The sequence below is a fragment of the Centropristis striata genome, chromosome 15, assembly GCF_030273125.1.
Source record: "Centropristis striata isolate RG_2023a ecotype Rhode Island chromosome 15, C.striata_1.0, whole genome shotgun sequence".
Lineage (NCBI taxonomy): Eukaryota > Metazoa > Chordata > Actinopteri > Perciformes > Serranidae > Centropristis > Centropristis striata.
The window spans coordinates 11,344,719-11,416,807 of record NC_081531.1 but is presented as its reverse complement, the minus strand read 5'-3'; the positions used below and the strand labels follow the sequence as shown (position 1 = coordinate 11,416,807).

The following is a 72,089-nucleotide window of genomic DNA, read 5'->3' as shown; positions in this document are numbered from 1 at the left end:
TACGAATACATACTTCCTACGGGTACTGCACTAGTTGACTATAACAAAGGCTCATTTTGTAACTCAAAGATAACACATTATCAATTCTACAGCTCGGGAAAAATATATATTTTTGTGCAATCGTGTGTCATGTAACCTGCAACCAAACAGCTTGTTAGTATCTAACGTGTTAAAAGTGGTACAGACGGATCAAAAACTGACAATTCATTGATTGAACAAACCCTTCCACCTCATATTTTTATCTTAATGTTCCTTTGTAGCTTCTTTTGGACCATTAAGTTCATCTCTAAAAATTGTTTGACTAGAGCTCCACTTTCTGCTGAATACATCAAACCTGTGACCTTTACGTTACTGTAGAGTCTGTCTATGTTAAATTGCCTGGAAGTAATCATTTCCAAGGGATCTTTTGTTGGCTGAGCTTTTGTGGGATGACAGCTGTGCTTCCGAGGGCTATAGGAAGAGGAATGTTTTCTTTTGTTTGGGGTGAGTGTCAGGCCTAAAATGATATATGCTGATGTGAAATATGTCAACTCAACATTGGCCTGAAGGTTCTCCTTGGTGCAGGTATTTACTAAAGCACCGTCAGCATATTGGACCAGGCTATAAATTGGTTGATGCAGAATACGGCTGCACAAGTTATGTGTATTTCTATGAGAAGCAATCTCTGACAACCAGGCTATCCATGCTGGCAAGACAGAATAGAGGGGTTAGAAGCAGCATCATCAATGGACCGCACCTCTATATTCTTTTATTAGTCACGCATCTCTGTCCTAATCTGTATCATTTAATACTTGCTTCCTTCTCTGTTCAGCACACTGACCATGTCCACATGTCTCCCTCCTCATTACTTTTCACCAGCATCGTCCCTCTTTTCACATTTACAACCTCCACCCATCATCCACCCATCCATTTATTCACCCTCAGACGTTCATCTGTCCATCCAGCCAATCCCTTATCTTCCTCCTCCAGTGTCCATTACATACGCCCCTCATCCCTTATCCAGCGTTCACCTGTGCTGTTACACTGTATGTGTCTCACCCTCCTGCTTACTCCTTCACCCCCCTCAATCCCTCCCCACACATACACACACACTTATTCCTCCACCCCCCTCTGTGTGTGTGCTAATTTATCTTCTTCCAATTCACTCTTTCCTCGGCCCTCCGCCTCGCTATTCTTCACTCGTCGTGTCGTCTTCGCACCATTTTTCAGTCCCGTCCTGCTCCCTCTCTTTTCATTTCCCAGAAACATGATTTTTTATGAAAAGGAAAGAATTTCCTTTCTACATTTTGATTTTGGTCTCTTGCTGCTCTTACAATGACTTTCACATATTCTCTCCCATTTCTCCTCAACTCCTCCTTAACCTCACTCTGCACAACCTTACCTCTGCCCCTACCTTGATCCTTTTGTCCCACATTGCCTTGCTTTATTTCAGGTTTGATTTTTCCTTCTCCTTTCATTTTCACACATCTTTATCCTCCTACTCCTTTACTGATTTTTTCTCTCCTTTTTCCTCCTCCTTGTGGTCCCTTCCCCTCCACAAATCATTTCACCTTTGACATTTGTCCTTAACTCTGTCCTCCCCCTTTATCCACTAGCAGCCTCTTACTTACTTTATATAATGGGCACGTAGTGTACAGTTACTTTCCCCTCATCCCCATTCACCTCCCTCTCCCTGCTGTCCTTTTTCTTCAATCCAACATGCCCTCTAGTGTGCGTTCAACGGTCTCATTTGGCATAGTTGTATTTTTTTTTTTTTTTTTTACAGATGTAACTTACATGTAATAGAAGTAGGAGAGCACTTTTGTAAGCCTGCAGATAAATTAGCGAGGCGAGAACTGGTTTATGTGTTTTTTTCAGTTACCTAGAAGAGGAATGACTCATAAATTTACACATGAAATAACATAGTGTGAAATTGGTGTTGTTTATTTTAAATCACTATCACAAAATGTTTTTGCGTGTGTATCAAACCTCATTACGCCACAGCCTGTTATGCAGTTGGGAAAAGATTATTACACATGCAATGTATTGCCATGAAAAAAAAAAATAGCTTCTAAATTAATGTGGAAAAAAATATCAATCTTACTCATACTGTAAGCTCAACAGGGATTATTTAGGTTTTTCTCTGAGCTTGGTCATGCAAAACCACCCACCGGTAGGAAACACACAGCTTTTACATAAGATTGAGTGGATAGCCTGCAGCGAGTCAGGAATCAGTGGTGTTATTGATTGAGCTTAACTCATTGACTTACACTACAGGAACATTGTGTGTGCATATACTTTGTTCACATGAAGTCAAGTATATGATAAAAAAAAAGCTTATTTTTTACTTCCCTTCTACCACAGTGCTTATGGAATGCTATTGACATGTTTTTATGAAATATATACTAGCATGCTGTGTCTTACACTCAGGGCTATGTTAATGATTAATCTCCCTGATTAAAAATACAACATTGCTCTGTGCGTGAGCTTCACCACTGCATGAAATAAATCTTTAAACACGGGACACAAGCACATGTAGTTTCATTTTTCAAGAAAGCCCCACAAACTTCTTGGAACTGTACGAACAGGAATAAATAGTACATTTTGTTTGGGACTGGTTTCTTGTAATATGCTCACCAGATCACCAGACTAAACCTCATAAAACAAAGACTGGTGGCTCTGCACTCATGTGAGACACTTCAATTGCTGTGCTTTTAACTTATATGGAACGAGTATCCATTACCAAAAATGTTCTTATGAGTATCAGTATGATCAGAGTATAATGTGTCAATATTGGGACTTGTAATGAAGGAAAAGTCCTCATTGAATCCTCAATTTTAGGCTTAAAAGACCAGCTTCTGGTTTAAGCCCCACCCATTTGAAGTTTAAACCCCGCCCATTCAGAGTACTGACACAATTTAATGGTCTCAGAGGGCTCCCATTCACTTTACTAATACGTTTAGTGAACTGAGTGACGGATGCCGAGGCTGTATGTCAGTGAACGTATCTGACCAGGCAGAGAACCAATCACGGCTCCTGTTCACTTTACTATTACCTTCACTACCAACACTGACTGACCATGCCTACAGAAAAAGAAACAATAAGAAGACTGGAGTTAGGGGTAGGCTTCCACAACTCTGTGTTCTCGCTACTTGGCACTTACGGTCTAGAGAGAGACACTAGACGGGACGGAATGAAACTTTTCAGTAAGTGATTCAGTACGGTTCATTGTCCTAAGCGATTTGTTTTTTTCGAACGAAACATTCGCGAACAAGACATCACTATGACACATACAGATACAGACACAGGTACATATGATGGTGTTCTGGCTCATCTTTTACTTGAGCCAAAGTGTAAATACTCCTCAAACATTACTCCAAGTTAGGGCTGGGCGATATGGACCAAAAGTCATATCCCGATATATTTAGGCTGAATATCGATATACGATATATATCCCAATATTTTTATCGCAAAGTGAGAGTAAATGTTCAGTCAAAGCCAAATATGACATGTCACAAGTAGTTTTATTGAAACCGTTTGTTTAATTGAACATAAATACTGCATAACAACAGGAATATAAAAAAAAAAAAATCAAAGCTCCATAAAGTGCACATTTAAATAAAATAATAGCTTAAATAAAAGCTGCAGCTTGCCTGGAGCAAGGATCACAGTGCACAATTTGAACTATTGCTATATGCGACATGGTCTAATTCCATATCACATAAAAAAATATATCGATGTATCTTTTATATCAATATATCTCCCAGCCCTATAAGTAATATTTAAAAGTAAAAGTTGTACAGGAGTACTTGGTTTGGCAAAAGTTTGTTTTCTTTCTAATGTCAATGCATTATAGGCTAGTATTACCTCAAGTATTGTCTTTTTATTCACAAAGGCTATATTGCACCTACTTACAGTAACAAGTGCAGTTGTCATCAACTCTAGTAATCTTCAGGTTATCTTCACCCCACCTGGTTCACTTCATTGTCCCCACCATGGCCTCAACGTGCATGATGTTCTCTGGCTTTGATCCATGTCTGTGTGTGTGTGTGTGTGTGTGTGTGTGTGTGTGTTGTGTCAGCCCAACACAAAGAGCAGGATGTAGTGTGAAATAAATTACATCCCAGATTCCAAAAATCATTGCTATGTTGTTTAAAAACAAAATGCATCAACTTCGGAATAAGTACAAATGAGTATTACATATCTTGTCTTTGCCTTATTATTATGTTTTTCACAGCGTCCTAACTTTTTTGCAATCAGGTTTGTAAACCAAAACGTAAAAAAGTGCAGCTTGAAGAACCAGTAATGCCGGAGCTTTTTAGGGGCCTGTTTAAGGCTGGGGGTTCGTTATCCATCCCTAGACAATTTATAGCATTTAGCATTTCAGTAAAGAAAGGAAACCCTCATCAAAAGCTACAATTCACAGTAACAAGTATTTTAGAACCTTCATAGGAATGTATGGAGTCAAGAGAACAATATTTGTGTTTTAAATGTAGAGGAGTAAAAAGTCATAAGTTTCCAAGTTTCTGAAATGTACTTAATTGCAGTACCAAAATAAATGTACTGAACCTGATCTGTGGTAGACTTAATACATATGATAATCCTTTAATTATTTAAAGATAGACATTATGTTCAACAGGAAGCTTGTATGAATCAGGGGCCTAGCATCTGTTATTTTTGGACGCAAAGCTTATTTCAATTTCTTTTGAGATTTTTTCTTTTCTTTCACATCATCATCAAGGTTGGGTAATCAAGAGTAGGTCGTGTGTCTAGACAGAAAAACAAGCCATTCATCCAAAACAACCAGGCCTTGATCCATGTGACATAACTGTCTGGTCAAGGCTCATCATTCACAGGAAGGTTTCTTAAGAATTGCTCATGTATTTGTGGTTAAAAAGGTTTCTTTGGATGGTTCAAATTGGATGCTGTGTCATTCTTTCTTTGTATTGGATTAATATTTGTAGGGTACAGTTAAATGACCGTAGTGGCCGACACTTCTTAGATCTGTGAGCTAAAACCATCAAACCATACATCCAAGAAAGTATAAATCCATCCATCCACTCGTCTATCTCTCTCTCATCCCCTTATCCATCCACCTACCCAGCCAACCAGCTATAGCTAGCCATCTGTTATTTTCTCAACTTTTCCCTTGCTTCTCACTCTCCCTCTACTTCTACCTCTCTCATCTATTCTCTCTCTCTTCCTCACTCTCCCTCCCAAAGCCCATCCACGATATGAACGCCCTGCTCCAGTGAGCAGTGAGCTTTTTTTCCCAGACATCCTGACGGAAAGAGACAACCTTGGCAGAAGACTTTATGTAAGCAGTTCATTAGCTTCCCAGCTCTGAAACCCCCAACACACACACACACACACACACACACACACACACACACACATAATAATCAGAGTGGCCGCCATTGGTGAGAAATTACCCAGAAAAATATCCCTTTGACATACAGACTGAAAACACTCCAGCCGTAAATGTTACGCAACTGTGACCCTGGTGTGTGTGTGTGCTGCAGAAGTGACGGCATTGTAGGCGGGATCAAGCCAGTCTGTTGATTAAAAGGACAAATTAAAAGGGCTTTATTTCACTGCCCTTTTAAACTGGCACTTTTTTGCACAAGAGACGCCTCCTAAACTTTGGTTTGGGAAACCAGCGCTGTGTTATGATACGATTTAATTCCACAACAGAGGGCTGTTACTGCACCTCACCTGCCACTTGGAATGGTAAGCAATGGAGCAGTTGTGGTTGAGTAGAGAGCCTGCCGCTGAAATTGCCTGTGTTATGGGAATGGTTATCGTCTCTGGGTGTACTCAATGTGGCAGTCTGTGCAGGAAGTTGCCTCATGTAACATCTTTCACTACTTTTATGTTTAGAAGGCATTCAATTGCTAAATTAATAGGGGGTTGGCTTGGGAAAACTTGGGTATAACCTCATAAGATGAACTATAAGTTGAACTTCTCATGGCTGGTGTGTGGGAGGCTTTTTTTTCAGTGATTTATTGAAGAAAATTGCTTGCAGGTAGGTGCAGGTGCAGAAACAGGGGACTGGAAAAAGTTGTAGCATGAACAGGTATATAAAACTGTCCTGATTAGGGAAAGTGGAGAGCAGGTGGGTGGTGAAGGTCTGGTTACTAAGACTGTGGGGAAAGGGGGAGTGTAGGGAGTGTCTGTCAGTGATATGGCTGGGGCAGGTGGAAAAGTCAAAGGGTATTAGTTGGACAACTAAAAAATAGCAATAAACCAATTTTGGACTTGTAGGAATGTGGCTGAGGGGGTTGACAGAAAGGTAAATTGTAGCTAAACACATTTACTCAAGTACTTTACGTACTCACATTTGATGTAATTGCACTTTCTATAAGTAATTTAACTACTTTGTATGAAATGTTGTACTCAGAACACTTATACACAGAAGTAACTCACAGATAAAAAAAAATATAGGATTAAGATAAAGATTAAGATACTGTCCTTATGGGGAAAATATTAAAGATTGTTATAGATTTGACTTATCAGGGTATGAATTATTTAAAACGATCTCCATTTGAACCAACCATAACTACAGATTTGACAGATGTGTCCGTTAGTATAACACATAAGCAATATTCACATCGGCCCTTAACCACCCTGTTACAAAAAAGCAATACCCTATCCACAATATCTTAATAGCTTAGTATTTTTAAGGGAAAGCGTACATCCTAGAGCATACAATTGATAAATGTTCTCAGTAGAAGATTCATTTTCACAATATAAGCCATATACATAAAATTGAAATTGGCAATTGCCACATATATAGCAGACAAATTGTACTTACCCGTTTGCCAAATATATGTATCTAATTATGAAAAGGCTACACAGCACTTCAGCACTTTTGTCCATCAAGAGCATTCTAAATATAGCACACACGTCGTTATACATTCACATATGGTTTGCGGTTTTAGAATCGGCTGCAGTTTCTGTGAATTAAGGCTACAAAAACACTGACCAAGGTTTAGGGCAAACAAATTCCTGGTAAGGCGTTATAAAAGACATTTCATACAGTAAATAAATGTATGTAAATGCCAGAAATGAAGTAGTTGCAAGGCCACGTAAAATACGTAAAAAATGTGATTTACAAACCGTGTGCCACAAGTTACAAGTTAACATTCATTTACTTTTGGTTTCACACGGGACATAAACCCACTCCTGGGTGAAAGTCCGACTTTTGTTTGACCTATCCAACCCAAATGTGACATCCGCCATTTAAGTTCCACATTGTCATCACTTACGACTACTACATTAGCAAGATGTAACGGCGAAGGACAGTCTAAAATGTAAATGTGAGTCGTGTTTTGTTGCCTTTACAAACACCCTATATTGTCGTTTTTGAGGGAAGACCAGTCTTCTTTTACCCAACAGCAAGAGGGTCATGGGCTCTTCTGTGTGGAGTTTGTATGTTCTCTCCGGTCCTCCCACAGTCCAAAGACATGCAGCCTGTAGTTGTGAATGTGTCAGCCCTGGGTGTACCCCGCCTTTCGCCCAATCAATGTCAGCTGGGATTGGCTCCAGTCCCCCAGTGCACGAGTTCGGACAATCAAGGATAATGGATAATAGTTAAAGGATAATGACTGAATAATTATCAAGAGCTACTAAAACAAAACATTACCATTGCCAGTGAAGGAGTGTATTGGACACAGACTCCTGTCTGTACACTGTAATATTTTCACTTCATCTCTAGATTCAAAATAATGAAACTAAATTGTGTTTCATCATATTAGATTTAGTTTCCCTATAGATAGTACTGCAAATATTGAAAAATAACTTAATAACTCAAGTCTACTACTACTATGGGAAGACAACACACACACTCTAACATCCAACTTCAGATGAGATTCAATCAAGTAATGAGTTCTACATGTATTGTGTTATAATGGACATATTGGACCTTACACCTGAGCAAAATAAAACCCTGAAACACAAACATAGATTGTTGACCTGTATGACCTATTACACAAAACACCCTCCCCTCACCAAAATAAAAGCATTATTTATTTGTTGTAAATGATAAAAGGAATGTCTTCTTTTTGTATTTTCTGAATACATTCTTCATAATTTAATTCCAGTGGAGCTGCAAAGCACAGGACGTTGCTGCTTGAGTGAACAGATCCTGTATGACTATAACAACAGCAGCTGGTATGAGGTGTGGGAGAACCGACTCAAAGTTAGCCGGGGAACAGATGGACCAGCTGGTCTCTTCTGGTGGGTTACCATGGTAATGTGGATTTGACCTTATTTGTGTCTAATATTCCTACTGCCCCCCACACCACCACACCAAGCCATTTCTTTAATAATGTAGCCATATACTGTATGTCCATACCTAGTATGAGTATGTATGGACAGTCATTTAATGACACGGTTAACTTAGCCATCAACAAAAAACACACACGTTTATACCAGGTTTGCCCACGCACGTATGTACACGCCTATTTCAGGCAGGATCAGGCAGCACCCGCTGTGTTAGAGTCACTGTTGCCTCTTCTCCTTCAACATGCTTTCTAAACCCAGGGGAGGTCTCCTGTGTTCCTCATTAGCATAGGTTCTGTCCACAGCATGAGGCCTGTCATCAATCTTCCACTTAAGATATGCAAACTTGCAGCAAAAAAAGAGAAAAAGGACGTGAAAAAAATAGGCGACGGAGAATTTCACAGTGGAGTTAAATTCTGGTTGGTAAAATAAATCTGTAGATTTTTATCATTTAATCATTTAATTTTCATGTTTATGTTTAATGCCTACTTTATGTTTCATAGTCATTTGTGGCGACATTTACAGAAAGGGATGAGCTGTTTGCCATGAAAAATCGCTTACTGTGTCACCTCTTTCCAGCTGGTCACAGTATATGACTTACATGCATGCTAATGCCTCACAGGGTCATATATGAGTCATTACTCTCTGTTCTCTATGCACATAACGGATTCCTATGTCCACTAAAGCTTTCAATTGATAGATAGAAATAAAGTGTACTAATGTTACTGTTGGAACCTTCAGACATCTTAAATCTGAGCTACTTAACTTTTTCTTCAGACTGTTCTCATTAATGGTTTGCGAAAGAGGAGGTGGATGGCCTTAAGTCTGACCCCATTCGTCTTTCTAGCCATAGGGATTTGTTGTAAGGTAGGGGCTACCTGGTGGTGTAGTGGTTAGTACTTTCGCCTCAGCAAGATGGTCTCTGGTTCAAATCTGGTTTGTGGCTCTTCTGTGTGGTGTGTTCTCTCCGTGTCAGTGTGGGTTCCTCCCGGGTCCTCCAGGTTCCTCCAACAGTCCAAAACTGGTGACTCTAAATTGTCCGTAGGTGTGAATGAGAGCGTGAATGGTTGTCTGTCTCTATAGGTGCGTTTCCACTAAAGTGGAATATCCGGAATTAGGCGGGTCTCCCTCGCCAAAACTCCCCATTATTGGCCCTGTCAAAGAGCAGGGCCATTTTCCTCCCCTGAAAAAAGCCTGGTTGCTGATTGAATAGAACGCTAGGAGGGATGTGATAGTAGATAGATAATAGATAGTACTCGACGCCACAACAACAACACACCATTCTTAAAAGCCAGCGAAGTAGCGAGTAATCACAACAATAATCATCACCGCCACAATGGCAAGAAACACAGCAAGCTCTGCTCCTTCATCTCGACGTCTCCTTCCTATTTTTCTTCACTGTTAAATCCATCGCGTATGTGACGTCATGGTCGAAACTGTTGCTAAGCAATTACACGATGATAGAAAACCATATGTCACCTCCAGAGTCTTGTGAATCCCTCTCGTGCCTTTTTTTGTAAAGGAGACACACTGAGTGAGCAGCTATTTGAGAGGGTGTGGCCTGAAACTTTACCAGCAGCCACTTTTTACCCTAATGGAAACACGCCTTATGTGTAGGCTGCAGACCTGCGATAGGCTCCAGTTCCCCATGACCCGAGTTTGGATAAGCGGTTAAGAAGAATGATTGAACCTTACATTTTACTGCCTGAGCCTAAACATTTACCGGTTTAAATTATGTTATTTGCAAAAACCACTTGTACAAACAGATTTGTTCCTAATTGTCTTGCACAAATGAATGAGGAGAACTTGCCGAATTCAACAACTTTCTCATATTTATTTCATGTGAAGGGTTTCACTAAGGGATTATGCATTTCATTACTTTAAAGCAATTTTGAGGTTGAAAATCGAAAACGATTCCTCATAAAGTAAAGTAAACACGAAAATGTTCTTGCATGAAGCCCAATGTGTTTAAAACAGCAATTGTGACAGGATATCATGAGAATCACACTTTTTTTGCAGGAAAACATACAAAACCCTTCATGAAAATACATTGCATTCCTCCTTTACCGGCTAATGAACTCTCACTTCCCTGCATCAGTCGACTCCTCTCACTCTCAAACTACCTTTTTAATGGCCTCTACCAAATTGTTACAAAAAATAAAAAAATAAACTTAATGCATTGATTTCAATGAGGAGTCCTTACTGCTAAGAAGGCATGTTCCTCTGCCAATAAAACTCTTTCCCTCTCTTGAGTGCATGGAGCCAGGAAGCCCGGTTGATGTATAGAGGTGCTTTAATGCAAAAATCATGGTGCCTAATACACTGTTGGAGGCAATAAATTGCTTATATAGCTGTTTATATACTGTCTTGTATTAGTGCTGGCCAGGTTAGAGGATGTATCTATATCAGCATCTATCTTTTTACTTTTTTTTTTTACGCTGCTCATGTTAATACACTTGAAATACTTGTCAAACATGTTAATAGTTCACATTCTGATAAACAACACACAGAACATCAGCTTGTTTCTTGCCTCATGTTACGTGGATTAATGGCAGAGTGTATCTGGACTACTGTATATCTACAGTATAATCTAGATGTTGAGGTCACACCAAGCTGCTTAATAGCACTGGTTCCTCTGTAAGTACAGATCAGCTAAACCCTTCACCCTCCTCTCTCTTTATCTCTCTCACTCCCTCTCTCTGTCACTCTCTCTCCTCCCTGCTGTAATCCTCACAATGAATGTCTTTTGCATAAACTGCAGTGTCAGGAGTAACACTACGCTTCACACTCTGAATGAATGTGGGATTTAGGTGTACCACTTTGCGGACAGGGGCAGAGTTAAAATGTACGTCAGTGGACAGCTGAGCAACCAGCAGTACTGTTAGTAGCGGAGTGGGTTACTCACTAATGTTTCAATACAGTTCAGCTATTAAGACGTATCTAAAGAGTAAAAAAAAACCTGAAAAAAAGAATAATAAATGATTAAACCAACACTATTTTGATTGATTTCCCCTTGATTGCACTATAAAAATACTTAAATTAAATTTGAATTGAATAAAATTGAAATAATTGAGATTTCTTATCAGAGGAACCTTTTACTGATATTCCCTAAACTGCACCTACAAAAAAAAAAACCCATCAAAACGTTTTTTGCAAATCAACTCTTCATTTATTTCACAAATGAAGGCAGCAAATAAATTAAAACCATGATGCCAGGCTGTACAATATTCCTAATACACGGTAGCCCATAAAGTTGGAATAAAATATTTTTTTGCCTCTTTTCACGAAATGATTGTGACATTGTTATTTTTTCTCGACAGATAAAGTGTCTAAGAGGATAGAGGATAGATAGATTCAGACACAAAGAGGATTGTGTCTGAAAACAAAATTATTCCAACTTTATGGGGACCGTGTAACTACTTTTACATAAATGCGCTTAACCACAATCAAGTCAAACAGTTCTAAAGTGCTATTGAATATGCAATTACCATTTAGAATTGGTATCGTCAAAGGTTTCTGTTAAAAACAAAATGAAAAACCATTAAAAGTGATTATGGTTATACTGATTAAACGCTTATATGGATCAAAAAGCTTGGGACAGAATCATTCCAATACAAATGCCGTTTAAATATTTGCTTTAAGTCTACTAACAGTGTTCCTTTTGGGTCTTTTCACACATGACAACATATGGAAAAGCCATTTAACTATGGTAATGCTTTTTTTTTTTGGTAACATTTCTCACTTTGCCTCGCGGTAACCCATCTGCTTTCCAGCCAGCTACCTGAGGCTGGTGATGCAGAAAAAGAAAGTCATTTTCTCTCAATTAAAAATGTAGTCTCCTCGAAGCTTATGACAAACTGTGAAAACCGAGCCAACGAGATGCAGCAGCCAAACCATTGCCTAACAACTCCCTCCCTCCCTCTGAGCAGCCAGTGCCGGATGAGCGGGGAGCCCCGGGAGTTAGTGGTTGGGAGGAAGCATCAGTAAAGTTTCCCTGGGCTACCTTGTGGAGTCAAACAATGAGAGCACGGTCACGCCTGCTTGTGTTGGGACAGCACTTGTGGTTGAAGCCGCCCTCCTCTCAAGTGGATTGATAAAGCCCGGAGCTTTGGCAGGGTAGTGAGGGCCTCCAGGGCCTGCTCTGCCCCTGCTGCGGTGACACAGAGCTGGGGCCTTGGTGAGGAAAAAGGCAGAAGAATTGGCAGCAAGCCAGCTACATGAGAAATAAAAAAGTTACACATTTGGTCATACTATTATTAGGCCTGTCAGGGTAACATATTTTTTAGGACGATATATTTTCCCAGAAACTATCATGACAAACGATATCGTTGTATCGATGTTGTTTTAGAGTATAATAAGTTCATCCTTTTCCACAGCAATTAATTTTTAAATCTTCAGAATATTAAACATTGGAATCAAAATGCGGTAAAGAAATATTAAAATATCCTAGATAAATAAAACATAATAAATGAACTACAACCAAAAGAAATAAAATTGACTTTCAGGCTGGGTTAACAAAACATTGTAATGAGATAAGCATTATGTATTATATTATTTTATTATTTAAATAACATATAAACAGTCGGAATTTCATCTTGGGAAATGTATATATTTTTTGGGCAATTTATACTGTCTGTCAAACATTTGCAGCATGACTTTAAATACACACAAAAAAACACAAAAAGGCAATATATTGAGTCCAGAAAAAAAACCTATATATATACTATATGTATATATCAAACAATAAGTCGATAATAATAGTAATTATCGTGACAGGCCTAACTATTATTAATTTGTAGTGATCTGCAATTTGACCTGGAAATACGTGACCACTATAAGCAGTTTCCACTAAATAAGAATAAGACAGAATAAAGCAAAAGAGATGTAAACAACCATTTAATGCTAATACCACAAATACCACAGTGCCACATCCCTTCATGATCAATAAAAGTAATTAAGTTAAAATGTCCTCTGTGATTTAGAGACCGACAAGCCATCAGTACAGTTTTGGGTGGCATTAGACACATCATCAATATGATCCATCAAGCTCCTTAAAACACTCCCCCTTGTCGCTTTAACCCGGCCCTGTTCACACTCCTAGTGGCAGGCTCCCACAAATACAGCATGTTTACCAGCTGGGGCAGTATATGTCACCTTGTGAGTCTTTGTGTGTGTGTCATCATGGCAAAATGTGGTCCTGGGGATACCTATTATAACAGGAACTGCCACAGAAGCGGTTTTAGGTCCTTTAGGTTCTGTGTTGACAGATTACGTCGATGCAATATTGTCAAGATTCAACCCCGAAGCTTTTTAGGGGTGTAGTTTGAAGATGAGTGTTAGTCCAAGCAAGGGGGGAGGAAGTACAGGGCTAGAAAATAAGTAAGAGGCCATTAATTGCTTGTTTATCATTGAATTAGCAGAGCTTTGTTAGCGGCTATTTTCAGTTAAAACAAGTCTACTAATACTGCAGGGAGGAAGCTTAGAAGCAGAAACAGCCACAGTGAGATGTTAGGCAAAGAGCTTCAGACAACAGGGGTACTTTTATTGTGAATAATTTATAGGAAATTAAATGTGTTTATCCTCTGTTTATCTAGCCGCTCCTCTGATCACTCGTCAGCTAAAGACACACCTTAACCCTCCTGTTATGTTCCTTTCTCAGGAACAGCATCATGTTTAATTATCCAAATGTGTCAGAAACCAAAAAATCTCAATGAACATTGTTTACATTTCATGATTATCTCCATTACTAACCATTTTAATCAATGTTTAGTGCAGTGGTGTTTTGGACCTCTCACAGATCAGGTTCAATGAGGGTAATTCACTTGTTTTTCATTAAAAAATGCAAATTTAAACTTTTTATATGTACATTGGAAAGACCTAAACCCTAAAAAAATGGTTTTACATGACATTGAGCTTTGAGTTATTTTGCATTTTTAAATGTCTTCTTTTTTTACATTAACATAAACATGCAAATACACTGTAAAAAATCTTTGTAGAAATTACACTGTCAAGGGCGTAAAATAAAAAATTGAATATCACGTATAGTAGACGCTGAATATCTAGTAGTAGACGACTATAATTACCGTAAATTGAAATTAAACTTTAGAAAACACAATTTTTTTTCAAATTAGGGGAGAAATACCATAATGTCACAAGGACACAGTCACCCTAAAAATAAAGGGACTCTTCAGTCAAAATTACAGTTTTTGATTATATTTACATTTAAATTTACAGTAGAAAACCCACTCACTGTATTTTTTACGGTGAAGTTCTTGCAACCAACAGCTGCCGGCATTTTACCATAAATTTAACAGATTTTTTTTTTTTTTACAGTGTACGTGAAATGAACCGTTTTCATTTTATATGTTGATTACACTTATTAAGCCAAACAGAATAAGTTTCATACATACAAAAAATACTGTAAACTTTTTTTTAAAACTTTGAAATGGGTCAATTTGACCCGCAGCATAACAGGAGGGTTAAAGAAGGAAGTAAAGGGGACGTGAGAGAAAAGGCTCCCTCGACAAATGCAAGTAAGATCTGATCTTGAGGCATACAGACTTGACTGTTAATGTATTCTGGCCAAATTGGATGACAAAACTCAATTGGTTACAAATGGTGTAATAAAACTATATGGATCTTTAGGTAGAATTTTCCCCCTTAGTTATGCTGACTTTATTATGGTTTTGTTGTGGGTAGCACTGAAACATTTAGTCAATCAGCTTCTATATGGATAAAGGATTAATGGTTATTGATTTATGTTTTATAGGTAAAAATGCCAAAAATGTATTATTTTGTTTTTTTAATTGTTGGGATTGGCTTCTTTTCTTTGTCATATGCAATATTAAACTGAAAATATTTGATTAACCCTGATTCAGATAAAGTTAAGACATCGTCTAAAATGTAAATAAAACTGAGTGTGATAATTTGCTAATCCTTTTTTCACATAAATTCAAAATCAAGTGTACATCCTTCTGACTCCTGAGGGGGCAGAGACAGAGTAGTTGTTATCAGCTTCTTCACATCCAAGTCAAGTCAAGTCAAGTCAAACTTTATTTATAGAGCACATTTAAAACAACCGGGGTTGACCAAAGTGTTGTACAAATATCACAGTTGCAGGAAATACGGTAAAAACTAAAATACATAAACACAGTGCAACAATAGAATAAAATAAATGAAAATATAATAAAATAAAAATGTAACCTCAAAAGATCCTGCAGATCGGATGTGCCAGGGCAGGTTATTCCAGAGCCTTGGGGCCGCTGCCACAATGGCACGGTCACCTTTGGTTTTAAGTCTGGTTTTAGGGGCGGCCTGATTGGAGGATCTCAGTGTTCTAGCAGGGGTGTGGATTTTAAGGAGCTCGGTCAAATATTGAGGGGCTAGGCCATTAAGAGCTTCAAGGGAAAGTAATGTGAAGTTGAACTTTATGAACTTCACTAAGAGCTGTCACCAGGACACTTTTGAATCTTGAGTTATGGTGGGTGGCACCAGGTTGTCATTTCAAGGTTCAGTTCACAATAAACGGCGTCCTGGCGCTCCTCAGTGTGAGTCTGTGTGTGTGAACGAGGGGTGAGATCCTTACACTGTTAGGAACACAGTTAGAGTCAAAGATAATGAAAAGTAACAAAATTGCTCATTTCTTTCTAATCTTCCAATTGAGATCATTTTTCACTTCATTACAAGTGTTTCAGGCTTAATTCATTACATTTTTCAGCGAACCTCTTTCACTCTAATCGAGTCATGACTTTTAAATGACTCATTGATTTTCCACATTTTTTATTCCCATATGAACCCGCACTTCACTTAAAATGTCCTTTCCAGGCATAGTGACTTCCATATATTTGTTATTTTCTCTTGTATGTAGTCTTAAACCAACCCTGTACTGCTGTGTTTAAACAAGAAGATTGTGATTACATTTCATTTGGCTGGTCGCCCGGGCCGCAGAATCACATCTATTAATTTCTCCTCACTGGTCATACAGACTGAAACCACTTGATTATTGAAGTGCAGCTTTCAACTGCGATAAATGTGTTACACTCTGTAACCACATCTATTTGGTTACCTTGACGTGCACAAGCTATTTATAATATTTCAAGCTTAATTAATTGACACAGGAACTTGCTAATTAGATATTTGTGAGTGAGATATTTGAGTCTCGGGGTGAAATGTGTGAAACATGAAACTGCGGCGAGTGGATAAATTAAGACTTTCTCGTGTTCTCTACCAGACAATGCAGAGCGTTGTGCAAAAAGGTGTTAGTGAAGATGGTGAGAAACACTGAAAGAGCCAAAATAACACATCTGAATGTGGTGTACAATGAGAGGTATTGAGTGTCTGGGAAATCTGGCGAGGACGCGAGTAACTGAGGTAAAGAAACAGATGTGTACTCATGAGTAATTTGTCGGAGGAGAGCACAAGCCTGATGCAGAAGCTGAGATGTGACCTTTCACCTGGCAGCGTGGGAGACCCAGCCGTTGGTATCCTGCCATCTTCTCGGCAAGCTCCAACTGACCTCATGCGATAAGAAAAACTTAGTTGCTATGGTATCGAGAGGATTTTCTAATGATATGCTGTTGCTATGTAGAGACTTTATACAGAACAGTTTGAAGTTGCAAAATAGTACCGTATCTCAAATGGCAATAGGTTATATTAATTGGAAAAAGTGATAGGAACAATGCTTTGTTTCAAGTAGTGATAGTTAAGCCAAATACATTTTGGACAAAGCATGGTTTTATTGATTTATACACATGCCTAAAAACTTAAATATGAAGGATTTCACACTCGGAACCACAACATCTGGATTTCTTAAGTACTTTTGTTGTTCCCTTCAGACTTGAATGATACAATTTAACAGAAACCACACTGCAAAAAAGCCAACTTGTATTTTTTGGCCTAAAACAGTGATTTAAATTGGTAAAACTTTAGGGCAATAATGTAAGTTAGCACAACAAAGCAAGCCAGTTGTATGCTCAAAAACAAGTTTGTGAGTTGTTGTTATTTATATCTTTAAGTTGGGGTTCAAAACAAGGGACAATAGTTCTGCTAACTCTTATTTCTTTGTTGTGAAATGCGGGAAAGCCAACTTTCCGAGTTGCCACTGCACTTGAAGCTTCATTGTAGCTGTGCTGCCTCGAGCTGGAGTCCACACATGTAAACAACCCTTATCATGTTTCAAATCACAGTTGAGTTGACAAAAATCAGAATTCAGAGTTGAGCAAACTCAAAAGCAAAATTTAAAATATTTAGTTTAATTGTCCAACTTAAAATTTTATCGAAGTTTGTTGCCTTGAAATTTTGAGTTCACTCCACTTTTCTTTTTTTGCAGTGCAGAACTCATTGGAAACAGAACACAGACATTACACTCACTGCTAGAAAAAAAACAAAAAACAGAAAAACAAACTACTCATAGTAATGGAAAGCAGTGGAGGACTCAGGCTTTCTGAGGGGTAGGGGTGAAAAAAGGACATCCATATTAAATGACAAACCTTAATGCATGTAATTTCATGTTATCTGATGAAAGGACACCCTAGAAGGCTCTTCATTGCATTTAAGAACATCTGTTAGTACATTGCATTTTGTTTTCTTCAATGGAAGGGCACTTTATCATGTTTTTTCCACTCGCGGGGCACCCAAGAGGGCACTGATTGTACTTGATGGGCACCAAGGGGGCCGGCCCCCCTCCTGTCCCCTCACTGTGTCCACCAGATTTGGAAGGATCTCTCTATAGGCCAGTGAGGCCATCATCCATAAACCTCTTTAATAATAGGTTTCCCTGTAGTTTAACTTCAGATCTTGTAGTAAGGGACAGTACTAAAAGTGCATGCAAAATGGCCAAGAGTATTTCAGATATATGTAAACAGCTTTCTTTTTTTATTATTTTTTTAATTATTATTATTAACAACCAACTTTAACCTCCAGTTGTACGTTTCTAAAGACAAGTTTTGTGATAAAGCCCAAGCCTGTTGATTGATTTAGATTTAATTTATGTATTTAGGTATAAAAATAAGGTATTTTGTGAGCACTTTGACTTGCGTTCACACCTGTGGAGTCTATATAACTGTGGAAGATTGTTGTTGATGACTTTCAACCACTTCTGGTTTATATACAGATTACAGATTTAAAAAAGAAAACGTTTTTTACTGTGAAATAAACAGACTAGAATAGTGAGTCTGAGTCTCTTTTGTACCAGGCCAGTATATTTCCCTTTGTTTTTCTGGGTATTTTCCAGTATAAAGGAGACACTGGCAACAGGCGTTAAACACTCTGTAGATAGCCTGAATCCTTATGATCTTGTTTTAACTTTTTTTGTTTGAGATATCTAAAGATTTTGATCTTTTTGAAGTTTAAATATTTAAACTAAATTTGACCAAATGATCAAATGATGCTACAGGGTGTGCGCCGATTGTGTTCAAAGAGAACAATGGGGAAAAAATTCTCAGTGTAATCCTTTCAGAGGCTGTTTTTTGATCTCACATTAAAATGCTCATTGAAGCTCCTCATCTGCCCAGTGTGGTGTTTCCGTTCCAGGAGCGTGTGGAGCGCTGGAGTATATCGAAGGAGGTCGTTCGTCACTGATCCTGCGGTTATTTTTAACCGTCCCCCGTGTGCAGGTCTAATCAGAACAGGATGTTCCTCATCAAATTAACCAGGAATATATTTTCATGAAATGAGACTGGGTCTGCACATATACCCTACCATGATGTGGCAGACTGAGGTCATTTACACAGGAGGGTTGTGGGGCTAAATACAGAGCAGGGTTGAGTGTTTCTCCACGATTAGCCGACAATCAGAAAAGGTTACCTTTATTAGTACCTTTGTAATGGGTCAATAACCCACTGACAAAGCCACATTTCAAATTAATGACAAGTACATATAAAGTGTCTTTTTTTGAATATTACCTGATTTTTTTTTTGCCATGGATTTAAAATCAGTTATCGGAAATAAGTATATAAATTCTTTACCAACAAAAATGTTTCAGGGAAGATATGAATTCTTGCTATAAGACTTTGAAACACCACTCTGCAGACAGTTAATTAGAAACTTTTGTGCAGTGATTCAGTAATATTAGACAATAAACATGCGATGTAGAGAGATTGAAACAGATGTGTTCCCATCAGAAGTTTTTCATTAAGTATAAATACTAAGACATACTAAAGACCTAGTTGTCTGTGCATCAGCCAATTTTTTTCTTGAAATTATGATATTATATTATATATTTTGATATGGCATTATTAGGGTCAGAAAACACAGTATTTTTCCCAATTTATGTGCATGCATGTCACATCTCTGTTCACCCCTACAATAAACAATATCATTCATGGACATAAATATATAATAAAATTTAATTATACAATATAATTCTAAATGTCAATTATCTTTTAAGTCTGTAAGCTCCTCTGTACTCTGATTTTGAGAGAAAAGGTCGACCCGTCTGATCAGGTCATCTGCACATTATATTTGTCGCTAACAAAGTTAGCACCAAACTAAAACTAAATAATTAAAAAGTATTTGCAAACTAAACAATTTAAACTCATTCTATCACCTTAATATGTGCATTTTAGATTCCAGATCAGAATAACAAAGGTTACACATACTTGACTTGGGGATATGGTGAATTAAAAATAAACACAGTGCAAAGATATAGGGATTTTAATATATATTTATATATATATATATATATATATATATATCAATACATAAAATATGTTTTAAAAGTTTACAGGTATTTGCAGTAATGTGCCAAGTATTGTCCAGGGGAAAGTTCACAGTATAAGTACCAAAAATGTGTGCAAAATCTGTCTATTATTGACAGTTGCAGGAATGAAATGTGCAAAAAAAAAAGCACATTCAGAATATATAAGCATTGTTATTTTTTTGTTATGTTATATCACTTGTACTTAGATATATATACACATATACATTGTAACCTGTTACATATATCACTACCAGTGCAATCGCATTCAGCAGATGTGCTCCCTGCTGCTGTATAAGCAGTGTTTTCCTCTTGCACTACCCTAAGTTCAGTAAAAATGTCCATGTTTGTGAAGTAAACAGGTAAAAAAGAAATGACACATCAATTATGCTGTCATCAAAACTAAAGAGCAAAGTCTCCCCGTTCCAAATTATTTTTGCAACAAGTTGACAGATAGAAAGTCACTCCAGCTGTGATGAGCCTCCTCAGACCTCATTTACATTTCAAACAGTGACACATTGCATAATATCACTAAACACTGAGGATTTTCTCCTCGGGTCGATAAAAGATAGACTGAATTTGGAACCTCGCTGCATCAACACTCCTGAGGCCCATATGTTCCATATATTCAACAGCTGAAATGTAATATGTCTGGTGATAGTTGCATCCAAGATCTACCTCCTAAGCATTGTTTCATGTACCGTGCTGCCACTGAGCAGCAAATGGAATTGGAGATCTGTGTGCATGACACCACATTACATCCTTCAGAGGAAAAAGAGATGGAACGAAATGAAATGAGATGCGGCAGGCACCTCCACACAATACAGCACAAGTGTTTCTGTGGCTCTTTCACACAGGCAGAGACAGGAAAAGAGAGTATGTTCCCCATCTGTGCGACACTCTGCGTTCTGGGTTATTGGCTTGTTTGTGCCGTTGTGTTTCTCCTCCAGGACCAGCTTGGCATGTCAGGCACGAGAGAGCCAGGAGTTCTGCTTGTGTGCCCCTTTTATTTATTCATCTTTTACTTGCCTTCTCCTATACCCATCCATTTTTCTACTTATATCGCACTCCTTCTGGTTCCCCCAGCTATCCACAGTTTATTCCTGACTATTCTCGCACCTCTCCATCTTTGATTCCTCTCACCTTCCCCTCTCTCTGTTTCCCCCTCCACCTCCCTTTCTCCTGCCTTCTGTCTCTCTATCTTCTTCTCTCCTGGGTTGACAGTGTGGAAAGTTGATGAATCAGACTCCATGTGACAGTCTGGCATTTGAGTGAATCTGATGTGGTTAATATGGTTCCTGCTGACAGCGCTGTGGAAATCGTTCACAGTGGCTCTGAGCGCTGAGACACAGCAACACTGTGGCCCAGCTGCCCTCACTCTCACTCTGCTGCTACAGTAGTATATATATGTAGAAGGAGCATGTGTGTGGAGAAAAAAAAAACACTTCTTCCCGAGGGTCAAAGGTCAGCTGAACAAGCCGCCTTCTTTTTTTCTCTGCCCACATATATCATCCTTTCTCTAGCAGCTATTCCTTCAAGAGTTCACGTCCCCATGAGAGGGAAAGCCAATGAGCTCCACTGGATGAATTAAAGTGATACTCACATCCACCTCTCATTGTGGTGTTGGGCTCACAAAATAGAGTTTTACAGAGACGTGATTATCTATATTTGGATTTGTATCTGGTCAAGCAACAACATGATCTATCTCTGTATTCTGACAGAAAACTGGAAGGTTTAAAATAGGCAAATGCTGTATTTGTTAACCAAATATTTATTAGCAATGCAAATGGTCCTTCCAATTGCATCATATTGATTTGATATTGGCATGTAATTAATTATGAGATATATTTCCACGTCCTCATACTAAAGGTTTAATTTTTCTCTCTTTGTCTCTGTCTGTCTCTACATCTGCCTTCTTAAGTGGTGGACACTGAACAATCAGGAACTGAAAAAAAAGTAAAATTAAAATAAAACTTTATAGGCGACTGTGTAAACGCAAATGTGGCATCATCAGAATGTTGAATGATTATTCCCTTAAACAAATTATATATATATATATATATATAATTTGTTTAAGGGAATGATTATTCAATATATATATATATTTTCTTTTAATGATCGTTCCCTTAAACATTTGTTTGTTTAAGGGAACGATCATTCAAAATTCTGATAATGCCACATTTGCGTTTACACAGTCGCCTATAAAGTTTATCTCTTTCGATTATGATTGTGACCAAGTGATGTATTCTTGACAAATAAAGTGTAAAAGTGTATATCTTCTCAGAACATTAATCAATCTCTTCCAAACATATCACAATAAAAAATAAACCACAATTAACAGAGGATTGTGTCTGAAAACTAAATTATTCCAACTTTATGGGTGACTGTGTATTTATATTTTCTGTGTATTTTATATTTTTGTGTGTGTGTGTGTGTCTAGGGCATATCTCTCTGACCGTTAGTCAGACTGACCTAAGATTTTGTATGTGGCTTGCGCATGGCATGAAGGTGTGCATCCTCGATTTTGAAGATTTTTGAATTCATTTTTCGAAATATTATTTACGTAGGACGTGTTGCGGCATTGCACTGTTTCCGATCGGACGCCTTTTAGGGGAGCTCCGCCCCATTGTGTGACAGGCCTACACCTGGTCAGTAACACAATTCTCTCTGGATTTCCACCCTGACTCATCTCATCTGTAAGTCTATTTAGCCTACCTATCTTTCAGAGTTTTAAAGTGTGCTACAAGGTTCGATTTTCCAATAATATTCAAATAGTTTCCAGCGAATATCAATGTGTATGTGCTGGATGGTGTGTGTACCTTATTAAAAGTAAGTGTTTTTTGGAGTTGCAGATGTTGTAGTGGTCTACATAGCCACAATATATGAAACACAATAGTTATCAATAAATCTACACATTCCACAACACACCTAATAACCCTTACTCACATTATTCACATCCATCTGTTTGCGCTGCATGTAAACTTATTCTCTCCTATATCTATGTCTGTATATATGTCTAACTGTGTTGAATGATTCATTTTATTTTTCTTAAAATAACTATTTCGTCTCTTTATATCTCAATGTACATCGATGTATTACCCAATATACACTTTATATATTAACACTACGCAACAGTATTACACCTCATTGTACATCACACTTTCACACACAACCTCATTTGGCCATAATTGAAAAAACTACTTAATCTCCCACTATAAGAGTACATACTTCCTACAGGCACTGCACTATGAATAATAATAAACACAATAATACTCATTCATTTGACATAAATTTTATTTATCACTGCCAATGAATAATTACAATTTTTCCCTCTGCAGAGAAACATGGAAATGGAAATCATCTCCACAGTTGGAGGGGGGTCGAGGCTTAATAACACTGTGCCCCCCCGGAACTGCCATTGTTCTCAATCTCTTTGTTTACCAGCAAATCTTTTGCATGTCAAAAACACTTGACCTGCTTCCCTCATCCTTATTCAGGCTCATCTCTGCACTTTAGTTAAATTCAGTGTTACCGTAAATTGAGCATTTCATTGATGTTTTGACACTTTTTGGAATATCTATTCAACTTTAAAATTTTTATTTATTGAACTTTTTTTGATAGCTATATATATATTTAAATTCCATACCATGTTGTTTTATATTTATTTTTTATAATATATACAATAAATTAATTTGAATAATTTGAATTTTAATATATATTTTTTATATTTTTATGTCTTTTTAATTAAAAGGTGTACGTACTAAATATTTCTATTCTTAAATAATCAATATACTCTGCAACCTTATTGGTCAGTTAATTTCCTTTTTTGGTATTTTTGGGGGGACATTTTATACCTTTATTATAGATTTTAAAATGACACAACAGCAGGAAATAAAGGGGGAGAGATAATGGATTAACTAACATGCAACAAAGGTCTCCAGCTGGTTCATGGGTAGCACTGCACACCCCTACTGGCTACCAGGGGCCCCTTTAAGTCGATCTAATTCAAAATCATTCATTTTATGCAGCTGCGTAACTTTTTATTATTGTTGAGTGGGTTATGTATGTCACTTTTGGCATCATTAATGGATCTGTGTGTTGTGATCCTTTACATATTTGTGCATGCAAGAGCATCTGTGTGCACCCTCACATTTGCACACACACACACACACACACACACACACACACACTATTTCACTGGCATTTCTACATGTCAGTTTTTTGTGTGCGTGTGGTTCCTGTGTGCACTCACACTGTGATTTTCTCTGTGCGTGTGTAAAAAACATATGGTGAGTCAGTGTGTAGGAGTCGAGCGCCAGTGTGTCTGTGGGAGGAGGGAGAGAGTGGATAGGTGGTGAAGAAGGAGAGGAGAGGGGATTCAGGTTGTGCACCAATAGGTGGCACTCTACCCTTTTATGATTGGCTACGCTGACCCAGAATAAGACAGGTCTGGAAGCACATGCGTTTGCATCCAAACGGGACAGGAAGTTGGATGATAAGACTTACTTTTTTTTCTTTTTTTCCTGCCGTCTGCCAGTAGTGTAGAGGAATGGAAGCAGAGTGAGAGAAGGGTGAGATGGATGTGGAGGTTACACCTCTCTGGGTGGATGAATGGAGAGTTAATACTGATGGGGGTTTGCATTTTTAGAGCTAAATGCATGCTTTTATGCATACAATTGGAGTAAAAACACATTAGAATTGCCCTGCATATACAGTATGTGTGCACTAATTCATATATGACTGCAAAAAACAACAACAAAGAGTCACTGAATGAGTATAACATACTGAGACTGAATTATATAAATATGAGTCACTAACTAAAACCACATCCCTACACTTTCTCTCAAAACATCCAATATAACAGCATTACTATAATCATTGTACGTGTTAAAGGAGTCACATTCAGTGTACAGCAGCATGAAGTGAGACTTTTTGGATTTATACTGTGTAAATAACAGTAACAAATCAAAATAGTTCAAAAAATAAAACTACTATGGTTTTCTTGATCTTTCTGCATCTGTTTGGATTAAAAAAGTAATATCATGACATATTATTGCTATAATAATAAGACAATTCCCTTCTAATAAAGGCTACAGAGATTGCATCTTCATAGTCTTACAACAAAGAATGTATTTTCAAAATCCCACAAAGAGCAGAGCCTCAAAGGCAACTTTTAAAGACTGTATCTCTCGCTGCACCGTGCACAGTTTCATATGAAGTGGAAGAGAGAAATACATATATACATAATCTGGCTTTATTGAACATGGTAATATACAATCCTGTGGGAAAAGTGAGTAGGAGTTCATTTATTAACAGGGGACAAGAGACCTGAATATGCATATATTGTTTTTCTGTTTGCAATAAAAACAGGCCTTCCAATAAAAACTAATGGAGAGCAATGTGTACAAGGAGCAAATGTGGATGAACTAAACTGCTAAAAATACAAAAGTCGCTGGTCTGTCATTAAAACCAGTACAAATGGTTAATGCAGTGCAGCTGGTCATCAAGCAGGGTCATACAGTTGGAATACAAATAGCAACCTACAGAAATACTCAATCATATTCACAAAATATACACATAAAATAACAATGTAGAGCATTCATTGTCTTCTAAATTGTGTCCACAATTTCTAGAGGCAAAAAAAAATGACAGTGTGTAGAAATGAAAAAAAAAAAGAGATTAACGCTGGCTAAATGAGAGAATCAATAAAGCCCATGCCGGTGGAATGAAACAAACTGACTAAAGGGCAGTTCATGGCCGCATCACCATAGTAATAGAATTCTATATTCTATGGAGTTCACAACCTTCTACATTCAACAACCCTAACAAGCACATAAAGGGTCGGAGGTCATGCAAGTGCAGTTCTCACGGCGGTGCGAAGGAGCTGAGCAGCTAGGCTGGGGGTCAGAGGGCAGATCAATCGGGTCACTGATAAAAGCATACAAGCTCAATCATAAAAAAGAAAAAAAGAAAAAAAAAAGAAAGCACACACACTCACGTGGCACACATCCCTACACACCCTCTCTCTGCAGCTTATTCCTGTTTGACTATTCATCTGAAGTTCATTCTGTGGAAACCCACTCAGTCAGTTTGCTGGAGGTGGGAGGTCGTCGGTGTTTTTGAAATTCCGTTGGGGTTGAGCCAGCAGTTCTGTAAGCAGTCTGAGTTCACTGGCAGTCAGGTTCTTCCACAATAGAGCCTGACATACAGGGCAAAAAGGGGCCGAAATGCCCTGTCTCATCAGCCTCGGCCTCAAAGATAGAGGGGGAGGAGGGTGATGGATGAAGTGGAGAAAGAGGGAGGATACAAAGACAGTTCTTACAGTCTGACACCACTGTTGTTTTAGTTCCCTGGTGTACACATGAAAGGAAAAAAAAACATGCAACAACAGGCCTTTAAATGAACAGATCCTTTGCGCTCGTTAGTGCATGTTGTTTAAAAGTCAACTGACCAAAGATTTAAAGTACAGCCATGAGTCCAAACACATCAGATTTTCATGCCGTTTGCATCCTATCACAAGTTTGTCTTTTGATGTTTTCATAGCCTAACCTTAGTGGTACCATAGTTGCCATGTGTAGGTATTGTAAAAAACAATAATTTAAAATCCTTGGCACTGTTGCAGAATTGTCTGAAATTGATGTTCTTGTCTGGCGATAGAGTCCCTTTGTCTTTTTGCAACCAGTTCATGAAAGCTTTGCAGCTTCAGAAATACGCTTTTAAGCGATGGATCCCTGGGGGGTCACAACCAGAGTCTATATTGCATTATTATTGCATTGCATATTTTTTATTCTATAAAAACTATGTCTATGATGCGAAGTTTTAATCATGCATTATGTATTTATTCTATCAGTATTGTTGAACTGAGCTCTACCATGCTGGTCTGTTCACAAATCAAAGCAGTCATAAAAAATACACATAATTACAACAAATAAAGAGCTTCTTTCCCAACTAGGGAAAAAATCAAAACACATTATTAGAACCAGGAAATAATGTTGCTTCTTTTTCAAAAACCTCTATAGATAGTCTGTGTGGGACTGAAAAGGAAAACAGGGGAAATTTACACCAATTATACAGCTTTTTAACATAAAGTTTGTGTGAGATTTTTCATCAAAAGCTGAGGAAGTGTACAGTTTTAAGACGACTATAGTCTTTTGGCACACTGTGCATATTTATCAATTTCAAAAAGGTGCCTGTGTTCATAAGAGACACCTTTAATGAGAACAACCTCTCAGATGATGGATGTCATGAGGAGGAAAACACACACCAGCTTATATTTAGACACCACATGGCTTTAACATGTAACAATCTCTGCTTTAATTGGAAACTGTGCATAATCATATGCAAATCCACACAAGTGGATTATTAATGAATACGTTTTGGCATTTGGTGTAATTGATGATGATAGCTTTAGGTATCTATTTTTTGCTGCTTAATGAAAACCAGAAGCAAGAGCTTTAATTCAAGCTCAAGGAATAATTGCTAACCAGTGTAGGATTGAAATTCAATTAAAACCACTAACAATACAATAAATAGAAACAATAAATATGACATGAATGTTAACTTATAAGGGTCTAAATCTTCTCTGGGGAAGGATCGGGTTGCTATATGAGTCGAAAGTGAGTACAGATTGGTTTTCTTTCCACCATTACGTTTACATTCATTATTGCACTACAGTGTCTTGCATGTCAACAGTTTTGCAGCTCAAAATAATTCATCTGGTTTATATAAAATATCTGGCAAACTTAAATATCTTGTTCCTTTGGGCTGCTCCTGCGTGTTCTCTGATTTTCTTTTTCTAAAAATGATACCAGAGGGATTACAGCTTTGAGCTGAAACAAGCTATATTACTGTATGATAGTCATTCAATCATGCAGAGTCTATTTCTGTCTATAGGAAATCCAGGACATAGCATCCTGTCATTGTGATATCATAAAATGCAGTGTAGTGTAAGTTTAAGTGAGTGGCATGTGCATGTTTTAGTGTCTGTATTTTCTCCATATGTGCACATTTCTCCTTCCACATGTGCATTTGACAGTGAATATATAACCAGGCCAATGTACCAGTGGAACACACCATAAAAACCCTTTGAAGATTTTTCACATCCTCTGTGTTCCATCAGTGGAGGGAAATTAAGCCAGTGAACCAAAAAAATAGTGTTGTGGGAGAAAAAATGTGGAAGAGCTGGGAGTTCAGTCAGTCAGTCGCTAGCACAGTTAGCACAACGACTACACTCATTCCCTCAAATGTGTTATATCAGAGGAAGGGATGTGTCATTTCACATGCAAGATCACTACCATGTGTGGGACTGCATGCATGTTGCACGCATACAGAAATAAATACATAAAACAAAGCAGTGGCTCCGCCTCTGGTTCTGCAGCCTAGCTAGCTTAGCCGTTGCATCTTGCTCCATCTTGGTGCAGGGGGTGATACAAGACGGACATGGAAAAAGTGTCATAACATTGAACTTTTTTTTTTTTTTTTTTTACTGGGAGAAGAAAAATAAAGAAATAAAAAGAGACAGAGAGAGATGTAGTACCTGTTTGAAATGGTTCCAGAGCCTGGGGGCCCACAGACTGTGAGCTCCAGGGTCAAGTTGGCAATAGGAGCTGGTACATGTGCTCTCAAAACACTCACTTTCCAGGGGAGTACTTAAAAAGAAATACAATGCACTGAGGCGGCATAAAAGAGTGCTTGGCAAGCGTCTGTCATCTATTTATTGTGTATATATGTGTGTGCAGGTGTATGGAAGTGTGTGTGATTTCCAGGTTGATGAGCTCTTGGCTTAAACGGTGTCCCTGTAAGACAGAAGAAAGAGAAAGAGAATTAGTGTAAAAATGGCAACGGTTAACAGGGAGACAGGGAGAGAAAAGAGGGCCGCCCTGGTATGCTGCCCAGAGTAAATAAAGGTTTTCTCTTCGAATTATGGATTTTATATTTTACCATATTAAAACATACAAATATATGCATACACCTCCACACACACCTACACCATTTCACATGCGTCCACATCTGCCCGCACAACGCACACTGGTATGATGTAACAGCGTGCTCCAGTTCAGTGTTGCTGTGAAGGTTGGCATCCATTCCAGGCTGAATTTAAAATTTGAATTTAGTCAGTCCCTCGCTGCCAATGTTGTTCACAAAGACCTTGTGAAACTTGTCTGGGAACCTCTGCCAGATAGTTCACACCTCCACCTCCTCCGCCTGATGTGTTAAAGCAGGAGACGCTTTTGACAGCAACGAGAGCCATTTTCAGCCAGAGAACTTACAAGGCTGCTGGCAAAAAAAAAGCAAAAAAAAGGCAACTTTTGGTAGGTAGGTGAGGAGGAATTTTGGGATAGTGTCCATGGACTTTAAAGGGCAAACATGAGGCTAAAGTTTTGTGAATTTCAAATTAATTTGCAATTCAAAACTATTTCTAAAATGCAAATGCGTCCGTAGGTGTTGATATGAGTGGCTGTGGGATGGTGTGAATATTTCAGGTGAACAATAGGTAGCTTAGCCATATGTTAAATACTGTACATATGGTGGATATAATTTATGTAGCTATACAGTAGGTGTCAAAACACTGTAATATATATCACCCTTTTATTCAAATGACTATGTCTATGTGACTGCATTATATTAATGTATAGCATTTTATAGATGCCTATAAAAGTCCTCAAAGCCAGCCAGTGTGAGCAAACAAGAGAGGGACGAGGTTCAGTCTCAACTGAAACTGAAATTAAATGTACATTTTTCACCTTCTTACTATTTCTTCTAGTATTCTTTTAGAAGAAAAAGATAATTTAAAATCAATAAACATTTTATTTTATGGCTTACATGAACAGGTCATTTTTCAGCTTGATGCTGCTACAGATCAGCAATATTGCAATACAAGGTGTATATGTACAGCAAATAGAACACTACAGTAGCTGGAGACGAAGACATGACACAAAGTGCCAATATACAACAACAACAACAACAAAAATGTTCAAATCATTAAACTTTTAGCGTTAATCACGTGTAGCTAGATCTGGTCATCACTGAGGGTGAACTGATTGCAATTTACTGCAATTTAAAACACAAAAACATTTGGTATAGTTATCTGCAGTTGCCTTATGGTGTTTTTAAACCCTAATAATCCAAATCGGTTGATGAGTTTCTAAACTATGAACATGGTCAAAGTGGTTTGGTTTCTTTTCACACTGAGAAAACCAAGCCAACGAAAATGCATCACTACAAACCATGTTAGAACGCTGGAAGAAGGTCTTATGCTCTTAAGTAGTGCATATTTCGTAGATGGAAACATTGCATTCTCCAGCTAGCTGCTACAACTACTACAAAAGCTGCTTCAGTTTCCATTCTATGCTGCATCACAGAATGCAATGTGCACCTGAATGCAGGATCCATTAAGTTATAACATGCTGAGTACAGCCAACAAGATCTCCAAGCTAAACGACAGAATAGGTAATTTGTCAATACCACCCAAAATGACACATATGATCGTTTTGGGGCTAGGGTTACAGAGCGGGCGGATCATTATAAAAATAGCATACTAAAAGTTCATGATTGTACCGAAAAATCCTGTAGTTTTGTTGAATTTATGCTACAAAACCACTGATCTAGGTATAGGGAATAAAACATCCTGGTTAGGTGTTATAAAATACTATTTTAAATTTGATTAGTAACCTCTAGGCCACAGATTACTTTTGTTTAGATTAATCCTGTTCTCCTGAGTGAAACTCCAATATTTGTTCGACCCATCTGAATCCCATACCACCCGCCATTTTAACATTGCCATCATTCATTATTATTATGGCCGCTAGAGGGCATCGAAGGACAGTCTGAAACATAAATATGGGTCATATTTTGCACATTATGTACAAACGACCTATGGGGTTGTTTTTAAGGGGAGACCTAACCATAACCCTAACCCTGGTAGTTGGATTGGATCGGGTTCGGATCACATTCCTAACCATAAACAAACTCCTCCAGATTTCATTTGGAACTGGAAGATGACCTGGCCTGGTTGTTTTCTGCACCCAAGCCATACCTCACACCTAAAATACACTTGCTAGCCATTCATTCATTCATTCATTCATTATCCTTCATAACTTATTCACACATCGGGTCGCGGGGGGCTGGAGCCAATCCCAGCTGTCATTGGGCAGGTCTCCAGACTATCACAGGGCAGACACATAGAGACAGACTATTACGCTCTCATTCACACCTACGGGCAACTTAGAGTCACCAATTAAAGTGTGGGAGGAAGCCGCAGTACCCGGTGAGAACCCATGCTGAACATGTAAACTCCACACAGAAGACCCACAGGCTGGAGGCAAACCGGCGGCCCTCTTCCTGTGAGGCAAGAGTGCTAACCACTGCACCACCGTGTAGCCCACTAGCTAGCCAATCAGAAATATGTAATTTCTGTGGCCATTAAATAAACCCATAATTGTATCCATTGTGACATACAACGAGCGAGCAGTGCTTAGCGTCCTGCTCTGGGGCACACTGACAGGTCATATAACTGCTGACAGGCTCATATTGGTGCTTGCAGTGGCTGAACTTGTGACCTTTTGGTGATGGGGCCATTTCTCTTTAGACCAAGCTGCCCTGCTGCATTAGCCGTATTCGCCAAAGTAACCAGATGTCCAATATGCATCTATATGGTCGCTTAAGAAGACTGATAGACGAGACACATTTGCGCAGTCCTACAGAGACAAGATTCCCCTTTGCTCTGAAATGACTGGATGATTAATGCTGAGTAGATGGAGGTAGAGGGACACCACTCTGTTTAGCCTGTTGGGCTGTCCTGCCTTATCAAAGAGGAAGCAGAGTAGAAGCGGTTCGCCATGGGAGAGAGAGAGATGGCTAGATGGGGAATGTAGAGGCAGCGAGAGGGAGAGTGTGTGTGTGAGAGAGTGACACTGAGATAAAGTGAGAAATAGAGAAAGCAATTGAGTGTGAGGGATGGTAGGGGAGAGAAAGAGCATGTATATGTAAAGGGAAAGTCAGGGACACGGAGCGGTTTTCTCATGTGATAACAATTTATCTTATAAGGAATTGTAAATGTTCACATTTCCACGCTTGACTGCACACACAGACGTCCATGTAAACACAGGTAGATGTGTGAGAAATGCGTTCATGCAAACAGGAGACAAAGGCAGATGTAGCAATTCCCAAAGGGGCCGCGGAGAGAAATATGATAGATAGGGGATTGCTGTTTATATCCGTCTTCTTCGCTGCCTGTCTGAGTGGCCTGTAATTGAATGATCATTACACCAAAGTTATGGCTACGGCCCCGCAGTCGAAAATAGGAATTGAGTTGGAAACAGCATTTAGTGGTTTTGATTTATGAGCAACAATGGGGAAGTTGTTTTTCAAGCCTGGCACTCTGATGGCCAATAAAGAGGGGCAAGGCTTATCGCCTGCTGTACCCACTCTGACACACATACACCAGTCAGCCAGCCAGCCTGCAACCAGTCAGCCAACCAGCTGGGGCCCTTCATGGAAGGAAGTGTTTTCAGCAAATTTGTTTCCTTCGTGTCTCGCCCTGAATGGCGCTATTCATTAAAATAGCCTCCAGTCGGTAGGCACTGCTGCCATGGCACATTTATACACTTGTTTGCCTGTATCCTCACAGAAGTAGACACACACACAAATCCACCTGCACACACACTCACACACAAACAGACACTCTTTTCTTCTGGTCCAGCTCATCATTGCAGGAGGGCCTTCTGTAATAAAAAGCACAGCTACAAAGAGAGAAAGAGGTCCGTTGCATGCGCTGATATCTTCTTTCAGCTTGGGCCACAGGAGCTGTATATTTATTTCTCTGGAGTGAAAAGACCTGCCTGTTCTCATTTAATGGATGTGATATTTCGGATTAAGGAGGGTCCGACTCTGAATCAGGGGGTCACTAGTGTGGGTGGTGCTGTATAAAAATATCTATGAAATGTAAAGTGTTAATTATGGAAGTGTGAAGCATTGTACAGTGGACTGTTGAGATCATTGAGCGGGAATGCTTTTCACACCTGGAGCTGTTTTTGCTGCTCATCACGGGTATCAGGCAAGTCCCTCACCTACGCACATCACTGTTACCTTAATAATCAAATATTCCATGATTCGATCAAAGGAGCCTGTATTATTCCATTCAGGCTATATGAATAACTTTATTAATCAAAGCACCCATAAGAGCGTAGCAGGCACTACTTAAATTCATGAACAATTCTCTGTTAAAATTTAGAAGAGGAGACACGTAGAAACAGCTGATGGATGCCACAAACTCTTTTCTCTCTCTCTCTCTCTCTCTCTCTCTCTCTCTCTCTCTGTCTCTCTCGCTCTCGTTTACTTTTCATGTTTTTTCTGTGGACTGCTGCACTGGGGGGGATTCATTTTGGCTGGAAGTTTTATTTACAACCACTGAAATAAGTGACATCTGTCTGTTCCTCTGTGCTCTGCCTCAGTGCTACTAAAACAGTACGCCCACCCACCCACCCATCCAGACACACACACACACCCACACACACACACGCACAAACACCCTTAAACTTAAAACTGTCATCTGCTCACACTGCATTCACCAACACTGTCGCTCTCTCAATCACTCCCCATGCTCACACACACACACACACACACACACACACACACACACACACTATGTAGCCTAATGGCACTGCTATCCTCCAAATGGAACTCCTACAATATAAAGCTTAAAGCACATAAATACAAGATTCAATGATAAGTTTACTATAAGCAAGACTTAACAACAATAGTTTTCTTGTCAAAACTGGTCTTTTACACCAATAATGACAAGCATAATGACTACATAATGTTAGAAATAGTTACTACTCTATTTGATAGTGAAGTCCACATCACAGCTTTAACAACAATGACAGTTTGATGAAACACAGAAACACTGACAGACAATCAAAAGCCATTCAAACTTACTGGGCGTCACATTCAACATGGCAAATCAATAGCAATTTAGACCATGAACTCATTATGAGAATGTTTACTGAGGACATAAATCAAGTGATAAATAGGGTCAATTTTCCTATTGATTTTCATATGAACTGTCTTCTTTGTGGAGTCGCCCCCTGCTGGTCATTAGAAAGAATGCAGATTTAAGGCACTTTAACATTTGCTTCACTTATCTGGCCAGAGGTTGCCGTATGGAGCTACCTTTGCAAGCTAATGAGCGAGTGGGCTTTTGGGGGGAGGGAGCCTTAAAGAGACAGGCACTAAAACAATGCATTTCAGATAGAGGGTGTTGTTTGACAGACAGTATGAGAATAATTTGTTTTTTGAAGATAAAAACATGTAAACAAACAATTAGTAGAAACTAACAATACGTTGTATGTATGAACCTGAGAATGAGCATAATATGTCCCCTTTTTTTTTTTTTTTTTGGCATTTTACTTCTTTATTATATAGTGACAGATAGAAAGTGGGAGACAGAGGGGAAGACATGCAGCAAAGGGACCTCAGGCATTTCGAACCCGGGTCCACTGCAGCAAGCACGCGGCCTTCATGGTAAGCGTTCTACCAGTGTGAGCCACCGGGACGCCCCATAATATGTCCCCTTTAAAGATTAGCAACTGTTTATTTATTTGTAGTGTGCCTGTTAAAATAATTGTATTTCAAATATAAATCATCATCATGTCAACAAGTACCTAAGTTGTTGGGTTCTCTGGCTTGTTGGTATAGCAACCAATTTTCAAGTTAAAATGAACTCAGCTGTAAAATCTACCACACCATCTACAGCAACCTGTGACAATTTTTGTCCATGTAAGACATCTTGACTTTTACAGTGAGAATGATGTGACCACAATCAATCACAGTGACAACCTGTGGTTGTACTTGTTCTTTGCACTGGTTGTTCAGCTACAGGTTCAAACACCGCTGGGATTTACAGTGTCAGGCCTGGGGCACGGTGTTGTATCACCCCCTCTTTCCTTTTATCACTCCGTCCACTCGCTGTTCTTGCATGGACGTACACTCAAATGCATGCAGACATTCTTGTGTTTTTTGCACACACATTTTAACTGAAACTCACATGCAAACTAAATGCATGCCCTTATTTCTATTTCCCGTTGGTGCCCAGTGCTCCGAGGCCACCACTCTGCTGCTTTCCTACATCGAGTTTGTCAGGTTCTGCTTTCTCGCTTACAGTCCCTATCAATTAATAGAAACAGTTGAGACAGTGTCACTAAGAGGGTTAGTCACACAGAGCTACCCCGACGCCTGCCAACACTGTCATGTCATCCGACTTGTCTTAGCTCTGGCCTTAGGGCTCTTCCCTTTTTAGAGAAAGAGCAAGGCAGGGAATGAAAGGAGCTGAACCCACACAGTTAAAAAAGCCCTGCAGTTAGAAGTCAATAGCATGCACATAAATGCACTACCAGGCATATGCAGCCGTTTAGAGCATATTGTTGGGACAAATCAAATGCACAAACTTACATACACACATGCATCATAAACAGCTTCTCTCCTTCAAGCAGCCTCAGCACTCTATCAACGTGTCAAACCTTACAGGATGTATGAGAGCAACATACATCTCTTCATGTCATCAAAACACCGCAGCAAGATGTTGACAGATATATTGCTTTAGCAATAAGAGTGCCATGAGGACTGTTGGAATCTACGATCAATAAGAGCTGTGAATCACAGACTGTATGTGAGACAACTTGTGAAAATGACATTTATGTGCCTTCCCAATTCATCTGACGACATCAGTAGCTACCTTGTTTGAATGCTGTTTCAAGTGATCTCAGTGTTGTTTGGTGTTAAAATCAAATGATATCCAAATTATTATGTACTCAAATGATTTTTCAGCACTGTAGATTGGGATGTAGCCAGTAAGGTTACACTGCAAAAACCAACTGACAGAACATAAGAAATAAATAACTAGAATAAAGCAAATTTATGCTCGAAACAAGTACAATTATCTGCCAGTGTAATAAGTTAATTTTTCTTTGTAAGAATTCTTTAAATAAGTAAAAAATATCAAGGCACTGGGAAAACCAATTATGTCTTGAAATAATAACTCCAAATATACTTATTTTGAGCAATTATGGCTTGAATAAGCCAGCAATACTTGAAACTAAAATGTTTTGGTGGTACAAAATGTAGCATTTAAACTGCATGCAACTAAAACTCTCAACTGGAGCCAATATTTTAGGTAAAAACTCATCATATTCAACAGTTGAATAGCTTGAAAAGCATGGAAAAGCTCACAATGTCAATCCTAGAAGGAAGTCTTTAAACAATAAGATAATTACATAAGCACATAGTAATAATACTAATAATTAAATAAGCACATAAAGCTATGGTCAGTAGGTAAATTATACTCAAAACAATATCATTAAGATACTATTGCTAGATATAAGAAGAAAATACTTGGTAAGCTTCATGTTGTTTGCAGTGTAGGGTTTGATCACATTTTATTGAATGGGATTCCACTATCTTAAATCTTAACTACTAGTTTAATGCAACTCAGATACACACTAGAAGTAAGTGTGCATTACTTGGCATAATTCAGGCTATAATTCACTGTGTACAGAAAGCACAGACTCCCACAGGCTATGAGTACTGTGGCCTGTTGGCATTGCACATTGCCAGACACATTGCAAAACATTGAATGACAAATACTGAGCGTGCCACTGTTGCCTGGTGGTCTTGTACTGCAATTATTAGTTAACTACTCTATCAAGCTGGCGAACAACTCTTCAACTCTGCTGACACATTGGGAAAAGCCATATGGTAAATAATTAGAGCTGAAAGAAAGAGCTTTGTGTGACTGCTGAATAATATATGAACTTTCAGGCTAGTAAACATTAATACAAAAAAGAAAAGAAAATCTATAATGCTGACAGATACATTATGCACATTCCCATACTACTCCCACCACACACATACATGCAGGCTTACATAAACACATCAAATGAGCAACTACAGCATACAGCCTGTGAGAGTATTGGGGCACTTCTGTGCATTGAACCATGTGGTGTTGTTTAAGATATGGCTTTAAAAGGGATTATTATGCCTAGGAACTACACATACATTATAGACACCAGGGCGACTAAGCAAAGAATGGATTACAGTAGCTGATAGCACTAAGAATTGTGCATCATCTTAAGGACTGATTCACAAAAGATATTGTGCTGATGATATTAGGGTGCAAATACAGCCATAAAGTTTTGCACTTGACTTAAATTTTCCCGATTTTTGTGCATGATTGCAATTATCCAAGTGGCAAAGTATAAATGTGTGGAGGGTAAAGCATCAGTTGTGAGGGGTGAAGCTATGAAAAAACTCCAATGCGAATGCACAAACTGATCTCTCCTCAGAAACGTCAATATAGGATGATTGTATATGCAGCAAAATACGACTCACATTTACGTTTAAATCGAGGTTAAATGGCAGATATCACACTCGGGTTGGGTTGGAGGTGAAATGGATGGGTGGAACAAACAGCGGACTTTCACCCAGGAGAAGGGGTCTGTGTCCCATGTGAAAACAAAAGTAAATTACTTTTTATGGTTCTTACATTTTTTTCATAACTTCAGTGGCTCACGGTTTGTGAATCACGTTTTTTTTTAAGTAACTTTTGTGACTCATGTCACCCTCATAACTACTTCACTTCCAGCATTTACGTACATTTATTTACTTTTTAAACTGCTTTTTATAACGCCTTACCAGGAAGTTTTTTGCCCTAAACCTGGTTCAGGGGTTTTGTAGCCTAAATTCACAGAAACTGCAGCCTCTTTTACAACTGGAAACGTACATGCATGTTTAATGACGTGTGCTATTTGTTTAATGATCCGTGGTACTGTGAGCCGCAAAAGGGTCATTTTGACAAACGCTCATATGTGTCGTTATGGGCGGTATTGACAAATCGTCTATTCTGTCGTTTAGGTTGGAGATCTTGTTGGATGTCAGCAAACCCATCCAAACCCAATGGGCCCTGACACTCAATCCAAGTCTATCAAGTCACTCAATCCAAGTCAATCCGGGCTGGGGTTGTAGCTATTTTTTCATCAATTTCTTTCTTGTTTGAGCTCACACGTTCGAGACTAAAGACAGCATCCTGTCACTGCATCTCCAAATAAATGAGTTTGACCGAACATCTTTAACTTAACTTAATTTCTTAACTAAACTTTTTTTTTTCACTCTAACTGCTTGAAGCAAACAGTGCTGATCTTATTGAATTTGACTATTTTTGCAATGAGGCCATATATATGTATATTAAGTTATTTGTTTATGCACCAAGACTGCTTGGCAGCATAGTTAAGGTTGCATTTCACCCTTTGTGGGGGCTTTGAGAATTACAAAGTATCTTTTTCTCCGGCCAATTTAGCTACAAACTGCATTATTATTTAGATCCTGATTACCTACTGCATGCCTGCCACTCCATGGATATTTCACTATTACTATGTAACACAATGAGACAGAAATGGCAAGCTCCAACAACTTTGATAAACTCAAGCAGCTGATCAAATTTGTAAGCTGACTAAGAAAACTATGTCAGCTTTTTTGTTGATCCAAGAAATCCATTAAAATCTCTTTCTGTAAACATTTAAAGTGGAAAATAGGCCATGCAATCATTGCACTTGGTTTTGATTCATTTTTAAACAACCACAGCTACTGTTGCAGAAACATAGGTTCAAAAGTTTAGGGGTTTAAAGAGGTGAAAAGTCTGGCTGGCTTGTCACAAGTGCTACAGAAATAAGGGTTTAACTAACTTATTATCCCATACACACAAGTATGGGACTTGTGGACACGTTTTTACAGAAGCCTGTTTGAGGTTTAACAAGATTTACCCAGACAAACTATTTCCAGTGAGGAAGTGCTTGAATTACTGGTAAAAACCATGCCATCTGTTCACCTGGACATCTCCATTGTGTCCTTTGTGAGATAGACGATCCAGTAGACAAGGTTGAAGGCGCCAAACGAAAGTGGGAAGAGGATGCGGGAGTATTTGTCGATGATACTGGTGCCAGTCAGAACGTTGTTGGCCGGTACAGCTGAACCCTGCTGCAGGAAGGCCTGGGCATTGACGGGCGGGTTAGGGAATGTTTTGGCAGGGCGGTCAAACAGTGGCGCAGAGTTCATCCTCTTCTTCAGCACACTGGTCGCATCCACCTTGGAGAGGCAAATAGGAAAGAGGTTGTTAGAGGCTGTATGAGGAAATTGACATTAACCCTCTGGAGTCTCCAAAAGTGCCAAAGCATGGCTTCATCAAATCCAGACGTAAAAACAAAGCAGACCAAAAAAAGACACAAAATGACTCACAAAAGACACAAAATGACCAAAAAAGACACAAATTGACCACAAAAGACAAAAAATGAGACAGAATAACAAAAAAACAAAAAAAAACCCCACAGAAGACACAAAATGACAAAAAAAGACACAAAATAACTAAAAAAGACACAACAACAGACACAAAATGACCAAAAAAGATACAAAGAAGACACAAATTACCAAAAAAGACACAAAATGACAAAAAAGACACAAAATGACTAAAAAAAGACATAACAGACACAAAATTACCAAAAAAAAGACGCAAAAAGACACAAATGACCAAAAAAGACACAAAATGACTTACAAAGACACGAAAAGACATGAAAAGGATTCAAAATGGACAAAATACCCCAAGATTCCATAGAGTCAAAGAGAATATTGCCTGATGTAATATGAGGGTATTAATAATGAAACTGGTGCCATGTAGAGCCATACAATCATCATATGTTACGTGCTTAGAATACTGTAATTGAAAATGATTCTGCATACGAAAGGACAATGTGTAATATCAAATTAATATCCACACAATACACAAATAATTGATAGCAAAAATGAAAAATGAATTCCTGATGTTATTGACATATTTGCACAGTTGTGATTTGATCAGTGCATGTGGGAAATGTGTGTATCTGCAAAAAAAAATGTAGTCTAGAATGCCAATGAGTACCACAAGTAATTAAGCCCAACAAAGGAAATCAATGATGTTTTGTTTTTGATTTGATGTGATTTCAATCAACCCGTTCCATGAAGATTGATACACTTGTAGGAAGCAAACAAAACATATTAAACAGAAGAGGCTCCCACTGTATTGACACATTTATTGCTATGCCTCATCAACCCTCAGTAAAGCAGTGTGATCTCAGCACATGCTCCCTGCTCCAATAGTTGTAAATCAGCTACAATGTGTATGGAGAGAAAAACGGAGAGAGTCCATGTGGGAAATGTACTCTCCTTTTCATGTGGGTCAAGAACACCATGTTGCCTGTAGGTAGAGTCAGAGAGTGAGAGAGTGACTGAAAGAGAGAGCCATCCCTTTTTATACACTGAAGAAAACTGTATAGACTGCTGTATAAACCTCAAGTACCATAGAAATACCACAAACTGTCCTCCCTTGAAAGATGAAGGTACTGCCCCAACAGTGGTTCCATTGAGTTATTATAGAAGTAAGCATCATATGATATGGACAAAACCTTGAGTCAATACTACTGCGTTCACCTGATCCATATTTGTGCATTTGTGCATCTTTTCTGAAAGATTATGGACACAGACGAAACGGAGCAGTACAACCTGAAATAGTGTGGGCAATGATAGCTGATAGCCATTTTCCATGGTTTTCTTAATAATGATTGTGGTTATTATCAAGAAAACCATGGAAAATGGATATCAGCTCTTACATTAAACTCTTATAAACTCTTATATTTTTTGTTGTTACCATTATATTTGCCCAAACAATGTACCTTTAGTTGTACCAGGCATTAAAATGAACAGGAAATTGAAGAAAACAAGGGTTGTCTAATATTATTTTTTCCATGACTGTAGTTCAAGCAAGACACAACCATCAGACACAAGGAAGAAGTTCAAAGAAGTAGACCCTTCTGAGGACACATTAGTGAAAAAAAGTTCTCTGTCCACATGCTGCGATGTATCTAATGGCTTCACAGACCATTGGCTTCTACAATGCTGCTTTGCTTTTGCCTCCTCCACCATCGCCATGCTTGTTGTCAGAAACATTAGACTCTCAGCTGAGCTGCCCTTTGCTGGTTTGTTGCTTTACATCCACTCCCACATGAAGGACCCATGAAAGTATTTTTGACAGTGTTGCTACATCATTTGAAATTGACATATGTGTCTATTTTTGTACACAACGGGAGCGGTGAAGGATGAAGGAGCACAATGGGCTTAAGAAGCTGAACTCTGCACGACTTTCCTGTATCTCAGTATGAGAAGAAATGCGACCATAACAGTATTTTCAATTAAGTATGAGGGTGGATGGATTTTTATTAGCTTTCTTTTATACAGCCATATTTTTTTTGATCCATGTCATTAAAAATGTAACTTTAAATGGTATTAACGTTGTTTGTAAGCGACAGCAGAGTAAAGTACCTATGCAATGCTTTACCACATTCTGTAGCTGCTAGCACCGGCACACGCCGTACAAGTTCACACATATATGACTGAGTTATAATTTACTTTGTTTCAGATGTAACAGGAAAAGCACCCTCATGAGCCAAAGTCCTGTTTGTATGACCCAACTATTGTCCCTGACTTCATTCTATGTGGACTTTATCGCTTTTTATACTACTTCACCTGACGTCCTCCTTTGCTCCTGTTGAATTTATATAGCAACTTGAGTTTACCACCTAATAACGTGAATGTGGATCAAAATGAATAAATATGGATCATAAAGACTGAATATGGATCATAATGAGTGAATATAGATCATAATGACTGAATATAGATCATAATGACTTAATATGGATCATAATGACTGAATATTGATTATAAGGAGTGAATATAGATCATAATGACTGAATATAGATCATAATGACTTAATATGGATCATAATGACTGAATATGGATCATAATGAGCAAATATGGATCACAATGAGCAAATATGGATCATAATGAGTGAATATAGATCACAATGACTTAATATGGATCATAATGACTTAATATAGATCATAATGACTGAATATGGATCATAATGACTGAAAATGGATCATAATGACTGAATATGGATCACAATAAGTGAATATGGATCATAAGGAGTGAATATGGATCATTATGACTTAATATGGATCATAATGAATGAATATGGATCATAATGGCTGAATATAGATCATAAGGAGTGAATATAGATCATAAGGAGTGAATATGGATCATAATGACTGAATATAGATCATAAGGAGTGAATATGGATCATAATGACTGAATATGGATCATAATGACTGAATATAGATCATAAGGAGTGAATATAGATCATAAGGAGTGAATATGGATCATAATGACTGAATATAGATCATAAGGAGTGAATATGGATCATAATGACTGAATATGGATCATAATGACTGAATATAGATCATAATGAGCTGCTTGTACAAATTACCTATTGGGTTGTTTTTTTCAGTACCACATTTGCATGTGGAGCTTTCACCAAACTAGATGAGGTATGATTCTGAAATAAACCATCCTTTAGCAGAATGATGCTCACTGCAGTGGAGAGTTTAAATAACTGTTTCCACTATCACTGAATACACTCCATTACTGCTTCAGTGACGGGTCCAGCTTCCAGCCTTTGGGCTTATTCAGTTCACAGTGCATGTTTTTTCCAGTCTTGGAGCAAAAACGGAACTTGTGAGATTTAGGCTGGATTTGTGAGGCTACAGGATTACATGCTCCTCTACAGGTCGAGAAACTATCAAAGTGTTACAATCCTCTGCCGCAGGGGAACTCTTCCAAAAACACATACAGGCCAATCTTAAATCTAGATTGGTGAGAGGTATTTATTTCACAAAACCACACTTACTTGCAAATGGTAGAAGCTAATAGTAAAATCACACACAAAAATATTGTTTATTCCACTCTTAATTATGTTGCAGCTGTAGGACTTTGTAACGATCTCCAAATCAGCAGTGTGATTGGTCATGAACTGTACATCTCCTGATAGCTGCCGTACAAAAACTGCTGTCATTCTGATTCTGTATGAACATTTCAAGTCAGCAGCATAACCATGGAAACATGACCAAGAGAAAAAAAAAGGTGATGGTCTATGGTTAGAGGGTGTTGTATGTTTGTACACAATACGTAATTGTGGCATGGCTTATCTCAGTAAAAACACTGAGGTCATGTTCATATATACTGCCTTATGTACACATGTTTACTTAAGAATGTCACAAGCATCATCAGGGATTTCCCAACCAACATATGACCATTTTTTTCACATGACTAAGCTGAAAGAACAGAAAAATAATGCTGAGGTTACCAAATCCTAACCCTTGAGGATTGGAATGGCACTATATTGCCTGTAAAGGAATGAATGACTCCCTATACTGCCCTACAAAGCCTAACTGCAATAACTACATACTTGGTTGAAACTGAGTAAAAAATAACTCATTCATGTCTGTTTTATCTTGTGACAAAGTTTTAAATTTTAATGTTGCTTTATTTCAGAGAAATAATGATATGAAAATTGCAGTAACTATATAATCCAACTCAAAATTAAATTTAAGTTTAAGTAAAAATATGAGATAAAATTATATTAAGACTAAAATATAGTCTGTTTAAAACAGACAAATCTTCAAAAAAAGACAGTTGTTAAACACTTTTAAATACACTTATATCTAATTTATTAGAAAATGTTTATTCACTGAAAAGAAAAGAATAAAGCTGAAAAAAAGACAACAACATTATAGTTACTGCACTTTAGTTTTGCATTACTATTAGAAGTTTTTACAGCAAAACCAGAGTGCACTAACTACATTTTTGGGGTCAAAGGTCAAATAAATTGTCATTAGTTCTGAGCATAAAAATTACATTATCAATACATGTAGAACCTACCTATAACACATTTGGCTGGCTAGTTAAAAAACTTTAAAGCAGTTTTCTTAGTTTTACCCTTTGTGTAGTTACTGCAGTTAGACTTTGTATGGGCAGTATACCCGTATGCCAAATGCTTAAAATGTATTTAAGTGCTTGTTAACAGAGCCAGGGAATCCATTTAATTCATTTTGTAGGTTTTGTGGTTTTTATTTTAACTAATTAGGATAGTTTTATATCTTTTTTTTAATTTATATCCCAGTATGTGAATATTCTTAAGTATTAAAAATGCATTGCTTTTTGAAAGGTTATACTTGCATTATTTTACTTTTATATTACGTATTGTTTCAGTGGCTTTAAATGGTGGGATTACAGAAATATCAATTATATATGTAGTTGTACAATATATCGTCCAGCAAAAAGTAGATTTAATAACAGGCCTTTCCATTGTTTCCCTAAAACACAAGACCATCTTTCACTGTGGTATAGTACTGATTGGCAAGCACAAAGTCTGATAAAGAGGCATAGATAGAAAGAGAGAGAGAGAAAGAGAGGAAGAGAGAAAGAAGAACGCTGCACTGTGGAAAGATTCTTCACTTCCCTTCAGACTTCATTAGTGTGAGACATTTCTTCAAGAGACTGCAGTCTAGTAAAACAATCTTATTATTACACTCTTGACAGGTGAAAGTTAAATGTACAGTAATAGTGTGCTGTTAAAGATCTATGGGGTAGAAGAATGGATGGAAAACAATAGATTCAGATTTGTAAATCCCTATAACATCATGACATTGGTAAAGGATGATGTAACAGCTGGTCATCATGACATTAGGCTTATCTGTAGTTAGGTATAATTCTTTCTGTTGGATACCTGCCCATTGGTATGATCAAGTGAAATTTGAGGAATTGGTATTAAAGGTTGAGTTCCACTGTACAGGTGCATCTCAATAAATTAGAATATGATGGAAAATACCATTTCCAGTAGTTCAAGTCAAATAGCAACCAAGTATTGGGTCATGTAGATGGACATACTTTTCAGACGCCAACATTTCCATATTAAACATTCTTTTTATTATTTTTTTTATTTTTTGAGACACTGAATTTTAGGTCTTCATTGTATATCTATAAAAGCAAGAAGCATGTGTGTGTGTGTCTGTCTGTGTGTGCATATCTCGCTGACCGTTGTGATATTTAATATGTGAGCTGCGCATGGCACGAAGGTGTGCATCCTCGATTTTGAAGATTTTTGAATTCATTCTTCAAAATATCATTAATTTACATAGGACATGCTGCGGCATTCCACTGTTTCCGATCGGACGCCTTTTAGGGGAGCTCCGCCCCATTGTGTGATAGGCCTACACCTGGTCAGTAACACAATTCACTCTGGATTTTCACGCCTGACTCATCTCATCTGTAAGTCTATTTAGCCTACCTATCTTTCAGAGTTTTAAAGTGTGCTACAAGGTTCGATTTTCCAATAATATTCAAATAGTTTCCAGCGAATATCAATGTTCAGTGTGTATGTGCTTGATGGTGTGGTACCTTATGAAAAGTGTTTTATGGAGTTGCAGATGTTGCAGTGTGGCATGTAATGTACGAATACATACTTCCTACGGGCACTGCACTAGTCATTATAAGAAGAAGAAATTTAATAAAATAAGACATGAAATATTTCATTCTGTGTGTAATGGATCTATATAATGTGTTCTTTTCACTTTTTGAATTGAATTACTGACATAAATAAACTTTCCTATGATATTCTAATTTTTTTAGATGCACCTGTATATGGTTGCTATCCATAACTCCAACAGCACCAGCTTCAAATGTCAGCTCCCTATCACTATAGCGCTTCCTTCTGAGGTAAAAGATGCAGTCAGTACATGGTCTGTGTGTGTGGTGGCATAGGGTACTCTACGTGTACGCAGCTGATCCTGTACACAAGCTATTTTTGTTAATGACAACAGGCTTGCTTGGCTTCTTCCTGGTCAAATCCCAGAGGGATCAGCTCCTCTTCTCTTTATCCACTGCTCTAGATTTCAACAGACCCACTCTGACACATGGAGGATGGGCACTGACGGATGGATGTATGGTTGTTTGGGTGTGGGTATTCATGTGTGTGGGTTTGCTGGGAGCTACATATTACTGTGTCCCATAGTGTATGTGTAGGTGTGTGTGTGAAATAAGGTTACTCTGAGTGTGCACTACCAATACGCCACAGGAGGAAGTGCACAGAGGTTCATCTATGTGGGTGTTAAGTGAATGTGTATATAATAACTGGATGCTTATTAGGTGGATGATATGGATATATGCATGGAGATGTTTTAATGTATTTCATGCAAGCAGCAACCTCTGGCTGAAATGTGTAGTGAATGAATAAGTGCTAAAACTGCAATTCCTCGACTGGCCACTTGAGGCTAGCTCCAAAAACACTCAATCCTCATTTACACCCATGTTAAAATGTCCAAATTTATAGCAGAAATGAAGATTGTTTGAGTTCACATTTATGGTTTAGGAGGATGCTAAAAAATGAAAAATAAATTTTTTTTAGCTCGGACGCTCTTCAAAATACGGCGTTGAAATAGTAAATACATATACAAAATATTATGTAGCAGGGGATGTACTAATGCAAATAATGAAAGCAAAACACAGAGAAAGCAGTCCGTTACCACGTGAACCAAAATGGTCAGAAACTTGTGTTTACTCTTACATATCATGAGAAGCCCATACTTCCTCTGCTTTTGCCCTTCACAATAAAAGTTCAAATTATATTCACTTGAAGCATTTTGCCAGGAGGCACTCAATCAAATGCCTTACAGTAATATAAAGTAATGTAAAATAAAATATTTTTTGTATGTTACCACCTCTTAAACTACTAGTGCTCCCACAGTAATACTGATGAATAAAATAACAGATACATACATCTCTGGAAAAAATTAAGAGACCCCTCTCACAAATGTTTCTTAAATCAGCATCTCTACATCTATGGCAGCCCGTCCATTCCAGTGTTGGTTTTATTCCAACACAAGCCTCCTCATTCTACTCAATGAGACACTGATCAGCTGATCACCTGAACCAAATCTGATTTTATGAGGAAGATTATAAAAACCACTGCTGTGATTAAAGGTTGAGATTATCCCACCAATAAGGATTTCTAACCTATTCCTAAGTTAAAATTTTAGTTTTGTGTTGTTTAAAAACTCACTCAACTCTTGACACAAGCTGTCGTCATCTCAAAACTTGACTGCTGTAACGCCCTCCTGACGGGCCCAGACTGCACAGTAAAACCGCTTCAGATGATCCAGAACGCGGCGGCGCGCCTGGTCTACAACCAGCCAAAAAGGTCACATGTCACACCGCTGCTCATTGAGCGCACAACCGCTGAGCTCTTCCAATGAACGGCGCCTGGCTCTGCCCCCCGTTGGTCCAAGGTAATCCAAACTCTTTGCATTTCTTGTTCCCCGTTGGTGGAACACACTACCAGCTCCAACCAGAGCAGGGGCGTCCCTCTCTATCTTTAAAAACCTCCTGAAGACCCAGCTCTTCAGAGAGCATCTTCTCTCCTAGCACCACACCACAACTCTACCCCTTAAAGAATTGTCACTAGCACTTTTTACTGCACTAATGACTCTTATCGCACTATACCTTGATTGGTCCCTTTTTCCCCCTGTAAGTCGCTTAAAAAAGATAAAAGTGTCTGCTAAATGACTAAATGTAAATGTAAGCATGAATATGAATATGTTTTCTTTGCATTATTCGAGGTCTGAAAACACTGCATCTTTTTTTTGTTATTTTGACCAGTTGTTATTTTCTGCCAATAAATGCTCTAAATGGCAATATTTTCATTTCAAATTTGAGAGAAATGTTGTTAGCACTTTATTGAATGAAACAGAAATGTTCATTTTACTCAAAATAAATAGCCTATAAAAAGTAAAAACAGCAAAACGGATCATTTTCCAGCAGTCTCTTAATTTATTCCAGAGCTGTATAAGAAATAGATCAATTGGATTATCTTCACAGGAATTATAAAACATGTTACCTGTGAAAATTGTGTTACTTTTTTCTTAACAATTTTGATTGACATGCAAGAGATAACACTTTGAAAGACTTTTCTGACTTCTCATTCTGACGGATAATCTTCTCCCGCCTCTTAGTTGTACAAGTTCAAGCTCTGTTTTGAACCCTGGTATAATGTTAATCACTAGTTTCCTTTGTGTCTTGCTAAGGTGATAACTTTAAAGAAAAGAAGAGTGATAAGGATTTATAAAACACTAGTGATAACATTTGAGACCTCAGCAAATGATTTGGTCACATGTTCTTCTTACACAAAGCTTAGGGGAAAAGTCAGAACATTTCACAAAGGTTCTCTCTGTTTGGAATGATAAAATGGTCCAACAATTCTACAGACTGAGTAACTTAAGTCTAATCCTTTTCTTTGCTTGACAAATGTTAAAGGGACAGTTCACCAGGGAATCACAACACTCAGCAACTCACACGAGAAAACAATCCAGATTGATAACTAGCACTAGGATGCTGGATTTTATTGTTGGCTTGGTCTCACTCTGGGCAGACAATGTGTTATGTGAAATCACTAAATTACCTTTGAACATGCAACTCCCTGCTGATTAACAACTAAAAATAACATTTTGATTACACACCTTAGGTTTTTGCAGCCAGTACTGTGTGACCAGGCTATGCTGCCCTACAAAGCCTAACTACAGTAACTGTGCAAAGGGTAAAACTGAGAAAAACTGCTTTAAAGTTTTTCAACGTTTTGTTAACTGGCCAGCTGAAAAGGTTATAGGTAGGTTAATGTTATGATACTTATTTCTACATGCATTGATTATGTAAATTTTATGCTCAAAAATCATGATGATTTATTTGACCTTTGACCCCAAAAATGTTGTTACTGCACTCTGGCTTTGCATTGCTTTAAAAGGTTCTAACAGTAATGCAAAAACAGAGACCAGTTACTAGAATGTTGTCGTCTTCTTTCAGCTTTTATATTTTGTTTTTGGTGAATACACTTTTTCAAATTGATTTTGTTATAAGTGTGATTAACAACTCTATTCAAAGAGTTGTGTATTTTGGACTTAATATTATAAAGTAATGTCATATTTTAATATAATTTGATCTCACTTTTTTACTCAATCACTATCTAGATAATAATTGCCCTATCAAATAAACGTATAATTTCTATTCCAGGCTACACTGTATCACAGTCAAAGCAGAGTGCTTTGGTTTTGAATTATTACTTACTGAAAATTGTATAGTTATTTCTCTGAAATCAAGCAAAATTTAAATCTAAAACTTTGTCACAAGATAAAACAGACATCAAGGAGTTAATTTTAGTTATAACTCAATTTCAACCCAAAATGTAGCTACTGCAATAAGGCTTTGTAGGACAGTAAGCATGAGGCTACTGACAACAAACTGAATTCTCTTTATAGTGTTTCGTCCAGACATACACATTACAAAAAAAACAAACCAAACCAAAAAAAAAAAAAACATAGAAGTATATGAAGATAAAACATATACTGTGTGGCTTTGATCAATCGTAGAGTTATGGAGCAAATTATGATGAGCACACAAATGAGGACACATGTATAAGTGCGTGAGCAGGTGGTTGGCATAATACCCTTTCCTGATGATTGCAGAGATCAGTAATGCAAATGTGTAATGCATGCAATCCATAACACGCAAAGAGGTAAAGACGCCAAATGACAAACTAGTACTTATTTGAATGAATGCCAGTGTTTCAGGACGGGTATCCTACATGTTCAACAAAGACATTAAAAAGCACCAATAAGTTGGAGCATATAAAAATTCATAGTCAATACTGATCTTTAATAATTTAGCCTTGGGGGCGTTTCTATACCCATTCCTAACATAAAACAGTGTCTAAATGATGTTTCTGGGTTTCACACAATTCCAGTGAAAAAAACTCTATATATAAAACATATTATATTATATTACATTATATTATATTATATTATATTATATTATATTATATTATATTATATTGTATTATATTATATTATATTATATTATATTATATTATATTATATTATATTATATTATATTATATTATATTATATTATATTATATTATATTATATTATATTATATTATATATTGTTATTATATAACAAATAAAACATATTGTGAAAAACACTATAGGAGAGCTTTATTTATTATTGTCATGACACTATCACAAATCCAAAATAAATAAGTAATTGGACGACATCCCTTACAGACATTTATTAGACCATTGCTTTCTTCCATTTCTTGTTCATTTTAATGCCTGGTACAACCAAAGGTACATTTGTTTGGGCAAATATAATGATAATAATAAAAATAACTGATAAGAATTTTATTTAAGAGCTGATATCTAGACATTTTCCATGGTTTTCTCGATAATAACCAAAATCGTTATCAAGAAAACCATGGAAAATGTCTAGATATCAGCTCTTAAATTTAAACTCTTATGAGCTATTTTTAATGTTATCATCATATTTGTCCAAACAAATTTCAACCTTCAGTTGTACCAGGCTTAAAAATGAACAAGAAAGCAAGGAGAAAACAAGGGTGGTCTTTTTTTCCATGACTGTATGTGTTCAGTTACCACCATCGTGTGTGTGTGGCAATGAATGTCGATGAATTTGAGTTGGGTTTTTTTTTCGGTTAGATAATTTGCAGCAAATGTATGCATATAACCTAATTGAAATACATGCAAATAGCAAAAGAGCATTGATGCATTCTTTGCTTAGCAGCACATTTTAGGATGCAATTCACCCTTTGCAGCTGCTCCAAGAATTACAGTTCATTTTTGACCTTTTTGTGCATATTACAAACCAACAACATAAAACAAACTCCACCTGTGACTTTAGATTCAGTATCTGCCATCCTTTGTTGCCGGTGCTTGAAAATCACAACACTCAGGAGTTATTATAAAGACACCGGGACACCAGAACAAATGCTTGAAAATCAAATCTGTCCACGTTTAATCAGGACATCTCCTCACCCAAACAGTGATCAACAATCCCGTGATTGCCGGCACCTGTGGCTGGGCCTAAAAATAAAGGTCCCTTCTGTCTCTTTCTCTCTCTCCTCTCCTTCCTCCCACCATTACTTTATTTTCTGTTTATTTCCTTCACCACATACTGCACCACCTACTCACACACGCCACTGACAATGCATGCAGCACCCTTTACACACACCGATAAACACCCCCTTCCCCTTTGTGTTTACAGTTGTATATCTGACTCATTAAATGAAACATTTATCTCATGTTGCTGTCAGGTTTCCATTTCTTGTTATGGCTTTACCTGACAGTCATAACAGGTCGTAGTGTTTAAAATCGTGACTGCTGGATGGCTATTTCTATTCCCACCGATACACCATTGTGTTTTTTTTTTCCTTTTTCTCTGTGTAACGAAGACTCTTTCCTCCTACATATTTGTTGAAAGCAGTCATTTTCCATGATGCATCCCTCCCACTCTCTCTTTCTCTCAGTGTAACTCTCCCTCACACACACACACACACACACGCACAACACAAAAACAAACCACACAGGCCCCTCACATTCATCCTTCCATCTTGCTCCACAAGAAAATGGACTGGGCCAGCTTTCTCAGCCTGCACTGCGCTTCATTGTGGTGGCTGCCCTCCTTCTTGTGAGCCTGCAGTGATCTACTGGATATTCCCTTAATCTATGGCTCTTACATAATCTGCAGCAACATCGTTCAGAGAGCCACTGGCTGTCTCCTCGTGTCACTCTGCGGTTATCACACAGTTACAGGGCAGAATAGAGGTCTGGGAGAGAGGAATGGATGATAGATATACTGTACTGATGGATGGATGGATGGATGGATGGATAAGGCATCACATAGAGTGATAAGTGAATTGTATGGATGTGGGGGGCATAATTTGCTGCAGATTACGTGTGTGCATATATAGATGTATATGTACGGGTTTGAGTGTGCGCTCTAGATTCTGTGCGCTCTTGTGTGGGACTGTGAGAACAAGCGTGGATAAGTGGAGATTGTGGTGTTACAGTGTGTGTGTGTATAGCAAAAAAAAGGGTTGGTCAAGTGTGCATGAGAGAGATGGAGAGTGTGTGTGTTGAGAGAGAACATGAAGAGCACAGTGGGGGGCTGGAGAATGTTACATGTTGCTGCAGTTTTGTGTGTGTGTGCATGAGGGGGAAGATAGAAAGGAGGGATGGATGGATGGATGGATGTATGGATGAGATGTAAGCAAGAGGATGACTTTCTCTGGGACAGGGCAAAGGATGGAATAGAGAGTGCGCTTTGCTTACACTGCACATGCTGCGTGTGGGACTGCAAATACAGACGGGAGAATAGATGGTATAGAAAGAACTTAAGAGCAAGTCAGATGGTAGAAATTATACATGAGTGGTATAAAAAAGAATGTAAACAACGAGTCGGTCTTAGAGCTGCAGACTTGTCTCATCCATCAAAACATTTGAAGAAATCCTCATAGGAGACTTCAGTCGACAACGAGGAGACGAAAACAAATTACACAGCAAACTGACCTACTACCAATCCCTCAATAGAAATGTTCAACTGGCAGGAAACAAACAAAAAATCTGAATAAAGCAAAAATCTGAACACACAACAGAGAAATGAATGAGATTGGGTTTGCAATATGATTAAAGACATCAGAGGAATGTATCTGTAACCACTGCCCCCAAAACAATGAAAGTGATTTCTTCTGTGTCCAAAATGAAAAAGCACAGGAGGCAAATATCATAAAAGTTTTTTAAAAGCTATTCCAGAAGTTTATGACACTGCTTGATGATAAACAGCCTACACTCATCGGCCACTTGAGGCGGTAATAAAATAGCAGTGTGGTCTTCTGCTGCTGTTGCCCATCTGCTTCAAGGTGGGACGTGTTGTGCGTTTCTAGGCTTCTGCATACCTGCAACTAGGGATGGGTGTTTGGAAGAAACCTGCTAACTCGATTATCTATAACGTTAACGATCAATTAATCCAATAATTGCTATGTTTTAAAAACATGCATACATGGGCAAAATAACAGATATATATACAGTAATATGCAAAAGCCCGTTTCGATAATGGACGCTTTTATTTTGAAAGGACAAAAAGAGACTTCCTGTCGATGGTAAAAAACTATATCAAGTGAGGTGGTAGTGTAAAGATAACGTCAAGGAGTTCAATGTTTTATGTTTTAGCTCCGTAGATGCATGAGGTTAGTTTTCACAGTAATCTTGCATATTCAAGTGTGTTTTGGATAAAATTAAACCTAGTAAATCATGCTAGCAAGGTTTGATACAGTAAGCTAGTTTAGCTCAAATTAATACTCTTGTATTTCTCTGTGTTTTATAATTGTTATTGCAACTTTCAGTTTGCAAAATGTAGCTTTACCCAACTTAATTCTCAGCTCATTGGCTTATTGAACAGAACACTAGACCGTGTTTCAGTTCAGTTTGATTAGATATTTGCATTAACAAGCAGTTGCACAGGTGTACCTAATAAAGTGGCAGGTGAGTGTATTTCTTTTTTACCTGCTGCCACAAGTCAATGCTAATAGATTACCTGTTAACTTTCATCTGTCCCTGACAAACTACATGGTGCTTACTGCTTATACTTATGATGTATACAATTAACATATATGAAGCTTCTTACATGTAGATATTTATACTGACTGGATGCACGGCTGTACACAAGAAATGCTCTTCTATGTATTACCAATTTGCATCTTATTAATTTAAAATGCTTCCATTGCTTTATGCACTCTATTTAATTTATATTCCTTTGCAACACAGCTTTGGCTATGTGTTATGCCAATAAAGCCAATTTAAATTGAAATAAGAATAGACCGTTTTGAAAGTGTTATATAAAAGCAAAGAGCTGAGAATGGATTTAGACAGAAGGAGAGACAAACAGAACAAGACAGACAGGAGGAGAAATAGAGACAAGCTTAGCAAGAGACAACAACTGAGAAAGTCAAACCGCAAAGATGAAAGGCATGATGAGTGTGAAATAAAACCTGATATACAGAGAGAGATGTTATTAACAGAGATTACATGTATACATGAAGGATAGCACCCAACCTCAGTAGTGCTGTCTGCACTGGCTTAGTGCTGTCTTATTTGGCTTCACTCTTTGCATCCAAATGACACATATTGCCTCATAAATCGCACTCATCAAATTCCTGTATTCCAATAGTTACAGTGCAAACAGGAACTGCATTTAGACAGTGAAACATGAACTTTCGTGGTGTAATTTCACAAACATTTAAAATAAATATAGCCAGATGTGACCAATCCAAATTAAACTGGAAAATCACAGAAAGAAAAGTGCCGATCTCTGCCAGGCGTTGGAAATCTCCTGCATATCATAGCTCCGATCTATCCAAACACCACTCAAAAAACTAGCAATTTAAACAGTGATGACTTGTTGTCTTGCAGACAGTCCTGACAAAGCATGAATACAGACTTTTTACACTTCATTATGATCTATGCTGGCATCATTTTGATGCATCCAATTACACACTGTTTTTTTTAAGTAAATGCTGCTGTATTAGTGGCTGTCAGCATAACCCTGGTCGTCCTGAACTCAGAAAACAAGAATTTTTACAGTTGTGTGCTTGTTGTCTTGCAGAAAGACCTGACAAGGCATGAATTCAGACTTTATCCACACCAGCATCATGTTGTAGGTATTTTGCCATACATTTGATCCATTTATTGCATTTAAGCCACAGTGAAACCACTTTATGTTAGCTACATGGGGAAGCATAAGTGCTGTACCAGCAGTCATCCAGACACCTATCCCTGGAAAAGGTGATGTAATTCACTGAGCTTTGTGGACCTCTGGATGATGTCATGATGTTATCACTCCTTGAGCATGTGTAAAGTTACTTTTTGCATGTGCTTCACATGCGCTCCTTAATGTAAATGCAGTGGTACATTATTGGTGTTAAAACAGAGGTGTTGGCAGGCACCACATCATTGAAAATAGCTTTTAACCAACTTAATCATTTTATGTCAGTAAATATATTGAAAATCTTCACTTGCACTCTACCTTTTGCACTACACTGTGAACTCATTTTTATATTTTATATTTGTTATGTCTATTGTCTGTGTACAAAAACACTTTATGCTGCTACACTTCTGTGCAATATAAATATTCTATTTTTACAGTTTTATATTCATATTTATACTTCATTTATCTGACATTCCAGAGTACAATCGATGTGAGCAAATGCAACAAAATTTCATTCAATGTGCATATTTTATGTATAACTGTCTGAAAGTCTAAACCTTATGACCTATATGAGAAAGGTCAATAAATGAGAACAGCTCAGAAAAAGAGTACTGGTGTACAACAACAAACTTTCAGCAAATTGAGTTAAAAGCCCTGCGGAGAGTTGTGTTATTTAGCAGCTCAGTTAAGATTTGTGAGGAAAAAAAAGCAGAAGTGTGGTAGAGCCAGTGGAGTGGTTTGATGAGGAGATGTAGAGGCATGTAATGAGGCCAACCGAAGCCCTTTTCCTCCCTGCGAGTGCAGCATCAGCTCTGATCACCATTTATCACAGCAACTAAATGCAATCTGTAAGGTCTGTATCCGTACACAGCATCAGCATAATCCAACTGCTGCAAGTAACCTACATGTATTAGACAAGTCGAAAGTGAAACATCCAGTAGGAGAATATTCTTCATCAGTTTTCCATACACTGAGGGTTAGAGATTTTCAAAATAAAGTATGTAGAATTGCTGCCTTTTAGTTGTATGCCTCCACCAACCACATTTGCAGGTCTGAAAATGGTTTACACACGTCCTCAACCCAGCAGCTCAGAAGATCTTTACAGTCATGACAGTTTCAAGATGGGCAGCCAAGATTAGTGTCACCAATTCAGTGTCAGGCCAATTGTGAAACATTCTCAATCACCCTCTCAGTTCCTGAGATATAAATATATTTTGGAGAGCATTATGATGTCACAGTGAAATTAGATATTTGTGTGAAATAATGTAATTTCTTGAGTTATGGCCAAAAACATATTTTGTGAGGTCATAGTGACCCTGAATGACATAGTAATGCAACATAAGAAGTGAATAAAGCTAAATCTCCGCTTAGCATGCTAATCGCGAATAACAGAATTTGCACATTACATGCAGACCACTACTTCCCGTCCAGGCATTTCTGAGAGTTTGTGTTCATTAGAATTGAAAGAATATCAGGACACAATGGCCTTGAACATTAGCTGCTGACCTCCTAAATCAAATCAGTTCATCCTTGAGTCCAAATGGACATGTGCCAATGTAGAAAAAATCCCTCAAGGCATTTCTGAGATGTAATGTTCATGAGAACGGGAAAATTGTGAGCTCACAATGACTTTGACCTTTCACCACTGACCCTCAAAATCTAATCAGATCATCTTTGAGTCCAAGTGGACATTTACAGTAAATTTGAAGATATTTCAATATTGCATTCACAAGAAAGTAAACATAGTGCCTCCAGTCATGCTGGCTGCTGACACAGAGCCATAAAAAAGGCACGGGGAGAAAAAGTTGGATCGGTTCAGCCCTAAATTTTGTATCATGTTTCTATCCAACCATGCCCCTACATTTACATTTTGTTGACAGCAAACTGAATGAAGAAACTGATTCCTTTTACACAGTTTCAAACTTGAGCAGGAATTTGTCAATGCAAGTGAACTCAACAAGTGTGAAACAATGAGGCAGACTTACAGCGGTAACCTCTCCGTCGTTCCCCGTGGCTGCAGCCGGAGCTGCAGCTGCAGCCGCTGCCTCCTGAGCTGCTGCCTTCATGGCTGCTGCCTTCCTGAGCTCCCGGTTGGCCTGCAGGGTGGAGAAGTAGTTGACAGCTGCAAACTCAATCAGGGCGGAGAAGACGAAGGCAAAGCAAACGGCGATGAACCAATCCATGGCCGTGGCGTATGAAACTTTGGGGAGGGAGTGGCGGGCGCTGATACTGAGCGTTGTCATGGTGAGGACAGTGGTGATACCTGCATACAGGGAGGAGACAGAAATTAAAACATGTTAAAGCAAGAAGTGTGTGTGTGTGTGTGTGTGTGTGTGTGTGTGTGTGTGTGTGTGTCTAGGGCATATCTCTCTGACCGTTAGTCAGACTGACCTAAGATTTTGTATGTGGCTTGCGCATGGCATGAAGGTGTGCATCCTCGATTTTGAAGATTTTGGAATTCATTTTTCAAAATATCATTATTTATGTAGGACGTGTTGCACTGTTTCTGATTGGACGCCTTTTAGGGGAGCTCCCAATTCAGTAACCCAATTCGCTCTGGATTTCCACACCTGACTCATCTCATCTGTAAGTCTATTTAGCCTGCCTATTTTTCTGAGTTTTAAAGTGCGCTACAAGGTTTGATTTTCCAACAATATTCAAATTGTTTCCAGCGAATATCAATGTTCAATGTGTATGTGCTGGATGGTGTGCATACCTTATGAAAAGTAAGTGTTTTATGGAGTTGCAGAAGTTGTAGTGGTCTGCATGTAATGTGCAAATTCTGTAAATCGCGATTAGCATGCTAAGCGGAGATTTAGCTTTATCCACTTCTTATGTTGCATTACTATGTAATTCAGGGATGGCATTCATGTTGCTTAGCGTAACGCGCATAATCATTTGATATGAGATTCTTACATGCAATATGTTATATCAGCTAATTGGGTTCATGTTAATGTACTTTTAGTGCAGCAAACTGCGTAATGTGCTATCTCACGATTAGCATGCTAGGAACTACACGGTGCCAGACCCCCCCGGCCTGTTCGATGGCCACGTCTGGCCCATGTATTTGAAACACCCTTTCTTCCGCATCAGTTTGTTCCATTGAAAACAGTAAAAATAAAACTTTATTAACTGCCAGCTAAAGGTTAATACGGACGGAAAAATACTTCCTACGGGCTCTATTATATCTTGCTTGTTTAAGCTGCACATAAACAAACAATACTATGAGCAAACACTTTGCTCATCTGCTTTTAGCCAAAAAACAGTGATGTAACCTCCTGAGATTCCCACGAGATACAGCACATTCATCTGTGGGCATCAGGGGCACTGGTACACACACTACGCTGTTTTCCTTTGTTATAGTCTGATGCTAAGCTAAACTAATCACCTCCTGGCTGTAGCTTACAACTTTGTTGAACTATTATTTTAGTCCTGCTTTTTAAGGGCTCAGTCAAGCCCTGACAATGTTTTTTTTGGCTTGTTTTTTTTGTCATTTTTTATTTATTTTTAGGCTTCTGATCTTTTTATTTTCTTCTTTACTTTTAACCCCTCTCTGATGAGGACAAACATATCAAGGTCCTCTTTGCATCATCTTTAATATTATCTTAAACATTCTTGTACACCATGCCACAATCCTACACAGCATAAGCAGGTATATGAATAGACAATGTTTATTTACCATGAACTTTACCCTTGGTGATGTGAAAAGTGTTGATGAAGATATTTATGAAGAATGGTGATGAATGTGACTGGATGTTGGTTTTTATTCTTCTGTTTCTAAGAAACCATCATATGACTCAATGCCTGGAAATGTTTGTCAATGAATAACAATGCAGAGGCTTGATTATGACAGACAAGTGCAATCAGCTTGATTTGGACACACAAACACCCCATGCACACAAACACGCATAAATTGATAAAAAGAAGGAGAAAAAAAAGTACTATTTAGACATTAGAAAAAAATATATTTGTGGTCATTTTCAGCTTCATACTTACATTTTTGGTTGACATGTTTGCATGCTTTAATGTTCAAAAAACACTTTATTTTCCTCAGACTGCTTACGGCTGCTGCAACTCTATTCACCCTATATCTGAGACGCTCCACTGATCGCTTCTCTTTAAGCCCCCCTCCTAAAAAATGCTTTGATTGGTCAGTATTCCTGTGTCTACAGCATCTGTGATCTCTCGACTCTGTAAAACCATTATTGCAGTCGGAGCAGAAGCCGGATTCACAAAGCATTCTTAAGAAAAAAAAATGCTTCTTAAGTGCCACTTTTTTCTTAACTTTGCTCTTAAGACAAAATTTAAGGAGATTTGGTATTCCTGAAGAAATTCTTATGTTTTCTTTAGTTTTTTTCTTAACTTTTTTCTTATTTTTTTTTCCTATGATAGAACTTGAGAACAAATGGTAATGGACCTGCACTTATATAGCGCTTTTCTAGTGCGACCACTCAAAGCGCTTTACACTACAGACTGCGCTCATTCACCCGTTCACACAACATTCATACTGGTGGCAGAGGCTACCCTAAACGGTGCAACCTGCCACCATTGGGAATTCATTCACACACAGATGAACGCAGCATCGGGAGCAATCTGGGGTTCAGTATCTTGGTCAAGGATACTTCGACATGTAGGCTGCCATGGTCAGGGATCGAACCACCAACAATCCAATCAGTGTGTGACCACTCTACCAACTGAGCCACAGCCGCCCCAAATGAGATTCTTGAAAACAAATTTCTTAGATTTCTTCTTAGATTTCTTCACAACTTTAAGAGAACCTCTCACCAGTCTTAAAACAGCTACAGTGAAAAGGTAAGTCTTGATTTGTATTTACTTGAACAAATTTACATGACATTTATTTGATTTATTTAATATTTAGTTTAGCCCTGGACAATGTGTTAACACATTTTGTTCAATGATGTTGGTCAGAGTACTTTTTTTGTGAATGTATCACATAAAGCTTATTCTGGCTGTTAACATATAATTGAAATGGCCTTTCAGTCTGTGTGACATGTAGGCCTATTCCTAGATGACACTACAATGCACTCTTAGTAATTCACAGAGGCAGTTGTTATATTTGATACTACTAATACTAATACTAATGATTTAGTCATCTTAAATTAAAAATCTAAGAACGTTCTAAGTGAAAAAACTAAAAAGTTCCTAAGACATAATTCTTAAGAAAAAAATGGTGAATACCATTTAAGAACATTCACAGGAACCTCTTATTTTTTTTCTTAAGAACCGTCTTAAGTTTTATCTTAAGAACACTTTTGTGAATCCGGCCGCAGGTCTTTAATGGCACTTCAGTAGCAGCAAATTCTGCCATGGAAAATCACCAATAAAAGCTTGTAAACCAAACCTAAAACTACATAATTAAACCAGTTCCGGCAGGAAGAAATTTCCAATGTCCTCAATCAAATTTTGAGATTGTCCTTGCTGTTAGCATAAAGCTATATGTAGCAATGAGATGACTTTAATGGATAATAGCAGCAGCACCTTCTGCCTTGAAAAATGATCAAGAAAAATCTTTGATTCTTAAAAGTACACAGTCAAACATGTTCCAGCAGGAATGTGATCCAAAATTCTGAAAAAATGAACAACACTGCCGAGCAAGTTCCCCTGGTGTTAGCATGTAGCTACGAGTAGCAGTGTATGTAATGTCAACACTGCAGTAACTTGCCTGGAGCAAATGAATATATTTAGAAACCCAGCACCAACTGACGTCAGCCCGAGCTGAGAGTAGAATAAACAGTTTGAAACAGAAATATGTGCTTACATGGATTACTTTTACACAAGTTTAGTGCATTATCTGAAACTTTGACCGTTTAATATGAACATCCAGTAACATTATATGAAAGAAAAGCATAACAGGCCCCCTTAAAGGACAATATGCCATTAAGCCTGCCATTTGACTTCAAAATGTCTTTTCTTCAGATCAATAGATCAGATCTATCAGGTCTTCTCATTGAGGCTATTTTATCATTTAATTGGCAACAAAACTGCAGCCTCTCATTGCCATTTAAAAGCCATTTAAACTCCCTTAGCAAAATATACCATCTGGCAAGTAACGTCTGTGTGATCACTTCAGCATTGCAGAGATAATAGCAGTTGAAGCACTCGTGGCTTATTTATTAGACCACAATGCTGCAGAGATGATTCAAAGCGACTTGGTAGTGAGGTCTTAGCATGTATTGTAGTAAATTGTTGACACACAGGTCAGAAAGATATCAAAGCAATGATAAACTTAATTTGTGATTAAAAATGCACAGTGCATGAGATTGAAATCTAACTCATAGTGAAGATGCCAATTATACTTGAAGGGGCCTAATTTCAGCTTTCATGTCTACTCTTTCACTGGCATGAACAACCAAATCACACACAAACTGAAGCTTTGATGAAGGCAATAATATGGAGAAACCAAACTTTATACTTCTACTCCACTACATTTAAGAGGCAAATAATGTACTTCTTACAAAGATTATTATTCTTAACAAAAACTAACGAAATAAAATGAAATGAAAAAACATTTTTGTTAACTGAAAATAAATGAGAAAAAAGGGAATTTTTAAAAAAACGATAACTAGTTGCACTGTATTGTGTGGTTACAAAACTAACTAAAGCGAACTACAATTACAGTGAAAATGTCCTTCATTTTCATCTTTGTCAACCATTTTTATACATTCACTTTTTTGGTTGATATGAAATCTATTTCATCAATCTGGTTTTACAAGTTAATAACCTCGCACATGACAAATAGCCCATTACAAATAAACTAAAACTAAAAATAATAAAAACTACACTCAAACTTAGCATTTTCCAAAAAAATACAAACTTGCAAACTCACTCTAAAAAAATAAAATTAACTGAATTTGCAAACAAAACATCACAACAAAATTAAAATTAAAACTAATGTAAAATCCAAAAGTATTTTGAACCCAAAGAGAGCTTTAGTTACTTTTTAGATCAATATTTAAAGTGAAAAACATTTTAATGTGTTTGCATGTTAATACATTTTTACATGTTTTAACACTTTTACTCAAGTAAGGTTTTAAATGCAGGACTTTTACTTGTAATGGACATGTTTGATAGTCTTGTATTGGTCCTTTTAAGTAAAGGATATGAACAAGGTGATGCACTGTGTAAAAATGACTGCTGAAGTTGAGGTTTCAAAATAAATATTCTTGCTTCCTCTCTAAATAAAATAATATGATTCCGTGAAAGGTTACACAGTATGTGTAATGCCAAAGCTGGCCAGAATTAAAGGTAATTTAATTTACAAAAATAATGCTAAATCAATTGTTACTGTGTACACAATGGATTTTCCAAGGGATTATCTTTGACACAGGCAGCAGCTTTGTTTGATGGCATATAAATGGAGTGTCAGGCCATGTGGCATTTCAGACCAGCAAGCTTTGCCAAAAAGTCACTTCAGCGGATGCTAATCTGTCCATAAGCAGACTTACCCGTGCCCCCGCACTGGCACGCCAGTGAAAGATCAAACATCTAAACATTCTCGAGAAAAGCCGTTCAGTAACCAGTGACCCAGACACAAGGCACAAAGAAATCTGTTTAGTGTCTCACAATACAAGTTATGGGTGAGATACTAGAAAGATAAATGAAAGGATGGTGAAAAAGAAGCAGTGTATCAGTGCTTTTTATCAAAGTTAGTCAAATATTTTTTCTAAACTTCTGGCCATGGCTGCTGATTAGAGCTCAGCTCGCTTTGAGCAAGCCTCAAAGTATAGAAAATGAATACAAAGACTGTATACATCTGAGGCCATTCATAAATCCTCTTGGATGTGTGAAATGAGTTTGTACAACACAAAAGGTCAATGGAAGGGAAACATTTTTGAGTCACTTTTGAAGTGTAAAACTCTTGGAAATAAACATGAAGTGCTATTTTGCATCTAAAAAATTTGCTCTAAATCACCGAAAGAGGATTTTCCTCTGTCTCGCCCAGATTCCAACCTTATTAAGTCGGATAAAGATGCTGACAATGAACATCTCTTTTAATGGCCCATTAACAAAGTACATATCTAATTCACTTTCATCAAGCTAAAGCAAGCAGGGAAAAGGGGCCATTGAACACTGCTGTCCGTGCTTTTACCAAATGTGCACCGTAGCTGTGCTCATTTCATTAGCAGCGTCTGAACTTATGGGGGGATTTAATGCACCTTACAATGTCTCAAAAAGCATTTTCTGCACAGCAGTGAAAGCTAACAGCTCTAAAATACAACCTCCTCCGATGGCCAGCCAACGCTGACTGTCTCAAGCTAAAGCACAAGTTAAATGATTGCAAAAGAGGGAGGAGGGACATGGGAAGAAAGCCTGTCAGGGTAGGAGGGAGAGGCAAGAGAAAGAGAACGAAAGAAAGAAGAGTGTAGGAGGGAGGAGGATGAAGTATAAAGAAAGGATAGAAAGTGAAATGCTTGGGGCATTTATGTGCTTTTATATGGAAAAAAAAGCAAGGTACAAATTAGGCCACACTCAATTAAGTCTGTGAGACGTGTGCTCAAGGGACTTTCAGCTCTTAGAGAGGTTGTTGACAATCCAGCACACAACATGCTTAATGTACTGTCAGGGTGGAGCACATCCATATAGCCATTTATCTTCACGTCACTTATTTTTAACTTCCTATCTTGCATGTACCATGAACATTAATGCAACCTACTCAGAAAATAGCTCCTTAAAATACTAGTTGACTGTTCTTTATACCAGAAAAACGACATTCTGTACTTTAAGATCTCATAAGCAGGGTGTTTTACTTTAAGAAACAAACTCTATCACAGTTTGGCCTTATGTCATAAAAAATCCAATATATGAATTTTTCTATACAACCTCCTCTCAAATACCCAGCATGCTCTTGGTTTGCCCAGAGCTCCTTTTTAACAACAGCCAACCCAGAGAATAAGCAGTTTTTTATCCTATACCCAATATTGAGTGAAATAAAAAAAAAACAGCAGGACGAGTGAGGTTAATGAGTTGCCACAGATGTGCTTTCCGCATGGGGCCTCAACTTCTACACTAATGATTGGTATCTATTCTCTGAAGAAGTGCGCAGGCTCGTTGAAGCGCTGGCTCGCTTCCAAAGACAAGCACAGACTACAGAATGATAATCTACAAGGGCCAGCAGTGTTACTCCGCTCAGCTGCAGCCTGTTGAAAATTAACGTAAGGGGAAATTAAAAAATGAGTGGAATTCCTGCACACTTTTGCACACATTTCCCATGTTTTCCCCTTTTTTCTTTGTCTTTTTTTTTTTCATTCCTTTCAGTCTCACTCTTCAGTATCTGTCCCCTTCTCTCTCTCTCTGTGCTCCCGAGGCTAGAGCTTGGTGGCAACTGTAGCGTAATGTAATGTGAGCAAGCGGAACCTGTGAGTGCTCGGATGAGGGCCAAGTAAACATCCTCCCTCTCTCGGCCCTTTGCATGACCAATTTCAAAAAGGACATTTATTCCCAATTAATTCAGCTCAGCCACAGCAGAGGAGGAATAGAGATAATGAAGAAAGGTTAAAACATACTGTGATGACTGTGTCTGTCTTTGTTCTTTTGCGGAAGGTTGTGTTTTAGCGACCGCTCTGCTCAGTTCAAACCAATCAGAGTGCAGTAAATAGAGAAAAGTATGCTTGCTTAAAGTATGCAGCGCTAGACTCACACTGGGGTCGAGCAGTGGGTGGTTAGTCGATAGATTTTCATTTGAGTTTCTGATACTTGAGGAAAATAAAGTGGACTTTTGAGAGCTGGAAACTTTCTGAGAACAACTCGATGTAAACTCTGGCAAAATACAAAACCACAACTCATCGGAGCTACCAAAACAATCGTCCATGATGCATCAAAGGCACAGCTTTAGAAATTCCCTCCTGTCTTATTTTACTCTGCAAACAAACATGATTGATATTTTCCAACACATTCCAGTCCATTTTAGGAGATTGCAATCATGCAAAATGACAACTGGGTATACTTTTTTTCTAACATAACACCTCTATTATTTGCAAGCCATTGTGTTGCAATACTTGGCAGCTAAACTGAGAATGGTTTTGAATTTTCTAAATGACTCCAACCCAGCAGGAAAGCAGTTTGCAGCATGTGTTCTTCTTCCATTTGCTTCATTCTGCATGAGTGTCCTTTTTCATTTGGAATTAAGCTTGAAACTTACACTGGCATGTTTGCAGCACATAAATACATTTGAAAAAAACTTACCAAACACAGTCCGAGCTGGAACTGATTCCTTATTAATCCAGAAAGAGACTTGGGCCAGGATGACCGTCATTATGCAGGGAATGTATGTTTGAATCAGGAAGAAGCCCATTTTCCTCTGAAGGTGGAAGTGGACTGTCATGATGACATATTCACCTGAGAGAGTAAACACCAAAGACCAAATCAGTAATTCATAAACACACACTAGTAATTGTTTATTGAATATCTCTTGGCTTAAAATACAAGCTAGTAATGTAGCTACTACAATAGATATCACCTAACCCCAGAGAAACCTCACAGAAAACACTTCACACAGCACATCAGAAGATGAAACCAGACTCTAATATCCAACATAGAGCTGTGAAATAGTGACCTGAAAGGGTTAAAATCTCAAAACATACTGCAGACTTTTTATTTATTTATATTTTTATTTTCTCCTCTCTTCACGTTATGCTGTATTTCTTTTCCATCAGCCCTGTCTCCCTGTCCTGTCCACCTATTTGTCATATTGTATGTGTGTTAAGTATATGTTCGGACAGGTTGATGGGTAATTTTGTTGTCCTATTACTTGTTACTCGGCGATTCTGATTCTGATTCAGATTGGATAGCATTCGAGCTTTACGATAATGGAAAAAAAGCATTATTTTTTTTCTGGGATATATTTTATGATTTTAGAAAAATAGAGAAATGTTCCCCGGATTACTTAAATTTCTATTTTTGAGGAAAATTTTTATTTTTGGGGAACATAATACATTTTTGTTAGAATTATTCAGCAGTTTGTTGGGGAGTGCATCTGCATAAAAAAAAAGCTTTTAACACTAAAAACTTTTTTTTGTGAACTATTCTAACTTTAACCTTTATGATATACAATTAGGTTCAATGCACCTAGACAGACTTTCCTTGTAGATTAGAGTTACATCTCCTGGGGTTTTGTGGCTCCAATCAATCAGTAGTTGGTAGACCTCTGGTTTCTTTAAGCTAACTCAGGTATCTGTAATGTTAGCCTGGCTCATATATAATGGTTAACCAGCTTTTATACTGCGGCAAATCTGTGGTGAAGAATGAGTGGGGATGTTGTGATAATATTGCATTAAACTGGTTCTTTTTTTTTTTTTTACAGTCATTTGGATGCATTTTACTGCAGTTTTTTTGTGATAATTAATGTTTAATATTTGCATTATCCAAATATGAGCAAAAGTCTTTGAAACTGATCTTTAGCTATGATGCATATAAGTTTATATGTACATGTAAAAAAAAAAGTCAAAATCCTCCTCACAAAAAACAAAGCAGTGATAGATGAAACATTTTATGTTGCCTTTTTTATTCAGCCCCAACTTTATAAACCATAAAAAATGTGACATATGTAGGTTTCCTAGAGTGCTTCTGAACCTTAAAATACTGTCCATTACTGTAAAGAGTGTCACTTCCTCTAACAACACCAAACATCACTACCCACAATCCCACCTGTCTTAAAGGTTAAGGGTCAGCCAGTACCATGAGTCATTGAAAATGGCAACTATGCAAGTTTTCCTTTTGTATCAAACAGCAACAAAAAAGTCCTAAACCCCAAACAGCATAAAACCAAGCCCATTCCTAAGACTCTCATCTCACCCGTGTTGGACTTTAACCTCTCGCTGGACACCGTCTGACCGATGAGGTCATACTGCAGCAGACTGGATGACTCCTGTGGCACCTCCACTGAGGACAGAGGACCTTTCTTCCAAGTGTACACAATCTCGCTGATGGGGTAAGCATCTAGACAGGATGGATGAATAACTTTGTTAAAACTTAATTTTTTTGTTCAATAATTTAAAGCACAAAGAAGCTGACACTTTGAAAGGATAATAGACAAAAGATGTTTACTGCTTCTGTGTTTGTGGCTTTCAAAACTGACCTGATTGTCTGTGTTCTCAAAAGTAAGAAATTAAATAAATAAATGAAGCGCAGAACAAATAATTCCCTCCAAAAATAAGTTTGCATAGCCTTGAGACAAACAGGATATCCAAGACTTTTAAAACATTTCCCTTGCCAATGCCACCATTATTCAAGGGCATAAGAGAAAATCATCAGATAACTTTTAGATTTTCAATTTATTTCATAAACATTCTTGCAGACTTGACAGATATTGAACGAGGACCTCCTGGTATAGATTTGTTCTCCAAATGTGCTGCATGAGACATTTCAAATTGAAATCTTTGACTATATGCTGTCAGACAGTCAGTTACTCAGTGACAGAGTGATCATTTGAGAGTGACACCATCTGTCACACCAGTGAGGCTTAACAAAAAAAAAAAAACTCACAACTTCCAAACTTGAGCGGGCAGGCGTGGCCGTCCATCGGGAAGTTCATCAGACGCATGGGACACTCGGCATTTATAGTTAATCTGTCAGAACAGGGAAGAGTTGAAAGGGCTGTTTGATTCATATTTGATACAGTGTTACTTGCTCAGTAATTACTTCTATTCTGATCCATTCTGATTGTGGTGCAATGCTGCACAATGGCTGACTGAAACCAAAAGCAGTATTTGATGTAATGTGGATGCGTGAGCACTGTAGAGATTATTGAGCCTGTGTAATAGCAATATATCATATTCTGGAGGGAAAAACGTAGCTGTAACACTCCCAAAGGTCACTAATGAACCAAGTTAGAAATATGGATTACATCAAGATCTTGAACTTAGTGATTTAAAAGTAAAGTTGATCCACTTAAATAATCAAAATCTGTTTTTGTGCCATCGGCAGCTCGAGGGGATTGTTTTTTCATGCTACATTGGAACAAAGCTGGAGTCATGTTTGTTTGAATTGCTTTCCAGGCCTGTTTTCACTATCAGATGGCACATATCTTGTTTTTTTGGAATGGTACTCTCCAATTTCTTTTCATGTCTGTGCATATTCTTGGATGCTTGTTTGTTTGATTTGCTTTCCAGGTCTGTGCTCTATTCCGGTCTTGGCTGGTTTTGGAGCTCACTGTCCAGCACTGTTACCTCATGGTGTAGAGGATAGTTCCGTTCTGCATGATGCGAAACAGCTTGTTGGGGGTGGTCATGTTGTGAGAGATCGACCTCTTGCCATTCCGGAAAAAGGTGTCCGGCGTCCAGATCTTGCTGACCATCAGGTTGTTGAGCCGCAGGATCTCAATGGGGCCCTCGAATTTCAACCGCTCGTCGATCCACGTCTGACGAAAGAACACGTCCATGGTGTATTCCTGGATGGGAGGTTAGAGTGTGGGTTCAGGATTTATTTACTACTACTGCTATTACGACCAATCCTACTGCTGGTGCTGCTTCTGCTCCTGCTGCTACTATCTCCACTACCCCCGGAGAGAATGGCAGATGGGTTTGTGAGCCATGGTTTTTGTTGGACCTGCTGGATAGAGTACTGGCAATGTAGTCAGTGTTTTTTTTTCATTTCTGGACTATTCTACTATTGCCGCCAGTGCTAATAGAATTGAGATTTGCACTTATTTATAAATTCTACATTTGTCTTTTGTTGTTTCTTTTAAGGGGGGGTTTCAATAACCTCTGAATATATGTTATGAACATATGTCCAGGCCTATTTATCATGTATATTAAATTCCGTCAAAATGCCAATGCAACTCAAACTGATAGAATAAATAAAATATACATTTTTTAAATATTCATTTAATACATTAAGTGAATACTGGTCGATTGATGATAAAATCATAAAATGTGAATGCACTTTATTTTATCTTCAGAGTCTAGATAAAACCTGGAATGCTTTTAGATCAAATGGATGGCTTTGCTGCCCTGAAGAGCCTTTAACATGCATCTCTATAGAAGTGCCAACAGCATATCACATGGCAGTTCAAGTGGGCTTTAGATGCAGTGAAAGCCTGAACTGTGTATAATACAACAGACATACAGCGCTCAGCCTATCCCATGACAGGAGTAGCAGACCTATCCCATTCCAACATCAGCCACATCTCTCTCTCCCTCTCTGACGGGGGGATTGTCAACCAGATTAAAATCCTAAGCTGCACTAATGACATCCTGCCCAAATGCTGGAATAATGAAGGCTGGGGGGGAGCTACGTCTAGATGCTATATATGCAGAGTTATCGGGAAAACTGTACATGTTGTCTTTTGTGTTTATACGTTGACTTTGTTAACAAGTGATGAAACGCATGCATGTGTATGCGAGCCAGTGAATTAGCAGTGCATCCTGTATCTTTCAGTGGTCAGTATGCTTTACATACCATCTCAACATCTGAAACAGGTCCAAAGCTGGTGACAAAGATGTCAGTTTTGACCTCTGTAACCGGACCTACAGCAAAAGGATAAGTAGTTGCTTTGATACAGACAAAAACAACGACTTTGGATAAGACATTTAAAATATTTTCCAAAATATTAGCAGTGAAAAACTACATTATATTCAATGTATAGAATATGCATATATTAAAAATAGCCATTAAAAATCGATAATAACAATACATTTATTCTAGTTTGATTCTCAAACTTAGTTTCCGGTTGTGAGCTGGTAATTTTGTCAATTTTATAAAAGAAAATTAACTATTTTTTTAACCATTGCAGCACAAAAGCTAAATGAAAAACGAGGCTCACACAACTACTAGACTCAAACTTCTTATCTTCTGAGAAAAAGGAACATTGATACAATAATTTATGAGACAATATTGTATAAAATATAACATGACACGGTCATTAGCATACCTCCAAATCCAGGTCGCAGCCTGTTGTCATAGCCATCCAGTAATCTATCCAATATGCGCGTGATGTTATCCAAATAGATACTGGTATCACCGGGCTGATTTCCCCAAACACTGCTCGCACTGTAACTAAAGTACATATGCACCAATGAAAGCTTATTCCAACAGACAATAAAAACAGCTGAAAATACAGAGTTTCTCAAATGCAAATCCATCCAGAGTCTTTGGCTCCCGTGCGTAAAAGTCCGAGAACATGCAGAGAAAAGAGTTGTCATACTCACCAAGACAGAAATAAGCAAGTTAAAAGGAAAGCCATGCCTCGCAAACACCCCACAACTAGAAATCCCTGGTCAACTTTTAAAATCAGCATATTCCATCATTTAAAAGCATGTTTTTAACGCGCGTCAGGTCTTCTTTTAGTTGTGCGAGGATATCGCGCCAGTCCAGCACGACTTGACTTCCCCCTCTAGTGCGGTTGCGCCCGCCTCAGAATCGCTCAGTTGGAAAAACCTGAAGAGTTTTTAAGAGAGTGAGGAGGAGGGACGAGGGGGGGCATTAACATTAACCGAACAAGGCATTTTACAAGAAAAACGCTCGTCTCAAGAGCAACTTGGGTGTTTATAAAATGTTTCTGTTTGGAGATGCTGACGGTTAGTGTGCCTGTTTCATTAAGGAGGTTGTAGAGAAAATAGTGATGGAGAGGAATAGAGAGAGAGAGAGAGAGAGAGAGGGGAGGGAGGGAGAAGTGGAGGAAGAGAGCCTGCACAGATACACTATTATAATATCAATGGACAGCAGTGTACTTTTGAATGCATAATTTTTAAATGATATCATTTTGTGTCCACCTCAGCTTTTGTAACCCCTGTGTGTGTGTGTGTGTGTGTGTGTGTGTGTGTGTGTGTGTGTGTGACCACAAAGACAGAAAATTGCTACTAGAGATAAAGCATGATGAACTGTGATTCATATAGTGGTTGGGTGGTTGAGTGGAGTAGGTGGTAGATACATTTAGTGCAACTTCAAACTCACACCATCCATAGACCGAGAGCAAGAGCAAGGGGAAAAAAAGAGACAAACCAAAATCTACAGCGCTGACATGACTTTATTTCGTTTCTGTCCGTTTTTCTATTGCAAATACACAAGAAATTGCATCATTTTCAGTGCTCGTGGAGTTGAGCTCTCAGTCACACAGACAGACTCACAGATAGGAATTCTGGATAACATTTTTCAAAGTGGGCCCCTCGTTCACACCCACTTTAGCGCCAGACATTTGCATGGCCGCCCTCCCCCTGGGCCTTGAGCCGGGGTCATCTGTACCGTTTGACCCCACCCTGACGGCAGGACTGGGCACACCTAGCAGTGTGCACGGCCATCAGCTGATAGGATTATGGCACAAGGATGCTGGCTGAGTGATGAAAAGGAATTTGTCACATTTTTGTACTTTAAGGTGCAATCTGTGATATCAGCCAAACTTTTAGTTTAAAACATTGTAAAAAATTAACACATTTTATCAACATAGTGTGAAGAAGGGACAGTATTTATGTTATGTCAAAGATGTCTGTGCATTGTGTTTGAGAGATATCTACTGAAACTAGCACGCTACCCACCTAGCCCCGATCCCCCCTGTCTGTAATGCTGCTTTTTGCAAGGCATTAGTAAGTGAATCTGCCCTCAGAGGCTGAAGGATCAGACACAGCTACATTGTTAGCTGTGCAGTAGTAAGCAGTGTTAGTTTACAACTAAAACTAAAATTAAGAGCCACACACAAATTCAGAGTCTGCATTTAAGGTCAGCAAGCATACTGAGAACAATAGCCAGCAGAGAGGGGTAACAGAAGCACAACGAATTAAACTATGCGAGCTGCAATGCAGGCTGGACTAAGAGCAGCTCTGCATAAACCTGCTGTACAGGTTTCTTGCCAACACCTGCTAACTCGTCAAAATCGGACGACATCAGACTACAGCTTAGGAATCATAGCACAGACATCTGCATTATAGTTTTATCAGAGACCAGGCTGAATAAATACATATCGAACTTAGCTTAGTCATGGAGCTAACATGCCACATCTGACTCTGCATCACATCTGCCTGTGACTTCTCCCTGCTGGGCTGTTGCTCTCCGTGCCTCTGCTTAATGAGTACTTTCTGATCTTTTCACTGCAACAGTCTCTTAAAAACAAAATATAAGTTGGTCTTAATTTTATTTTTAAAAGGTCGCTATATGTTTTTGAGGACATTGCAAGGGTTATTCTGTGTTGAACTGTGTACAAAATTGAGTGTCACCAATGCATTTAGTAAATCATGTATTACTATAAGTTGTAATTCTGCCCCATATTTCTTTGGAGCATGTAGCAAGTAATAACACATTGCCCCTTTAAAGGTTGGATTAAGATATGACATCAGTGCTATTTTCAATATGATCATTATTCAAGCAAAAGGCCAAGTGTTAAACTAACACTGTGTAGGATAGATCTCTTGACACCACTACCATTTCTTACTTAAAGGCTAATTATAACCCTTGCATTGATCATAGCTTAGTTTAACCTAACCTGACCCTTAAACTGGAAAAAAAATCCTACAATAGAAGGAAATAATGAGAGAATCAATGTTTTATCTTCAGCATTTTATCTTCACTACATTGTGTCTCCATTGATCAATGAGCTGGAATGCATTATTTCAGCAC

General features: G+C 38.1%; 1 protein-coding gene across 1 annotated transcript; it reads right to left on the bottom strand.

The window, feature by feature from the left end:
• Positions 1 to 25,195: 25,195 nt before the first annotated feature.
• On the bottom strand, positions 25,196 to 70,087 carry gabra6b (gamma-aminobutyric acid type A receptor subunit alpha6b). The gene is made up of 10 exons (XM_059351657.1): positions 69,692 to 70,087; positions 69,415 to 69,539; positions 68,943 to 69,010; positions 67,712 to 67,932; positions 67,029 to 67,111; positions 66,339 to 66,482; positions 64,731 to 64,883; positions 56,513 to 56,790; positions 38,832 to 39,088; positions 25,196 to 28,752 (listed from the first exon to the last, which is right to left on the bottom strand). The coding sequence occupies exons 1-10, from the start codon at positions 69,778 to 69,780 to the stop codon at positions 28,740 to 28,742; spliced, it is 1,431 nt and encodes a 476-aa protein (XP_059207640.1). The 5' UTR covers positions 69,781 to 70,087; the 3' UTR covers positions 25,196 to 28,739.
• Between the last annotated feature and the right edge of the window lie 2,002 nt (positions 70,088 to 72,089).

Bases quoted from the DNA above. Each gene is read 5' to 3' on its own strand.
- gabra6b (XM_059351657.1), bottom strand. From the start codon at position 69,780: ATGCTGATTTTAAAAGTTGACCAGGGATTTCTAGTTGTGGGGTGTTTG. The intron at 69,011-69,414 runs GTATGCTAATGA...CTTTTGCTGTAG, and splicing joins GCTGCGACCTGGATTTGGAG to GTCCGGTTACAGAGGTCAAA. The intron at 67,933-68,942 runs GTATGTAAAGCA...CCTCCCATCCAG, and splicing joins CTGTTTCAGATGTTGAGATG to GAATACACCATGGACGTGTT.